General features: G+C 42.0%; 1 protein-coding gene across 1 annotated transcript; it reads right to left on the reverse strand.

The window, feature by feature from the left end:
• Positions 1-361: 361 nt before the first annotated feature.
• On the reverse strand, positions 362-32130 carry apmap (adipocyte plasma membrane associated protein). Its single transcript, XM_063056330.1, has 9 exons — positions 31973-32130; positions 20757-20873; positions 20192-20307; positions 12539-12631; positions 12163-12279; positions 9959-10133; positions 5462-5596; positions 3747-3939; positions 362-1983 (listed from the first exon to the last, which is right to left on the reverse strand). The coding sequence occupies exons 1-9, from the start codon at positions 32113-32115 to the stop codon at positions 1774-1776; spliced, it is 1299 nt and encodes a 432-aa protein (XP_062912400.1). The 5' UTR covers positions 32116-32130; the 3' UTR covers positions 362-1773.
• Between the last annotated feature and the right edge of the window lie 27877 nt (positions 32131-60007).

The following is a 60007-nucleotide window of genomic DNA, read 5'->3' on the forward strand; positions in this document are numbered from 1 at the left end:
ACCACCTGTGCTCAAAAATGCTTTTTCACACAGGATTAGATAATACTCCTGTGAAATTCCGCAGGGGAATGCTCTTCTACCTTGTAATGTTGATACCATGCCCTAGAGAGTGGTCTTGGTCAGTTGCAAGGAAAACACTTCACCCACTCAACATTCTGAATTTGAATGAAGCCAAATGACTGAAAGTGACCAGAAACACATCCTTCCCCAAATACTGCATCCTTGCAATTCCTGATCTTGGTACAGAATTCCAGTAAATGTGCAGTGCAGACCATATTTCTGCACAAATATTAACAATTCTCTAAATGTATTTCTACACCAATGAACACAGAAAGGTGAAAAATGAAACTTCTCCATTCAGTTCAGTCTACTGTTTTAATGAGCAATGTGGCGTGTACATGCCATAGTCTTACAAATTTACAAGCTTGGAACATTTGAATAGAAGTACAATTCTGCAACGTCCCATCATAGAAAGACATACTTGAGAATGCAATTCATATCATTTGGGAATACAATTAGTGAATACTTCTGGAGTTTTAACCTGCTATTTATACAATTACAAAATTTGAAATGAATGGAATTAAGCAAAATAAATTCAGATCTACAGTGCACGCGGCAACCTTTTCACAATAGTTTACACAGTTTAATTATATTAGCAATTCACTTTCCATTCATCCTTCTGTGCATATGACCTGCTGTACTTTAAGGGACACAAGTTTCAAAATATTTTCAGCATAATTTCTAAAATAGTTGTTGAATAGGCTGCTGGTCTGCCGTTGACCTAATGGTGCCTACATGAGCAATTGTTCTGAATCACTTGCAAAGCTAGAACATTCAACTGCCCAACTATCTGAGATCTGAGGGAGACAGATTTATCCATCTGAAATGCTGCTGAATGCTACAATTATGAAGGCAATGAGTGGGCAAAAGTTTGGAGAAAGGAAAAATGACCATTCAGCCCATTAAACGTGTGATATGATCTACCACTTGGCAAGAGGGTAGAAATTACTCCATAGCTATGCCATACCCTAATTAGATCACACAAGGACAATTCTGGAAATCACATCCTGGGAAGGAATTGTTGACCTTGGAATATCGAAATGATACCTGGATTCCAACCTTTACATAACACAAGGGTTGTATTCCTTTTTGAACTTTTTATTTCACTATGATAAGGATTTTTTTTCCTTCTCTCTTTCTTTACCAAGCAGCTTCTATCTTGGTAGTGGGTTTAGATTTTTTTGTCTATATAATAATAAAATTATCATATTTAATTTAATTTACATGAATATAGAGTAATGAGGTTGCAAGTGTGATTCAAATATGTATTGGTATTACTTTATCTTTTTTTTGACTTATATATTACTTGTACTCTATATTCTTTATGTAGTAATAAATAAAAATATCGAAAAAGAAAAGTTGGTCTTCAGAATATCCCGAAGTCCACAATGTTCATGAGGTAATTTCATCAATTAGTTCATTTGACTATACCTACTTTTTAAAAGATACAATTCCATTTTTAGTATTTTTTTTTAAAGCCCATCAGCTCGGAGAAATACAAGAACCTTTCCTCTTCACCTGCCTTTAACAATTAGCAAAGGAAGTCTAATCTTCAAAAGGACAAAATAAATCGTGAACACTTACACATTTTATGATTTTTAAAGCAGGACGACCCTCTCAAATATGTTAGTTTAAAATCAGCTGGCAGATGGTCTAAATTGGCAGCTGCATAATGACCAACAAAGATATATTTTGTTCTGTGTTAAGGGAATATTAAACCTCATTGATATTCAGCCGACAGAGGGAAGGGAAGTAGTAGGAACCCAGGTACAGGTACCCATTGTGCTCACTGGCCTCAGAAACTGAAGGCACAACCACTCCGTGGGGATCATGAAAGCTCCTCCTGACAGATCCATCCTCATTCAGTTCCAGTACGAGGCCATACTTGGGTACAAACTTCATAGTCATCTCTTGACTAACCAGCTGAAGACAAAAAAAAAATTCTGTAACCATTCAAGAAATTTGAGAATAAAAGACACTGGCATCTCCTACACAAAAGGGCTTTAAATCGTATACCGGTGTTAAGGATCTAAACAGTAAATAAATTAAACAACATTACATGGTCAATCACCCTGGGAGGTAAGTAAAAGGTGCAGAAAGTACAGTTCAGCATATTTGTATTTTATGAGACTTTCCTCTATCTAACTTGCCATACTTCCAAATTTCAAGACAAGAGACTGCAGATACGGGAATCTGGAGCACAAACTGGGTGGATTTCAGCCCAAAAGTTCCCCAGCAGATTGATTGTTACTACAATTATTTTAACTTTGTACAACTCTGATCACTTCTTTGGAAGCAGTCAGTGGTCATTCAATTATTTTTGGAGATGTACTGAGGTCATGAAAATCACTTACAAAATTTTATTGAAAATCAGATATTATACAGGGTTTCTACCAACTTGGATTAAACCAATTGGGCCATATACTCCAGGAGTAGGCAGGTCTGATCAATGTTCACAGATGTGCATCCTAGACAGAGCAGTCATATTAGACTACATCATTCACCTAACCCTAGCCAAAGATTGTGCACGGTACTGGGAGAAACAAGATAAATTGCCCAGAAATCATTTTCCAAGAATCTTGAATAGTGAATCAAGACACAGAGGTGTCAATTAGGTAAATTGATTAATAGATTAATCAGAAAGAGTGATAGATTAGGTTATCACCCTGGTCTAAATGTGCTGACTGGAGTGCACACAAATAACTTGGAAAACAAGCAGGATTTCAGGACAACATAGCATAATCTTTTATACTACACCAATTGTTTTTTTATATACTCCAGTCGCTAGAGTGAGAATCAAATCCGCAATATCCCTCAAAATACAAGAATGCTACCATAGAGATCAAGAATTTAGGAATTTACAGGTGCACAAAACTCTAGATTAACACAATTTAAGAATACTGCATTCAGGCCCCACCACCATATCTCAGAGGAAAATCACTCAATGGAAGATTCATGGAAAAAGATAAAAATGATTCAAAGTAAAAAGCTAAGATGATTTAAAGATACTTTAATTCAAAGAAAAGCAGCTGCCACTGAATCCCACACCATACATTACCCAAAAGCCCTCAACAGTTATAGACCAGGCTAGTTAACATTGACAGGTTTGCCCACCTGTTAACATTAAAGTTAAAGTTAAAGTCTGTCCCAAGCCTCGTGGCCCATCAGGCTGGTGCTTATGCCAGTTTCTGTGGTGTGAAGCAACTGAGAGTACGAGACTCCCCCCCAGATAGAATGCCAGTCTATCGCAAGGTTACCCCTTAACATAGAGGGGTGCAATGTTGTTAGAGGCTGCAGGCCGTCAGAACTAAAGTAATATGCCTCACTGAATTTATCCAAGCAATGCACTGAAAAGGCACTTACTTTTAAATAGAGTAAAAATCAAGATCAAGAAGAGTTCACATGAATCATCTGCCAGGTCTGGCAATTAAAATTAAGTGCAATATAAATGAATATGCAAATGCAAGGGAGTAAACAAAGTGGAATTTTTTTTAAAGGCAGTGGATGTCTTCTTACTGGCTTCCATATAGATAACAAAATACTTAAATAAGATGGACTACAAAATTCCATGGCACTACAAAAACATTACAAACTGAAGTAACATTGCTGCATTCTTATCCTATTATCGATATTTTGATCTATTATTGACTTGCCTTGCAAATCATTTTGGCCAATGAATTTCTTACCTTCAAAATTAAATTCTTAAGCCAAGGCCTAGGAGCGAGGAAATCCAGTACAGAAAATCCAGGATTAGGTCGCAGCGCAGCTATGCCTACCCAATAGCCTCCTGAACTACTTGGTCTGATATTATCAGGGAGACCAGGAAGATTGTCAAAGAATATGTCATGTCCCCCTTTTCTCAGTCCAGAGATATGATACCTGGAAAGGATATAGAATACAAGTATCAGTACACGAATCAGCTTGCAGCACAACGCAAGAAAACAAGAGCAGGAGTAGGCCACCAGGCACCTCAGGTCTGCTCTGCCGTAACTGATTATCTAGCCTCAACTCTTCTGTGCCAGTTCTCTGGAGCCTTCAGTTCCTTGATCTTTCAAACATAGTGCCAGTAGTTGACTATCACATCCCTCCCCATCATTATTAGTGTCTAATGAGGTGCCACCTCAAGAGAACAGTGCCCAGAGATCTCTACCATCTGAGCCATGCCATCTTCTTACAGCTACCATCAGGCAAGAAGTATAGAAGCCTGAGATTTCACACCATCAACTGCTTTTCTTAAATCATACGAGTTCTTGAATTTCAATCCTACTTCAGTATAGCAACCCTATGAATACTTTGAACCACAATGGACTTTGTTTTTATTTGTTCTAGTTGTTTCTTTTCTTGTAATTTATGTGTAATTGTGGCGGCACAGTAGCATGGGCAGTTGGCACATTCACATTATGATACCAGCGATCACCAATTGGGGTATGATTCCTGACACTGTAGGGAGTTTGGACATTCTTCCCATGACTGTGTGGTTTTCCTCTAGGTGGTCCAGTTTTCTCCCACATTCCAAGTATGTATAGCAAGGGTTGGTGAGTTATGGTGTTGGCAGAAGTATGGCGACAGTTGCGGCCTGCCACCAGTGTAATCCTCAGACTGCATCGGTCATTATATTTAAAGTTTAGCATAGATATAACTCTGCCTGCTCTCTAAGGTCTGGAGGATTTTCATCTGTTTTAAGCTTGGGTGAGATGGAATAGATCAAGTGTAAAGATATTTGCACTTAAGTGTGAAGATGTCTATACCATCCAGCTACAAGGATCAGAGTTTGCTTAATAAAGTATTATTGATGGAAATTTTTTTTTAAATATCCTGATTGCCTTGTGGGTTTCGATTGATTGGGAAGCGTCAGAGAAATTCCTCCAAGAGCATTTTGTCCAATATTTTTGAACCCAAGTTTTTCATCCAGATTTTGGCCTGTTTTAATAAGCAGATGGAGAAAGTGATATTTAGTCATCATTCTTCAGCCATTATGATGCATCCCAAACCTGGTGGATCTATTGGCCTTTGACTGCTTGTCTATTTCAAATGCAAACAAACACTGAAAAGGAAAAATAATCAGGCATCAAAGCTGATAACATGTCAAACTGATGAAATAAAAATATTATTATTTATACCTACAGCAGATTACACTCGATACACACTGAATCCATTAATGTCTTTCGAATTTTTATTAGGCCAACAAGCTAAAAGTAGGGTAGATGACAAATTCAAAGCAGTTTGGCTCCAGTTACTATCTCCACGAATCAGCTCTTCAAAAAAAGTAATCTGGACTAAAAATCTAACAATGATTGACAGAAAATGTTGTGAAGTGTATGATGTTCAATACCATGAACCTTTGACATCATTGCACCCCAATCCAGTGATCTTGTCCACAAACATTATCATTTTTTCCCACCTTCTAATTCTGGCCATGGTGGTCTCAGAAACCAGAACATAATCCTCAGCAGGGGAGAGTTGTACTCCATTTGCAAGCCTCAGGTCATCCATTAAAACCTCCACTTGCTGAGTTACTGTATCATATTCCATCAATCTGCAAACAGAACAGGTGTCACCAATAAGAACAGTTTAACAATTTGAAATACTGTAAAAGGCTAAATCTACTTTACTTTTCACTTAAGGCTATTTGTTCTGCTTGCATCACAGACAAAATTGGGAGTAAATTGTGCATTTGACCAATTTTGAGTTAGAAAGACATAGTTTTACAACTCACTACACCCATCACACTCACTTATTCAAAGCCCATTTATTAGCAATTTTCTGTGGCCTACAATGCCTTTTCAATTCAAGTGCTTGTCCAACCATTTCTTAAGTGCTGTGAGAACACACTTCTACATCTTCTCAGGCATATTCCAACACTCTCTTGAAAAATTCCTCCACAGGTTCCTTCTAAATCTCTTGCTCCTCACTTAATATTTCTAACCAATTACTATCTATACTTTGTAAATTTTGTATAAGTTTTAAAGATATCATTAAACTGGAAAGACTACAGAAAATATTTACAGGGATGCAATCAGGTGTTAAGGGCCTATTTTATAGGGAGGGGTTGCACTGGCTAGGACATGATGTGAATACATAGGGTGAACGCAGACTTCTCCCCTAGGGGAGAATATACAGATTCAAGGATAGAGTGAAAGAATTAAAAGGGACTAGAGGCACAACATCATTATGCAGATTGTGGTGAGTATATGGAATAAGCTGCCAGAGGAAGTGCACAAACAATAACTTATTTAAAAGACAGTTCTATAAGTATTTGGATATGAGGGGTTTAGGAGGAATATGAGGCAAACACAGGCAATGGGACTAGCTTGGTGGGCACCCACGGTCAGTATGGACGAGTTAGGCCAAAGAATCTGTTTCCATGCTGTGTTATTCCAATTCCACCCCTACCAGGGTGCTCCTTCAGAAACTTCTAGTCTATGGAAAACAAACAGCCTATACCGCCCATCTATATCAAGAAACATGCTGGTGAATCTCCTTTACATCTTCTCCAGTGCTATTGTGTCCTTAGTTTGGTGACTGAAGCTGTGTGCAATATTTCAGCAAAGGCTCATTCAATATTTTATGAAGTTGCAAATTCAATGTTTTATAAAGTTGCACCAAGATTCCCTGTTTTCACACTCTACACCTTGGCTAAGGAAGGCAACTCTCTATGCCTTCTTCACCACCCCATCTATCTCACTGCCACCTTCACAGATCTTTGGACTTGTATATTACAGTCACTTTGCTCCTCAATACTCCCTAGGGACCTACCCCCAAAATGTATCACCTCATAATTAACAGACTAAATTTCACATGACATTGCTCTACCCATTTCACCAGCTGACTATTATATCTCAAGACTATTCGCTTCACTATCAACAATTCATTTAATTGGAAACTTAATCATATCTCACATATTCACATCCAAGTTGTTACCTGGATTCTTTCTGCCTCCTGTTACCAAGCCAATTTAGGACCCAACACCATCATTCTTTGAATCCCATGGGTTCCAATATTTTGGACCTGCCTTCTACATGGGGCCTTGTCAAAAGGCTGTACTGAAGTCTATGTAAGCAACATAAACCCCACTTCCCTTCCAAAGTTACCACTTCAAACAAAAACTATTAGAAAAAATGTTGTGCCAAATATCCTGACCATTTGGCATCTTTCTGTGTAGGTTAATTCTAATAAATTTGCCTACTGATGTTAGACTAACTGGCCTATAATTTCCCATCTTACCTTTGCTACTCTTACTGAAATTCACTGAAGAAATAGCATGTCCTGTGGATAAATTTCCAAAAGGCATTTGACAAGGTGTCACATCAAAAGTCCTTAATTACTTGGTAAAACACAAACACTTAACAGACTAAAACTACAGTTTCAAAATTAAAGATTAAATTCTAGACATAGTACCAGAATAAAATCAAAGTCCATCTTCCATTGGTTTCTTGGTGTAATACCAAGAGCAAACAAAGAAAGACAGAATCAGAAAATATAGTTACAAGAACAGAAACCGAAATGAATGAGGCTGCAAAAGCAGAGGGTGTGAGACAGAGAAGTCAGTTGGTGGAGTACTCCAGCTGAATGCTGCTTTCCTAGTTTCTGGTCTACACAAAAAAGACTTTACAACATGCATGTTGACCAAATACACATACAATAACCAAAGGTAGAGGATGAAACTAAACATAGTAGAGCTCAAAGCTAAGGGTTTTGACAGTATTTGCAAGGGCACAGACCTGCAACATTTGCAGGCAAAGTTACTGCAAGAAAAGGAAGCACATTTAGATTGAAGGTGGTGGACTCAAAACTGCCTATGTCAGCTGATAAATACAATGTCTAATGTGGTAATGAACTATACTGAAAGGTTGCAAGTTTCAATCACTGGCCCATGGAATACAAATCTCTGTGCTGATGATGATTGGGAGGTGGGGGAAAAGGAGAAAAATTAGGTCCAAATTCTGGATATTCATCTTCCCACTGACAAAAGATCACCTGGGGATCAGATTATAGTTAATTCAATTTATTGGCAATTACTGCAACTATAAAAAGAGCTTTCGCCTAATACTTGCAACACACATCAAAGTTGCTGGTGAACGCAGCAGGCCAGGCAGCATCTGTAGGAAGAGGTGCAGTCGACGTTTCAGGCCGAGACCCTTCGTCAGGACTAACTGAAGGAAGAGTGAGTAAGGGATTTGAAAGTTGGAGGGGGAGGGGGAGATCCAAAATGATAGGAGAAGACAGGAGGGGGAGGGATAGAGCCAAGAGCTGGACAGGTGATAGGCAAAAGGGGATACAAGAGGATCATGGGACAGGAGGTCCGGGAAGAAAGACAAAGGGGGGGGGACCCAGAGGACTCCCTTGTCCATTCGTCTCCCCACTGATCTCCCTCCTGGCACTTATCCGTGTAAGCGGAACAAGTGCTACACATGCCCTTACACTTCCTCCCTTAGCACCATTCAGGGCCCCAAACAGTCCTTCCAGGTGAGGCAACACTTCACCTGTGAGTCGACTGGGGTGATATACTGCGTCCGGTGCTCCCGATGTGGCCTTTTATATATTGGCGAGACCCGACGCAGATTGGGAGACCGCTTTGCTGAACATCTACGCTCTGTCCGCCAGAGAAAGCAGGATCTCCCAGTGGCCACACATTTTAATTCCACATCCCATTCCCATTCTGACATGTCTATCCACGGCCTCCTCTACTATAAAGATGAAGCCACACTCAGGTTGGAGGAACAACACCTTATATTCCGTCTGGGTAGCCTCCAACCTGATGGCATGAACATCAACTTCTCTAACTTCCGCTAAGGCCCCACCTCCCCCTCGTACCCCATCTGTTAATCATTTTTATGCACACATTCTTTCTCTCACTCTCCTTTTTCTCCCTCTGTCCCTCTGAATATACCTCTTGCCCATCCTCTGGGTCCCCCCCCCTTGTCTTTCTTCCCAGACCTCCTGTCCCATGATCCTCTCGTATCCCCTTTTGCCTATCACCTGTCCAGCTCTTGGCTCTATCTCTCCCTCTCCTGTCTTCTCTTATCATTTTGGATCTCCCCCTCCCCCTCCAACTTTCAAATCAGTAGAGGAGGCCGTGGATAGACATGTCAGAATGGGAATGGGATGTGGAATTAAAATGTGTGGCCACTGGGAGATCCTGCTTTCTCTGGCGGACAGAGCGTAGATGTTCAGCAAAGCGGTCTCCCAGTCTGCGTCGCGTCTCGCCAATATATAAAAGGCCACATCGGGAGCACCGGACGCAGTATATCACCCCAGTCGACTCACAGGTGAAGTGTTGCCTCACCTGGAAGGACTGTTTGGGGCCCTGAATGGTGGTAAGGGAGGAAGTGTAAGGGCATGTCTAGCACTTGTTCCGCCTACACGGATAAGTGCCAGGAGGGAGATCAGTGGGGAGGGATGGGGGGGGGGGACGAATGGACAAGGGAGTCCTCTGGGTCCCCCCCCCCCTTGTCTTTCTTCCCGGACCTCCTGTCCCATGTTCCTCTCGTATCCCCTTTTGCCTATCACCTGTCCAGCTCTTGGTTCTATCCCTCCCCCTCCTGTCTTCTCCTATCATTTTGGATCTCCCCCTCCCCCTCCAACTTTCAAATCCCTTACTCACTCTTCCTTCAGTTAGTCCTGACGAAGGGTCTCGGCCTGAAACGTCGACTGCACCTCTTCCTACAGATGCTGCCTGGCCTGCTGCGTTCACCAGCAACTTTGATGTGTGTTGCTTGAATTTCCAGCATCTGCAGGATTCCTGTTGTTTTCGTCTAATACTTGCTGGTTTATGCACACCACTGGATGCTTCATCCAGGAGAGAGAACTAAAAAGAAAACAGGTGCTAAAGTCAACTAGCTATGAAAATAATTCCAAATTAGCCACAAAACTTTCATACGAACTTTAGAGTACTCACCGCCCGTCAGCTGTACCCTCCATCACAAGATATTTGTTGTCTCTCCTCTGCCATTTGCTGCTAGAATCTGTAAAGTAGATCTTTCTACCATCTTGAGTGATGCTGAGGTCATTCACAAATGCCATTCTTTTACCCTGTATAACTTTCTGGGCAGAGACCAACATCTTCACTTCACCTGCAAATTGTTTTATACAATACCCAAAATGAGAAGTATAGTGTACAATAAATACCTTTGGCCATGTGTTTTCCCTTGTGATGCACAGCTGGCAGAATGTACCTATCATTTGTCTTCAGAAAGTACATTGCCTTTCAGCTGACAAAGCACTGCAATCTTTTATTTTGATTCAGCACCATCTGGTGGCAGGTTCAAGACTCAATACTGGAATTGCACAGGCCCGCAGCAGAAAATCAAAGCCAAAGTAAATTTATTATCAAAGTGTGTGTGTGATAAATGTCACCATATACATTCTAACTTGAGATTAATTTTCTTGCAAGCATTTACAGGAAAATAAAGAAATGCAAAATAATTTATGAAAAGAAACAAATCAGCACACCAAGCAACTAAATTGTAGGTCCTTTAAAGTTCTTTCATGCCCAACCCCACAAGACTTTAATGTTTTGAACTGTATCATTCATTTTGCATCTCAGAGCTAAAATTAACCCAATTTCTGCTCTTTATAATGTTCTACCGATAGGAAACTTGGCCAGCAAGACCTGAATACTGCATCATTTACATTTATAAACATTTTCTAGAACTTTCAACTTCTTCTCATTTCTGCCCTGCACCTATACCAGATTGTGCACTGTTCAGATAGGAACACAAGGGGAACTAAAGAGAAATTCAAAAGGACCCTCCTGTGATACAACCACCCATTCAGAGGAAATGGTGATAATTTGTGCATTTTCCTTCATTCCATCCTTATTTGAGAGATTTCTACTGGAGGAGTGTATAAAAACAATTCATTAGTTATTGACTCCACATTGAAAGGTTAAAGCAAGCAACTCAAACTGTCATTTCATTTTCATTGTTGGCTTGAAAGCTTCCCTCATCCTATTTACAGAGGGGTACAATGGCTTATCTTCTTCACTCCTCCAAAAACAATGATGAACACCTCTCTTCTTTGCTCCCCAGATAAAAGAGAGAAACTGAGGAAGCCCAGGCTGGTGAGTCTACTCTGCAGACACACAAGAGAGCATGGAAACAGGCCCCTTCAGCCCAATTCATCCATGCTGACCAATATGCTCACCAAATTAGTCCCTCATGCTTGCATTTGGCCCATATAGTTCCAAATCCCTCCTAATCATGTACTTTTCCAAGTATCTTCTGAATGTTGTACTGTACCTACCTGAATCCCTCTCAGGTAGCTCAATCTAGATACGCCACCCTCTGCTTGAAGATGCCCTTCAATTTCCTTTTAAATCTTTCACCTCTCCTGTTAAAGCTATGTTCCCTACTTTTAGTTCTCACTCCCTGGGAAAGAATATAGATTGTCTATTCCTATGCCCCTCAAATGGATTGAGTAACAAAGTTTCAGCTGTAGCAGCTTCGCCTCCTAGACTAATACCTCCAGCACCAGGCAGCGCTATTGGGTATTTCCTTTCACATCATGACACTGGATTTCAGAAACATACAGGATTCCAACAAATAAACAATTCTCAGGCTTCCAGCTGGGTACAGGTATCGATTATAACTGACGTTTCGATCCCTGATGAAGATGGCAGAGTTTGTCATCAAAAAAATTCAAAGGTGGACTCAGAACCTCCTTGAAATATGCCACATCCCTACTTGACTCCTGTCAATCCTGATCCATAGCTGTTCAAAGTGAATAAGGAACATGTGAGATGGCATTGAGACAGCCTCCCAGCATAAATAGCAGAAACAATGTACCACCTCAAACAACCCACCATTTAACTGCCTCATTTGTGAGGGAATTTTAGAGTCCCACATTGCCTTTAGTCACCTGAGGACCCACAGAAATAGAAAGGAAACATGCCATCCTCAGTCTGAAGAGAACCACCCAAAGAAGGTGCCGGCACACGTCATGATTAAAAAAAAATACAGGCACCTCATCTCATTTGTTTTTCAAAGTACATAGGCTAATCTCTGGAGTAATGAAAGTAAACAAGGCGCATACCTGTATGTACATAAAATTATGTTGGACCTGCAATTTTATGTTCAGTTATATTGACAGTAAATAATCTACCTGTGACTGGATTAACTTCAAACAGCCCATAGTAAGCATCTGCCACAAACAGAGTGCCATTTGGGCCAAGTCGGATGCCCAAAGGTCTTCCACATGTTGGTTCATCTTCCCATGTTCCTAGGTGCAAGACATAGGTACCAGTAATGTCAAGAATGGTTGCATGCCAATTAGAAGCCAAAGTAGCAGCAAGGGTATTGAAGAAAGAGTTTTAAAAAAAACTAATGTACCATGGGAAAAGCAAATTGTAATTATATAATTCACCTGAACATTTAAGACTTGGAATTTGCATGTATGTTTAAAAAAAATCTTGCTAAAGATGATGTTACTGCAGAAATATCTAAAAATCTATCCATATGTCATATCAAGAAAATCTTACCACAAGGCAGTTTGCCAATTCTTGCCAGGGTGTGTATTTTTCCATCACTTATTTTCAGAATCTGGCCATCAGCTGTTCCAGTGAATATCACATCTGCAGAGATCCCACACAGAATTCAGTTCACTAAATAGTATCCTAGAAAAACAAGCTGGATCAAATTCTCAGCTTTAATTTTTCAGAAACAGAAAGCATGCATTGTATATTTTTCACGTCTTTGGAAGTCCTAGAGTTATTTAGAAGTAATTATGCACTTTTAAAGTGTAGAGAAAGCTTTGCTGCCCATTCATATTCCAAAAAGTTCTCACAAGAAGCAAAGTGATCACAACTAGATAATTTTCCCAGAGTGTTTTTGGTTAGAAAGTAAGTTATTGTCTTAGTCAACCAAGAATAAGTGAACTCTTCAAACTTTGCCAAAGGAATTTTTATATCAACCGGCGCGGTTAGGTAGGGCTTAACAATTTAAGAGCCCATCGTATTACAGGAAAGACACTACCCTGGATAAAAGCAGTGGCTGATTGGCAGGAGGCAAAGAATGGGAATAAAGAGAGCATTTTCTAATTGACTGCTGTTGACTAGTGGTGTTACACAGAGGTCTGTGTTGGGACTGCTTCTTTTCTACATTATAGGTCAATAACTTGGATGATAGAATTGATGGCTTTGTTGCAAAGTTTGCAGACAATACGAAGATAGGTGGAGGAGTTGGTAGTTTTGATGAAATAGAGAGGGGAAGGACTTAGACAAATTAAGAGAATGGACAAAGAAATGGCCGATGGAATATAGTGTCGGGAAGTGTACAGTCATGCACTTTGGTAGAAGAAATAAAGTGGTAGACTATTTTCTAAATGGAGAGAAAATTCAAAAATCTGAGGCACAAAGGAACTTGGGAGTCCTTCTGCAAGATTTCCTAAAGGTTAATTTGCAAGTTGAGTCAGCAGTGAGGAAGGCTAATGCAATATTAGCATTTATTTCAAGAGGACTAGAATATAAAAGCAAGGATGTAATGTTGAGGCTTTATAAAGCACTGGCGAGGCCTCACTTGGAGTATTATCAGTAGCTTTGGACCCCTCATCTTGGAAAGCATGTGATGACACTGGAGAGGGTTCAAAGGAGGTTCACATAAATTATTCCAGGATTGAATGGCTTGTCATATGAAGCACATTTGATGACTCTGGGCCTGTATTCAGTGAAATTCACAAGAATGAGGGATGACCTCATTGAAACCTATCAAATGTTGAAAGGCCTCAAAAGAGTGGATGTGGAGAGGACGTTTCCTATGGTGGGAGAGTCTAGGACAAAAGGATACAGTCTCAGAATAGAGGCTGTGGAGGCCAAGTCTTTACATGTATTTAAGGCAGAGGTTGATATATTCTTAATTGGTCAGAGCATGAAGGGATACTGGGAGAAGGTAGGAGATTGGGGCTGGGAAGGAAAATGGATTAGCCATTATGAAATAGCGAAGCAGACTCATTGGGGCAAATGGCCTAATTCTGCTCCTATATCTTATGGTCTTAACTCATGCATTAGACAGTACCCTTGGCACTGCAACTCCAGTGTCTGCATGAAGTGTGTACACAGTCTTTGAATAGGATTCAAACCAATAAGGATGTGAGAACATCAACTAATGAGTCAAAATTAAGATATGGGCTCTCTTATCCTCATCTTCATCTTTAAAAATATCCTACATTTAACAAGTACAAGTTTGTACAAGACATGATGTATATGGTGGAAATGAATCCCAAACCTAAGGAAATATTTTTAAGTGTGAAGGATTATAAGCAGAATTGGATAGAGAAGGGTAAAATAAAATAAACTGAGAAAAAAAATACAAAGAATGTTGCGAATTCAATAAAATGTGGGTTAATGCCTTCAAGGAAATTCACATCGTTATCTAGTTCTATATTATGTACATTTAATGAAACTTACATTTTATGTCCAGTTGCAAAGGAAAATAGGAGAGGTCTAAGCAGTATAATTCACATCTCAAATAAGCTTATAGAGTCAAAGTACAGAAACAGGGTATCAGCCCACCACAATCATGCTGACTATCAAGTATCTATTCTAACACCACCTACTCGTAATCTGTATACCTCTGCACCTAGGTGATTCAAGAGCTCATCTAGATACTCCATAAATGTCGTGAGAATACCTACCTCCACCATCCATACAGGCAGTTTCTTTCCAATTTGAACAGCCATAGTGAAATAAATTTTCTTCGTTTCCCTCTAAACCTCTTACCCTCAATCTATACCCTGTAGTTTATAGACAGTTCCTTTGTAATGAAGTTGGCTTCCCAAAAATTTTCCTTCCCTGTAACTTACTAACCTTAACTTTTGACAAATGGATTTAGAACTGGACATTAAATCCTGTCTATAATATGCTACTTCAGCCACCAAGTTGACCTTTGCAAAATTTATTCCAAATTTCTGTTAAGCAAGCTGCTAGAAAGAAAAATCAGAGTAACACAGGCTCCAAACCTTTTCCGTTATGAGCCAAGTAAAAATTAATCTGATAAAAATGATGCCCTGTAATGTGCAACACCTTATATTTAAGCAATCTATGTGGTGAATAGTTAATACAAGTGAAATCTAATCAACATTGTAAGAATTTGCAGGTTCATTGATCGCTTATTACCCCAGCTTTAAAAAGTCCATATTCAATTTAGACAAACACCAAAAGGAGAAATGTGAAAAGGAAAAGGCTATAAAGAGAGAAAAGGGGAGCTCTGAATTGACATTGAGGTGAATAGTGGCATATTGTACTTCAGGAGTCAAAGAAATATGATTCCCAAGGCTGAGATATGATTCTAATTTTAATTATGTATTTGATATAGAACACAGAACAGTATAGCACAGCCCATTGGACTATGATGTTGTGCTGACCCTCTAACCTACTCCAAGATCCCCATCCCTCCAACATACCCATCCATTTTCTTTTCATCCATCTGCCTTTCTAAAAGATTTTTTTTTAATTTCTCTAATCTAGTGGTCACCAACCAGTCGATCGCAATCAACTGGTCGATCTTTGAGACTTTCCCAGTAGATCCCGAAAAAAATGAAAAATAAATACACAAATACATTATGCCTGATAAACCTTTTGATGCAAAAAGCAAATTTTACCCCTAGAGCACATATGTGAGTTGTTTTTAGCCCACACTTAGTTGCTTTCCTTGGTTATTGTGTTGTTCTATTTTCCACTGCCCAGTGTCATACATCACATGTGCGCTGACATCAAGTGACTTATTGCCGGTGTCTGTCAAATTTCCATGGAGCATGGGAGAGCTTTGTTTATCTTAAACATAAACAAACAAATGGGCAAACTGTCCAATGGCGAAAGAAAACAACACGTGTGGGTAAAAATGACTCACTTATACATTCATGACTTAACTAAAATTTGATCAACTTTAATCGGTTTTGGCTCTATTATGCTGCTATTTATATTACGTCAGTTATGCAAAAGTTTGATCAGTTGTACTGCTCTTTCTTTCTCTCCAATTTTTTGCCTTTAATAGCGTGTATTCAGGTTCAGCATTTCGGATAGTGTGCTAGTAATTAGCATTAATTTTAGTTTTTACTGAAAAGTTAGCGCCTCTCGCTCTCTTTGATTTAGCTGTTGTATTTTTTTTCAGTATAGCTTGTGCTGCATCAAAGTGACCGATTAGATAAGAGTACAGACTGTCGCAAACATCAATATACGGCACTCGCTGGTGATATCCTGCAAGGTAGCTAGCTAGCATGGCGGAGACTCCACAAAAGAAGGCGAAAACGTACAAGTTCCATCCAGAATGGGATTTATCTTGGTGAAAGACAAGTGTGTATGTATGTTGTGCCACCAAACACAAGCACTGACTAAAAGAGGGAATCTGGAGTGGTACCACACCACCAACCACCAGAAATTTAAAGACACCTACTCCCTAATGAGTGCAATCCATGCCAGGAAAGCTGAGGAGCTGAAATCGGGGTTGAAGGCCCAGCAATCATTTTTTACAAAACATGCTGCTCAAAATAAGGCTGCTATTGAAGCATCATTTCGTGTAAGTCACCTTTTGGCTAAATACAAGAAGCCTTTTACAGATGACGATTTATTCAAGGAAGCAATGGCCATTACTGCAGAGACTGTTTTTAATGACTTTAAAAACAAAAACAACATCAAAACCGCAATACATAATATACCGCTTGGCACTGCAACAGTGACAAGGAGGGTGCAGTCACTGTCAGAGGACGTGGATCGACAAGTGTTAAAGGACTTGTCACTGTGAATATTTTTCACTACAGTTTGATGAATCCCTGAATGTAATGCAAACAGCTCAGCTTGTTGTATTTGTCAGAATGGCTTTCCAGGATTTTACAACAAAGGAGGACTTCCTCACTCTTTTGCAATTAAAAGAGAGAACGAGAGATGAGGATATTTACAATGAGTTTAAAAAAATACGTCTGTGAAAATGATATCCCCATTCATAAACTGGAGGCAATTACTACTGATGGGGCTCCAGCAATGCGCGGTGTGTGCGTTGGTTTTATAGCACTATGCCGTAATGACCCAGATTTTCCCCAACTTCCTGAATTATCACTGTGTGATTCATCAGCAGGCCTTGGCTGGGAAGGTCGTGGACTTTTCTCATGTAATGACACTGGTGGTCAAACTGATAAACTTGATTCGAGCAAAAGCGCTTCAGCACCGCTTATTCAAGGCGTTATTGGATGAGCTGGATGCCGCTTACGGAGACATACTTCTTCATGCTGATGTTCGGTGGTTGAGTCACGGCAAAGTGCTGCAACGATTTGTTGACTTGCTGCCTGAGATAAAGACTTTTCTGTCCAAAAGAAACGAGAAGCACAAGGAACTGTCAGATGATGTGTGGCTACTGGATTTAGGGTTTCTGACAGACCTAATGGCTAAATTAAACGCACTTAACAACGAGTTCATGGGAAAAGACCAACACCAGCCCCCCCATGATAAGCGCAGTAAATGCGTTTAAGGCCAAGCTCAGTATTTGGATTTCAAATTTAAAGAACGGGAGGCTGACACACTTTCCCAGCTTGGAGAAAATGTTACAGGCCATCAAGGAAAAAAAATGCTTTTCGCCCTGAGCAGTACTGTGCTTACCTAGACAAACTGGCAATAGTTTGATCGGCGTTTTGGGGTGTTAAACGTCATGAAAGATATTGCTGCATTTATTTCAAACCCATTTCTGCCGATCGATATAGAACAGATAGCAGCCAAATTCCAGCAAGTATTTGGTGTGCCAAGTGATATCGAAATGGAAATAATTGATCTGCAAAATGACATCAAGCTTAAAACAAGATCAAGGGACGGTGACTTTTCGGGGCTTGTCAGCAGGGAGAAGTTTCCTCATCTCACCACATGTGCACTAAAAGTCAGTGCCTACTTCGGGTCAACTTATCTGTGTGAAATTGCATTTTCACAGATGAAAGTTATTAAATCTAAGTACAGGAGCTGTCTTACTGACAGACATCTCACACACTGTCTCAGACTGGCTGTCTGTAGTTATGAGCCAAATTTCAGGGAACTAGCAATAAGTATTCAGCCCGTCATCACACTGAGTGCAACAGTCAATTTTTATTCATTTATTTTTTGTGTTGAAATAAAACTAAATAATGAAACTTAGAATTAAAGGTGTGAAGTATTGTAATATTCTTAAACAAAGACAGCTATGGCCTGTTTGATATGCTAGTTACAGTGTTTTCTTGGTTGAATTAATTTGAAAGTTTGACAAAAGCATTTTATGCAATTCAAATACAATTAGCCCAAATAAAAGGCTTCAAGTTGGAAGTACAATCTGAGCTGCTTTTTCTCTAAACGATTTAGCAGGTCGATCTTGCCTTTAAAACTAAGGCCGAGGTAGGGGATCTTGGGCTTAAGAAGGTTGGCAACCACTACTCTAATCTATCTGCCTCTACCACCAGCCCTGGAAGCATGTTTCATGTCCCTACCACTGTGTGAAAAACCTACCTCTGTCATTCCCCCATACTTTCCTCCAATCACCTTAAAATTATGCCCTCTCATATTAGCCATTGGCCCTGGGGGAAAAGGCACTGCTGTCCACTATCTATGCATCTTATCATTTTTTACACCTCTAACAAGTCACCTCTCATCCTTCTTTGCTCCAAAGGGGGAAAACCCTAGCTTGCTCAACCTATCTTCATATATGCCCTCTTGTCCTGGCAGCATCCTGATAAATCTACTCTGCACCCTCTCTTAAGCTTCCACATCATTCCCATAATAAGGCGACCACAACTGAATACAGTATCCAAGTGTGGTCTGACCAGTTTTATACAGCTGCAACATTACCTTGTGGTTCTTGACCTCAATCCCCCAACTAATAAAGGCTAACACACCATACGTCTTCTGCAGTAAATCATATTTTAACCAGCATTAGATTAAAAAAAAAACTCAAGTTCTGCTCATCTAAAGGCTCATGGAATATCAAACCAGAGCCAGAGAGGTGCAAGATGAAAACAAGACGTTCAACCCAAAAAAGCATACTGACCATCATCACTAATCCCACAACTTCCAGATTCTACCATCTACCTGCACACCAAGGAAAATTTACAGGGACCAACAAACCAGCCAACCCAAATGTCTTTGGAATGTTGGAAGAAATTAGAGCACCAAAAGTAAACCAACTTGGTCACAGGGAGAAAATATACTTGCTAGTTTAAGCAACACACACAAAATGCTGGAGGAAAACAGCTCAAGCAACATCTATGGAAAAGAGTGCAATCAACGTTTCAAGCCGAAACCCCCACAGATGGATAACTTGCAGAAATGGCCTTTTCTGACGCACATGGAAAGCTTGTTACCTAATTAAAGTATTTTGACACCGAGTCAGGAATTGCAATATGTCTCGGCAGATAAGGGTGTGGATGCTCAAACTTACATGGGCCTCATTATAACTGTGCAGGCACAGATGCAAGGGTCAGTATGCGAATGGGATAGTGAATTAAAATGGTAGGTAGCTGGAAACACGGGGTCACACCCACACATTAAATGCCACTCGTTCCACATTTAGTTTCTTCAACCTACAGGAGACCACATTGTAAACAAAGTATGCAGTACACTACACTGGAAGAAGTACTTTACCTGTAAAGACCATTTGATTTAATGCTTGGTAGGAAGGAAAAATGAAATGATAAGTGATGCAAATTAGCAATCACATGGGAAGAAAGTGCCACAGAATAGAATGGTCAGTGGAGATGAAAGCGTGGACCAGAGTTGCAAAGGGAATGATCTTTTCCAGATGCTGAAGGGGGAATTGCACAAGTGGCAAAACCCTTGAAGAACTGTCAGACATTATGAAGGATGATCTGTTGAACATGGAGGCTAGTGAAATGGAACTTACAAACTAGGGGAACTTTGTTCTTTCTCCACCCAGGAGAGAGGGTGAGAGATGAGGTCCAGAAAATAGATGAGATACAGTCAAGAATTCTGTTCCTGATGGTAGAGGGAAGCCACCGATCAGGTCTATCACAGTTACTGCCTGATTTACTTTGTTTTTCCAGAATTTTGTTTCAGATTTCCCACCTTTGCAGTTTCCTAATAGTAATTTAGAGATCATATTCTTTAACTTTAAAAGTCAAGTATTTTGTTCTTCAAGAATCTCCTCATATATGAATATTCAAGGCTGGTCCATACCTCCAAGAAGTGCAATTGATTCTGGTCCAATAAGCTGCCCCTCATACAAGCGTTCAGCTTCTCTCAATTTAAGATTTGCTTCCAAAGGACCAATCAGCAGAGGAGGCTCCTTATAACTGAAGGTGAGAGGGGATGAAAATAAAATTTAAAAGATCAACACTTTGAAGTCAGATTACTTCAGGAACAAAGAGACTAAAATGGATGGAATCCTCTATAAATCTGGAAATTATAATCAGGAAATTATTAAAATGTAAATTTATAAATAGCTAGGAACAGCCATTTACAAACATTTACAAACAGCAGACTCTTATAAATTGCAGTGGTAGAACTCCCAGTGTTGTATGTAATCTAAACCTGTGACATCAATTACTGGAAACTACTTTTAAGCTATTTTCTTGAAATTTATGCAATTACATAGTCAACAATATACTTATTTTATCTATTAGATCTTAGGAAGCATTGATTACAGAAATTGATCACTGCTAAGATTATAGTCTATTATTAATTGAATTTATTAAGAGTAATTTTAAGGAAAAGCAGAATTGCTGAGCAAGTTGATCCTTACCTGAAAGGCTGGGGATTTATTGGAGACTGCAGCAGCAATGCTGCCAACAATAACGGAACCACGAGCGTCACAACTAGAGTTGTCAAGGTTATTCTGAAAACTTTCCCACTATATGCACTGAAAAATAAACATTCTGTAATTTGTAATGCTCATTATAAATTGTAGGACAGGAGAATAATTTTCATTACTTTTGTGAGCAACCTGCCAGTGTCAAAGCATGCTTCCTTTACAACGCATAAGCCACCAACATTTGGAGCGTCAAATCTGCAGAATGAGGTCAATTGGTACAAAAGTACACGAGATGCTCTGCAGATGGCAACGATAGTCCAAACATTTTAAACGGAAAACAAAATGTATTGTGCTCACGATCTTCTATTAGCAAAGGGCTCAGAAAGTCAGATGTGGAACTTTCAGCCTTACCATCTTCAGGTTGACATAGGAAGGGGAAAGAGAGGCATATGAGCAAGCCTACATTGGGATGTACATACATTTCAACCTGGCCTTATAAAACATGAATTCAACTGACTTAATCAATCAAATGACTAAAGTTTTGAACAAGGTAACCCCACTAGGGACTGAGGCAACAGAGGACAAAATCCACAATTACAAAGAAAGAAATCTTAGTAGTAATTGTATTTATGCTGGACTTGGAAAGGAACAATGTACAGTAAGTGCTGGAAACCCTCTGCCATAACTTTCATGCGACTTTTCCCAACCTCACCATCTCCAAAAATTTTAATCTAGATGAAACTAAAATGTATATGTTTCCCTTAATGCTGCCATATTTGATAAGGATTCGCTATACAAATCTAAACAGATCTACTAATATATTTTTGTTTAAAAAAACAAAGATAAATATTAATTACTATTATACCATTCCCTTCCCCCTCTTACAGTCTTACGGGATCAAAGATAACTTGTTTCCACGATGTTGCTAAGGGTAATGAAGTGACTGAGATTAATGTAGGAAGCGCAGATTATCACACAGATGAAGCAAAAGATGCCCAGTATGTTCAGGCATGTGGATAATTATGAGGTGGTACACACCTTCCACTGAATAGTGTTTCTGCATGCTTCCAATACGTGAACTCATGGCTCTCAATAGCATTTTGAATTTTTCTGATTAGTCATGAGCCAGGGATTCCTGACAATTAGTGAGGCAGCTGCACATTTTTCCTTAGCAAGCTTTGAATACATCATTGATTTCTTCTCTCTGACTACTTGGTAATTTCATCTTGTGACACAGCTTTAAAAAAAAATCACTTCCAGCACACCAGCTCCGAGTCTACTTTGCAGCTTTTCTGGTGATGAATCTGTACATTTTGCAAATGACTAACCAATGAACAAATGGAACACTGGCCACATGCAGGGCAAACATGTACTAAAAAAGCAGCAAATATTATTTCTAAACATTGCTGCTATATTTAACTTTTGTAGGTGTGGAGATTGAAAATTAATCTTAAATTATTAAATAAGTATCATTTTAATAATACATCATGATAGTGACAAAAACGGAAACTACAATTTATGTGTATTAGGCTGTATTCACTGCTCAGGCAAGATCAAAAGCTGATTCACTGAATCTCCAGTTACTTACTGTTTTATTTCTATCTGATTCCAATTTGCCCATCCCTGATGTTTCTCACTGTTGCAATAAAGTTTGATTATGAAAGCTCAAGAACATCTCTAATTCCAATTACGCCTATTGTAGGCTCTGAGACACAATATGGAAAGCCAATGTCCAAATTCCCTTCTCCATCTCCACACACCCCCCCCTGCCAATAATAGAATTATTACCAGTGCCTGCTATTTCAAACCTGGCCAACTACCTTACATTTTGCATTGACACGTTATCTCATTTCTCATGTGATATTTCCTGCTTTCTCTCCTAACAGACCTTACTTTTGTTACTCTTGCCCCAGTTTCCTTGAGCATGATGTAAGCTCAAAACTTCCACCTACAACATTTTTCGGTTTTGACAAAAGGTCACAAACTGAATCATGAACCTTTTCTCACATCCTCTGTATAGATTTTGAGTTTCTATAATAAAATGGCAAATAACAGCCAGAAGTCAAAAGAATATAATGGAGACTGCTGGCAATTTCTTCTTCTTGGTAGACTAGTGGAGTGGATATTGTTTCGCCCTCAATGGTGCTTGGAGAGGATGGACAAGCAAGTTGTTTAGTGTGTACCTTGCTCATTCTGCTCTTTGCCTCAGCCCACGCATACTCCCACTGTGGAGACTCGACATGGCCAGTGTCCTCATAGAGGCAATTTGAGCAGTCAACGAGAATGTTCCTTCTCCACCCCACCCCCATGAAGAGTTTAGAAATGTCCTTCAAGCACCTTTTGTGATTCCTGGAAAACTTCTTGCCATTAGAGCTTGGAGTGTTTGTTTTGAGTGCCGTATCATACATCCAGACCAAGCCCACCCATTGGGATGACTAAATGTGATCAGAGTTTGCTGCCAATGGTTTGTTTATGCTGCTCGAGACTGAGGATTTTATCAAGATAGTGTCAATGACATTTCAATGCTTCAAGTTCAAAGTAAAATTTATTATTAGCATAATGTCACCACATAAAACCCTGAGATTCTTTTCCTGCGGGCATACTTAGCAAATCTATAGAGTAATTGTAAACAGGATCAATGAATAACAAACTGTGCAAATGCAAATATAAATTAACAGCAATAAATAACAAGCATGAAATAACAAGATAAAGAGTCCTTAAAGTGAGACCATCGGTTGTGGGAACACCAGAAATAGAGTAAGTGTAGTTATTCTCCATGTTCAAGAGCCTGATGTTTGAGGGGTAGTAACTGTTCTTGAACCTGGTGTTGCAAGTCCTGAGGTACCTGTACCTTCTACCAGGTGGCAGCAGCAAGAAAAGAGCATGGCCTGGGTGGTGAGGATCTTTGATAATGGATGCTGTTTTTCCACGGTAACGTTTCATGTAGATGAGCTCAATAGTTGGTAAGGTTTTACCCATGATATACTAGGCTGAATCCACTACCTTTTGTAGGATTTTCCACTCACAAGGCATTGGTGTTCCCATCCCAGGCAGTAATGCAGCCACTTTCCACCACACATCTTTAGAAGTTTGCCACGGTTTTTGATGACTCGCCGAATCTCCAGACTCCTGAGGAAGTCAAAGTGCTGTTATGCTTTCTTTGCATTTATACAAGGGGTCCAGGATATCTGAGACAGTGACACCCAGGAATTTAAACTTACTGACCCTGCCCTCCTCTGATCCTCCAATGATTACTGACTCATGAACCTCTGGTTTCTCTCTCCTGAAGAACACAATCAGTTCCTTTGTCTTACTGACATTGAGTGAGAGGTTATTATTACACCACTCAATCTCCCTCCTGTATGCTAATTCATCACCACCTTTGATACAGCCCACAACAGTGGTATCATCAGCAAAGAAATATTTTAGTGCGATTGAACCATCTATCACTGCTTAAAACCTATGGAAGCAATGCCGATTGTGGCTGTACTTTCTCGTCAGACTCCTTGAAGGAAACGTGGCTGCCGGTCCAAACTACAAGTGTGTACAGTCTCTAGTAAATAAAATTGACAATATCAGAGCTAGGGTGTTGTATCAGAGGGTTGTTAGGGGCGTGTGCGACATCTGTTTCATGGAATCCTGGTTAACCTCTTCCATACTGGATGCAATTCAGATTGACAGGTTCACTGTATACCATCAAGATAGGACTGTTGAGTCTCTCAAAAGCAGAAGTGGTGGTGTATGGCTCATGATCAATTTCTCCTGGTGCACAAATGTGTCAGTGATGTCCGAATTCTGCACACCAGACCTGGAGTATCTCACAATGAAGTGTCAGCAATTTTACCTGCCGTAGGAAATTTCAGCGTCATTTTGAGAGTGTACATTCCACCTCTGGCCAGTGTCAAACAGGCTCTAGATGATCTGAGCAATGTGATCAACATGCGTGAAACAGCACACCCTGATGCGTTCATGACAGCACCGCCATGACACGCTTTTTGCACTGATCTTTTTGGTATGCTCATCATACGGCGCGTCTTGGGCATCTGAAACCTGGCGGAGCCCATCCCTCTCCAGGTTTTTTTTTTAATAAATGAGATCGAGTTGTTAGCTCAACACTCAACCCAGGCACGGTTGGAGAGCGTGCAAGGGAGCCGGCCGGATTCGAACTCGGGACCTCTCGCCACTATGCCACCAGCCAGCATACTAAGTAATTACCATTAACAAATCACCTGAGTACCATCAACACACTGGACCACTGTTACACAACCATCAAGAGTGCTTACCATGCTATTCCACCTGGTCTGATCACTTAGCTGTACTTCTACTCTGAGTATAGGCACACACTGAAGACTGCAGTGCCAGTAGTGAGGACCAAGGAGCTCACAAGACTGCTTTGAATCCGTGGTCTGGACTTTATTCAGGGATTCATCTTCGAATCTGGATGAGTATGCCACAGTTGTTAACTAACTTCATTAAAACCTGTGTGGATGAGTGTGTGCCAACAAAAACTTGCTATACATTCCCAAACCAAAAGCCATGGATGAACCAGGAGTTACATCACCTGGTGAGAGCTAGATCTATGACATTTAAGTCTGGTGACCCAGATCTGTACAAGAAAACCAAGTACGACTTGCAGAAGTCCATTTCAAGAGCAAAGAAACAATTCCGAGTGAGATTGGAGGTGATATTGGATGCACGTCATCTCTAGCAGGGTTTGCAGTACATTACTTCCTACAAAACAAAATCCAATAGCATGAATGGCAGCAATGCTTCACTACCAGACAAGCTCATCATCCTCTATGCCTGCTTTGAAAGGGAGAATAAAACTACAGCTGCACCCGGTGACCCTCTGATCTGTCTTGGAGGCCGATGTCAGGCTGTCTTTCAGGAGGGTGAACCCATGCAAGGCGGCAGGCCCTGATTGAGTACTTGGTAAGGCTCTGAAAACTTATGTCAACCAGCTGGCAGAAGTATTCAAGGGCATTTTCAACTTCTCACAACTACAGTGGAAAGTTCACCATAGAACCATAGAAACTACAGCACAGAAACAGGCCCTTTGGCCCTTCTTGGCTGTGCTGAACCATTTTCTGCCTAGTCCCACTGACCTGCACACGGACCATATCCCTCCATACACCTCCCATCCATGTATCTGTCCAATTTATTCTTAAATATTAAAAAAGAACCCGCATTTACCACCTCGTCTGGCAGCTCATTCCATACTCCCACCACTCTCTGTGTGAAGAAGCCCCCCCCCTTATGTTCCCTTTAAACTTTTCCCCCCTCACCCTTAACCCATGTCCTCTGGTTTTTTTCTCCCCTTGCCTCAGTGGAAAAAACCTGCATGCATTCACTCTATCTATACCCATCATAATTTTATATATCTCTATCAAATCTCCCCTCATTCTTCTACGCTCCAGGGAATAAAGTCCTAACCTATTCAACCTTTCTCTGTAACTGAGTTTCTCAAGTCCCGGCAACATCCTTGTAAACCTTCTCTGCACTCTTTCAACCTTATTTATATCCTTCCTGTAATTTGGTGACCAAAACTGAACACAATACTCCAGATTCGGCCTCACCAATGCCTTATACAACCTCATCATAACATTCCAGCTCTTATGCTCAATACTTCGATTAATAAAGGCCAATGTACCAAAAGCTCTCTTTACGACCCTAGCTACCTGTGACGACACTTTTAGGGAATTTTGTATCTGTATTCCCAGATCCCTCTGTTCCACTGCACTCCTCAGTGCCTTACCATTAACCCTGTATGTTCTACGTTGGTTTGTCCTTCCAACGTGCAATACCTCACACTTGTCAGTATTAAACTCCATCTGCCATTTTTCAGCCCATTTTTCCAGATGGTCCAAGTCCCTCTGCAGGCTCTGAAAACCTTCCTCACTGTCTACTACACCTCCAATCTTTGTATCATCAGCAAACTTGCTGATCCAATTTACCACATTATCATCCAGATCATTGATATAGATGACAAATAACAATGGACCCAGCACTGATCCCTGTGGCACACCACTAGTCACAGGCCTCCACTCAGAGAAGCAATTTTCTACCACCACTCTCTGGCTTCTTCCATCGAGCCAATGTCTAATCCAATTTACCACCTCTCCATGTATACCTAGCGACTGAATTTTCCTAACTAACCTCCCATGCGGGACCTTGTCAAAGGCCTTACTGAAGTCCATGTAGACAATATCCACTGCCTTCCCTTCATCCACTTTCCTGGTAACCTCCTCAAAAAACTCCAACAGATTGGTCAAACATGACCTACCACGCACAAAGCCATGTTGACTCTCCCTAATAAGCCCCTGTCTATCCAAATGCTTGTAGATTCTGTCTCTTAGTACTCCCTCCAATAACTTACCTACTACTGACGTTAAACTCACCAGCCTATAATTTCCTGGATTACTTTTCGATCCTTTTTTAAACAACGGAACAACATGAGCCACTCTCCAATCCTCCGGCACTTCACCCGTAGACAGCGACATTTTAAATATTTCTGCTAGGGCCCCCGCAATTTCAACACTCGTCTCCTTCAAGGTCTGAGGGAACACCCTGTCAGGTCCCGGGGATTTATCCACTTTAATTTTCCTCAAGACAGCAAGCACCTCCTCCTTTTCAATCTGTACAGTTTCCATGGTCTCACTACTTGATTCCCTCAATTCCATAGATTTCATGCCAGCTTCCTTAGTAAATACAGAGGCAAAAAACCTATTTAAGATCTCCCCCATTTCCTTTGGTTCCGCACAAAGCCGACCACTCTGATCTTCAAGAGGACCAATTTTACCCCTTACAATCCTTTTGCTCTTAATATACTTGTAAAAGCTCTTTGGATTATCCTTCACTTTGACTGCCAAGGCAACCTCATATCTTCTTTTTGCCCTCCTGATTTCTTTCTTAAGTATTTTCTTGCACTTCTTATACTCCTCAAGCACCTGATTTACCCCCTGTTTCCTATACATTTCATACAACTCCCTCTTCTTCTTTATCAGAGTTGCAATATCCCTTGAGAACCAAGGTTCCTTATTCCTATTCAATTTGCCTTTAATCCTGACAGGAACATACAAACTCTGCACTCTCAAAATTTCCACTTTGAAGGCTTCCCACCTACCAATCACATCTTTGCCAGAGAACAACCTGTCCCAATCCACGCTTTTTAGATCCTTTCTCATTTCTTCAAATTTGGCCTTCTTCCAGTTCAGAACCTCAACCCTAGGACCAGATCTATCCTTGTCCATGATCAAATTGAAACTAATGGTGTTATGATCACTGGAACCAAAGTGCTCCCCTACACAGACTTCTGTCACTTGCCCTAATTCGTTTCCTAACAGGAGATCCAATATTGCATCCCCTCTAGTTGGTCCCTCTATATACTGATTTAGAAAACTTTCCTGAACACATTTTACAAACTCTAAACCATCTAGACCCCTAACAGTATGGGAGTCCCAATCAATGTATGGAAAATTAAAATCCCCTACCACCACAACTTTATGTTTCCTGCAGTTGCCTGCTATCTCTCTGCAGATTTGCTCTTCCAAGTCTCGTTGACTATTGGGTGGTCTGTAATACAATCCCACTAATGTGGCCATACCTTTCCTGTTTCTCAGCTCCACCCATAAGGACTCAGTAGACAAGCCCTGCTTCAAAAGGCCAACCATTAAGCCAGTGCCTAAGAAGAGCAGTGTGAGCTGCCATAATGACTATTGTCCAGTAGCACTCACATCTACAGTGATGAAATGCTTTGGGAGGTTGGTCATGGTTAGAATCTACTCCTGCCTCAACGAGGACCTGGATCCACTGTAATTTGCCTATTAACACGATCATTCCCACAGCCCTAATCGATAAGCTACAGAACCTGGGCCTCTGTACCTCCTTCTGTAATTGGACCCTCGACTTCCTAACCAGAAGACCATAATCCGTGTGGTTTGGTAATAATATCTCCTCCTTGCAGACGATCAACACTCAGGGATGTGTGCTTAGCCCACTGCTCTACCCTCTAATCCATAACTGTGTGGCTAGGTATAGCTCAAATCTATAAAATTTGCTGACGATACAACCATTGTTGGTAGAATCTCAGATGGAGATGAGAGGACGTATAGGATCAAGTTACACCAGCTAGTTGAGTGGTGTTGAGGAACTGAGGATATAAAAAAAATCATTTTGAACCTATTGAACCTCTGGCTAAAAGAATAATTGGAACTGAATAGGAATTTTTGAACTGAAGTAAAGACTGTCTTCAGCAGTTAGCTAAAACCGGCTTATACTAGTTCTCCCCAGCTTGCAGAGAGACACTGAGAGTTTGATTACATTGTACATTGTACCCTCATTTGAGTAGGGGAGGAGGACTCACCGGTAAGGACAGGAATGAACATTCATCTGTAATTAAGTCAGGGCCTAGCAAAGGGAATAACTGATAAGGACTGGACAGCACATCCATCTGTAATTAAGCCTTGATTTTGCAGACACTCTTATCTGTAACTAAGTTTTGCACAAACAGACTTGGTGGGCGTACCAATTCAAATAACATATTGCAACAGTAATGTATGGGGCTTACTATGTATAAATATACTACTATAACCTGACCAAGAGGGTTCACCTGTCCGATGGTGGGAGTACTTACGTGCTTTCTCTTTGACAATTGGGTCTCAAACTCCTGCAGGAGGGTGCACAATAAAACTGTGGTAACTATAAGAAGCTGGTCTCCCGAGTTTGTGGGAAGAGTTCAGTGATGAGGCGAGTGAAGTTATCCCCTCTGGTTCATAAGCCTGATGGTTGAGGAATAACAACAGTTTCTGAATTTGGTGATGTGTCTCCTGAAGCTCCTGTATCTTCTTCCTGATGGCAGCAGTGAAGAAGAGAGCATGGCCTGGATTGTGGGGGTCCTTGATGATGGGTGATGCTTTCCTGCGACAGCACTCCATGTAGATGAGCTCAGTGGTGGAGAGGGATTTACCAGTGATGGACTGGGCTGTATCCACTACTTTTTGTGGGCTTTTCCATTCAAGGGCATGGTGTTTCCATACCAGGCTATGATGCAACCAGTCAATATAATCTCCACCACACATCTATAGAAGTTCACCAGTTTTAGGTGTCATGCTGAATCTTTGCAAATTTCCAAGGAAATAGAGGTGTTGCCGTGCTTTCTTCATTATGGCATTTACATGCTGAACCCAGTACAGATCCTCTGAAATTATAACACCAAGAAATTTAAAGTCCTCTCCACCTCTGATCTCCCAATGAGACTGGCTCATGGACCTCTGGTTTCCTCCTCCTGAAGTCAATAATCGGCTGTTTGGTCTTGCTGACATTGAATAAGAGGTTGTTGTAGTAACACTACTCAACCAGATTTTCAATCTCCCTCTTATATCCTGTTTCGTCACCACCTTTGATTTGGCCATCGACAGTGGTGTCCTCAACAAACTTAAATATGGCATTGGAGCTGTGCTTAGCCTCACAGTCACGAGTATAAAGTGAACAGAGCAGGCGCTAAGCACACAGCCTTGTGGTGCACCTGCACTGATGAAGATTGTGAAGGAGATGTTGTTGCCAATCCAAACAGACTAGGGTCTGCAAGTGAGGAAATCGAGGATCCAATTGTACAAGAAGGTATTAAGGCCAAGGTCTTGAAGCTTATTGATTAGTTTAGAGGGGGTGATAGTATTGAATTCCAAGCTGTAGTCAATAAACAGCATCTTGATGTTTGGAACTAGATGGGTGAATAGTTTAGCTCATGGGGGAGCGGGGGAGCTGCGGAGCAGACTCGATGGGCCGAATGGCCTACTTCTGCTCCTTTGTCTTGTGATATCTTTGCTGTCCAGGATGTTCCAGGGTTGAGTGAAGAGCCAATAAAATGGCATCTGCTGTGGACCTGTTGTCCAAGTAGACCAGTTGGAGTGACTCCAAGTCACTTCTCAGGCAGGAATTGATATGTTTCATCATCAATCTCTTCATCACTATGGATGTAAGTGCTAAGGCACAATAGTCATTGAGGCAGATTACCATATTCTTCTCAGGTACTGGTATAATTGAAGCTTGCTTGGTGGGTACTTCAGACTGCCAAAGTGAGAGTTGGAAGATATTGGTGAACACTCCAGCTGGTTGATCAGCACAGGTCTTTAGTACTAGGACAGGTACTCTGTCTGAGCCCGATGCTTTCAGCGAGTTTACCCTCCTGAAGCACACTCACGTCGGCCTCAGAGACTGAAATCACAGGATCATTGGGGGTTGTGAGAGTTTGTGAAGGTGCCCCCGTGTTTTGATGAGTATAAAAAGCACTGAGCTCATCTGGCAGCAAAGCCACCCAACAGTCCAGTTTGCCAGCACATCCTGCCTGTCAATCCTCCGCAAAACATACCACATATTTTACATTAGCTCCCTCTCCAGCATCATGAGCTTAACACTCTCTGCACACTATCTTTACCTGATTAAACTGAACTGTCCCCCATCTGACAAACTCCATTGCACCATTAACCAATAAGTTATATTTTTACTGTATTAATTAGCTCTTCTGCAACAAGATACCTGGTAAATACACAATGAACTAGCTCATCTCTCTGGCCAACAGTTGCACCACTCCATTAACCATTTCCACATTAGCTCCTCAATTTAATTGACAAAGAAAAAAACAAAATCACACTGCCTTACAAGCAAATGCATAGAAAATTCATTAGAAATGTTTAATGGATTATGTTCGCAGTTCTTAATCAGATATAGATAGCATCTTACCTCTGCAAAAAGATCCACTTGCAGAACCCTATAAAGCCAATCATTTAGAGACTAGAGTCTAAATGATACATGCAACACACATAAAATGCTGGAGGAACTCAGCAGGCTGGGCAGCATCTATGGAAAAGAGTACTGTCGACATTTCGGGTCTTGCCGAAGGGTTTCAGCCCGAAACGTCAACAACACTCTTTTCCATAGATGCTGCCTGGCCTGCTGAGTTCCTTCAGCATTTTGTGTGGGTTGCTGGATTTCCAGCATCTGCAGATTTTCTCCTGTTTCTAAACATAATTCTCAGGGAAGTGATCCTACACGCTGAAGGTTATAAGATGTGTTTCCTGAGTCGCGCAGCACTGTTTATCCGTCAGCCCAACCCTCTCCAGCATACACCCCTACGTTCACCCAATGGATCCAGACCAAGGTCCAAATGACCGCACGAACACTTGCAGCCGCAGTCACCGCTCAGCCCCTACCTGACACGCTTGGTCTCTGCATCCCGCGACTCGTCGGAGACGACCTGCGGCTGCTGGAGACGGCGGTGCCGCAGTCCCTCACCCTCCTTCATCGTCCAGCCGCACGCATACGCCCGCAGCGCGAGACCGCCCCGCCCCCCCATCTCGTGGCAAGTGACAGCTCGCGGTCGCGATTGGAACCGCCCTCGAGGTCACGTGTCAGAGGCACGGGCGGGGTAATGACGTCAGTTCGCCGTTCGCCGACCAGTCGACGGGATTTCAGCTGTGAGTTGACTTGTCAGCAGTTGTGTCACTGATTTACCCATCAGCATTAGTTTACCGGTTAAAACAGTTTAGCACAGGAACAGACCTAATTAAACTGGTATTTAAACGCATAAGCATACAGGAGGGAGAATGAACATCTGGTTGAACGGTGCCACAACAACCACCTGTCACTCAACGTCAGCAAAACCAACTGTAGGGGGTAGTAGGTCCATGAGCCAATCTTTATTAGGGGATCGGAGGAGGAGACGGTCAGTAACTTTAAATTCCTGGACATTATCAATTCAACACCTAAGTGCCATTACAAGGACGGCATGGCAGCGCTTCTATTTTCTTAGACGTTTGCGTAAATTCGGCATGTCATCTAAAACTTGGACAAACTTGTATAACTACACAATCTAGAGTTTCCTGACTGGTATGAAATCACCCAAAAAAAGTGGATACAGCCCAGTCCATCACAGGGAAAGCCATCCCCACCATCGAGCACATCTTCAACGAGCGCTGGTCCAGGAAAGCAGCATCCATTATCAAGGACCCCACCATCCAGGCCATGCTCCCTTCTTCACTGCAGCCATAGGGATGGAGGTACAGGAGCCATAGATTCCACACCACTATTATCTCAGCCATCAGGCTCCTGAATCAGCGTGGACAACTTCATTCACATCAACACTGAACTATTCCACAAACTATGCACTCAATTTCAACTCATGTTCATTACTTATTTATCCAGCTATCTATTTATTTATGTATTGCTGTTTTTGTAATTGCACATATCTCAGGTAGTATATGTACTTTGATAATAAATTTATTTTGACCTTAACTAAACGAATCCCTTCAGCCTACACATTATCCATATTCCCCCATTCTCTGAATATTCATGAGTGCCTTAAAGGCTTCTTTTATATCAGACACCAGCCCCAGCTGTGCCATTGCCTTTCAGTCACAGATAAGCCTCTGTGTAAATGACTCGCCCGCATACCTCTTTCAACGTTCCCTTTTTCCCTGGGAATAAGCTACCAGTTGCCTCTCATAATCTTCAAAAATATATCAAGTATCCCCTCACCCTATGACACCCAAGAAGCTGGTTCCATTGTTTTATTGCACATGCCTCTAATCTAGGTAGCATCCTGCTGAACCTCTTCTTCACCCTCTTCGTAGCCTCCACATCCTTCCAATAATGGACAACTAGAATTGAATGTAATAATCCTGATACAACCTAACCAAAGGTTAATAAAGCTGCAATTTAACTTCCTGACTCTTGAACTCAGTGCCTTGACTGACAAAGACAAGCATACCACACGACTGCTTTACCACACTGTGAACCTATGCAGCCACTTTCAAGGAGCTAAGGCTATGGACCTTCAGATCCCTCTATACATTAACACTGTTAAGGTTCTTCCATTAACTATTCCTTTACACTTGATCTCCCAAAGTGCAACACCTCAAAATCAGAATTAGAGTTATAATCACAAGTCAAAGTACATTTATTATCAAAGTAAGTATACTTTATACAACCTTGAGATTCATCTTCTTACAGGCAGCTATGAAACAAAGAAACCCAATATAACTCGTTAAAACAAAAGAAGACCATCAAACACTCAATGTGCAGAGAAAAAAAGAAAGAAGCAAAATGTGCAAACAATGAAAGTAAGCAAATAGCATTCAGAACTGAAGTTCATGAAAGTGAGTTCACACTATGATAGCTGCAGGCCACTGCCACAGTCGGTTGCAGAAATGAGTAAACCTTATATGGAGTAACAAGTTGAAGTTCAGCTTGGAGACAAGTAAACCTCACGGAGCAGTGATTTGAACTGACCCATGAGTTCCTGCAGCCCCGGCACTCTGTCCTTTTCAACCTGGTTTAAATCGTTCAGACCCTGCCGCTTCGATACATTCTTGGGATATGCTTCACAATATATGTTGTGAAATTTGTTTTTGTGACAGCAGTAGTGCAAGACAGAAAAAAATTGCCGCGTTACAGTAACTGATAAAATTTTTAAAATAGTGCAAAGAAGAATAGTAAGGTGGTGTTCATGGATTCGTGGACCATTCAAAAATTTGATGGCGGAGGGGAAGAGGCTGTTCCTAATCCATAGCAAAGAAAGCCCAGCAGCGTCTCTACTTTCTGCGAAGGCTGAGGAAAGTCCATCTCCCACCCCCATCCTCACCACATTCTACAGAGGTTGTATTGAGAGCATCCTGAGCAGCTGCATCACTGCCTGGTTCGGGAATTGCACCATCTCGGATCGCAAGACCCTGCAGCAGATAGTGAGGTCAGCTGAGATCATTGGGGTCTCTCTTCCTGCCATTACAGACATTTACACCACACGCTGCATCCGTAAAGCAAACAGCATTATGAAGGACCCCACGCACCCGTCATACAAACTCTTCTCCCTTCTGCCACCTGGCAAAAAGGCACCGAAGTATTCAGGCTCTCACGACCAGACTATGTAACAGTTTCTTCCCCCAAGCCTTCAGACTCCTCAATACCCAGAGCCTGGACTGACACCAACCTACTGCCCTCTACTGTGCTATTGTCTTGTTTATTATTTATTGTAATGCCTGCACTGTGTTGTGCACTTTATGCAGTCCTGGGTAGGTCTGTAGTCTAGTGTAGTTTTTGTGTTGTTTTACGTAGTTCAGTGTAGTTTTTGTATTGTTTCATGTAGCACCATGGTCCTGAAAAACGTTGTCTCGTTTTTTTTGCTGTGTACTGTACCAGCAGTTATGGTTGAAATGACAATAAAAAGTGACTTGACTTGACTTGATCTTCAGGCTCCTGTACCTCATCCTTGGTAATAGTGATGAGAAGAGGGCAGGTCCTGCATGGTGAGCATCCTTATTTCTGGATGTCGACTTCTTGAGGCACTGCCTTTTGAAGATGTTCTCAATGGTCAGGAGGGTTGTGTATAAGATAGAGCTGGCTGGATCTACAGGCCTCTGCAGCCTCTTTCAATCCTGCACAATGGAGTCTCCATACTAGGAAATGATGTAACCACTCAGAATGCTCTCCACAGTACTTCTATAGAAATTTGCAAGACTCTTTGGTGACATAACAAATCTCATCAAACCCTTAATGAAATATAGCCAGTGCCATGCCTTCTTTGTAATTGTATCAATATGTAGGCTCAGGATAGATCCTTTGAGGACCAAGAACTTGAAGCTCCTCACCTACCTTACTGTCCCCTCAGTGAGGACTGGTGTGTTCTCCCATCTTCCACTTCCTAAAGTCCACAATCAACTCCTTGGTCCTGCTGACGTTGAATGCAAGGTTGTTGTTGTGACACCACTCAACCAGCCAATCTATCGTACTCCTGTACACCTCCTCATCACCATCTCTGATTCTGCAACAACAGCAGTGGCATTAGCAAATTTATAGATGGTGTTTGAGTGCAGAGAGAGTAGAGCAGTAGGCTAAGCTCACCTGCTTGAGGTGCACCTGTGTTAATTGTCAGCAAAGAGGAGATGTTATTAATGACCTTCACCAACTGTGGTCTCCCAGCGATGAAGTCAAGGATCCAAAAGCTGGGTACAGAGGCCTGGTACTGGGGGGAGGGGGGTGCTGGGGAAGATGGTGTTGAACACCGAGCTGTAATCAATGAACAGCAGCCTGACATAGGTATTGCTGTTCACACCTCACACTTGGCTGGGTTAAACTCAATCCATTATTTCTCCCCAAACGCCAATCCCACATAACTACAACTGATCTATATCCTGCTGTATCCTTTGGTGGTCCTCTACACTATCTACGATGTCATCAATCTATATTGTCTACAAACTTGCTAATCCATCCATCCATGTTTTCATCAAACCCCAGTACAGATCCCAGATCCCTGCAGAACACTACTGCTTTCCAGCTGAAATAAGCCCCATCACTAACTACCCCTATCTTCTAAGGGCAAGCCAAGGTCAACTTCTGAATTCATATAGCTAAGTCACCATGGATCCCATGTATCTTAGTCTTAATGAACCTACCATGATGGACCTTACTAAAATCAATGTAGACAACATCCACAGGTCTACCTTCATCAATCACCTTTGTCATTTCCTTGAAAAACTCAATCAAATTAAGAAATTACATGTCTTGATTTCTGTCTGTCCCTAATTAGGCCAATGTTTTCCAAATAGTCATAATCCTATCCCTAAGGATCCACTCCAGTAGCTTCCCTACCAATGATGGGACACTAACTGACTTGTATTGTGGGCATGCATTATTGGTGCCAGAAGCAAGGCAATTCATGCAGGCTGCCCCCAGCACACTTCTCGCTGACTTGATTTGATGCAAAATAATGCATTTCACTCAATGTTTCGATGTAGATGTGAAAAATAAAGCTATAGTTTCCAGGACTATCCTTATTTCCCTTCATGGGACAACATTAGCTACTTACCAGTCCTCCAGAACATCACCTAAGGTTACAGAAGACACAAAGGTCCCAGCAATCCTATCTCTTGCCTCTCTTAGTTACCTGGGATATAACCCATCAGCTCTGGGAACCTAACCACTTTAATCTTCTTCAGGAGATCCTACACCACCTCCTTCTTAAACTCAAAATGTCCAAGCATTTAAGCATGCTGCAAAATGATCTCACTGTTGAACTATCAATGGGAGTTGACTAATCCATTTGCAATGATCTATTATTGATCTGTTGATGGGAGTTGACCTGTGAGTTACCAGATACTGAACTATTGATGGGTGTTGGCCTGCTTGTTTTCAATTGTCAGATAAGGGGAGTTAATTTGTGAATTTATGTAACTGGCCTATTGATGGCAATTCTCCAATACTGAGTTTAACTTTTCCAGGTTACTGAGGTCAGTGAGATTATCTATTCCTGACTATTGACGGAAATTTATCTTGGAGTTTCCAACTACTAAATGTATCTGTGAAGTTATATTACTGATCTATTAAAAGGAAATTAACTGACAGATTCCTGATGACGGGTCTCAGCCTGACTGTTTCTGCTTTTCCATGGACGCTGCCTGGCCTGCTGGGTTCCTCCAGCATTTTGTATATGCTAACTGACAGATTACCTGATTCTGCTTTGCATGTCAAATTTCACCTGTAAATTGCCTAATTGCTGAACTACTGATGGAGGTAATCAGACAGTTTTTAGTTACTGATCTCTTTGGGTGAATACTTATTAGTAGGTGTCTACATGCCAGTTTTCAGTTATGATCTCATTGTGAGTTTATCAGTTACTGGACATAACTTGGGGAATTGAACAGTCATTTTAATAATCGCTGACTTAATGAAAATAGTTTACGTATCTGCTTTCTTGGCTGTTATTGGGATTTTTTGGGAATTGACTTGGGTCTTTATTTGATACAGACATAATAGTGATAAAGAAATAAAAGCAAAAAAATGCGGTAAATCTTCAGCAGGTCAGGCAGCATCTGTAGAAAAAGAAACTGAATTAACTTTCAAGCCATTATTATTCAACAGCTCTCAGGTTATGAGCAGTTCTCCTGAACAGAGCCCTGTTGTAACCTAGTGATTGCCTGAAAACACTGGTTTTTAAGATGCAGTAATAGGGGAAATGGGAGAAAGGGGAGATCTTGATGGTGGGTTTTTAAGCTGCCATACATATTCATATAAACAATTCACGATAGTTTGTGCAACATCATGCTGAACTGAATTGAATTGAACTGACTTTATTACTTACATCCTTCATATACCTGAGGAGTAAAAATCTTTGTTGCATCTCCATCTAAATGTGCAATGTGCAATTTATGGTAATTTGTAATAAATAGTATGTACAACAGGACAGTCAATATAACATAGAAATACAATTGTATCAGCATGAATTAATCAATCTGATGGCCTGGTGGAAGAAGCTGTCCCAGAGCCTGTTGGTCCCGGCTTTTATGCTGTGGTACAGGATGATAGCAGCTGGAACAGTTTGTGGTTGGAGTGACTCAGGTCCCCAATGATCCTTCGGGCCCTTTTTACACACCTGTCTTTGTAAATGTCCTGAATAGTAGGAAGTTCACATCTACAGATGCGCTGGGCTGTCTGCACCACTCTCTGCAGAGTCCTGCGATTCAGGGAAGTACAATTTCCATACCAGGCAGTGATGCAGCCAGTCAGGATGCTCTCAATTGTGCTCCTGTAGAAAGTTCTTAGGATTTAGGGGTACAAACCAAATTTCTTCAACTGCCTGAGGTGAAAGAGGCACTGTTGTGCTTTTTTCACCACACAGCCGATATGTACAGACCACGTGAGATCCTCGGTGATGTGTATGCCGAGGAACTTAAAGCTGTTCACCCTCTCAACCCCAGATCCATTGATGTCAATAGGGGTTAGCCTGTCTCCATTCCTCCTGTAGTCCACAACCAGCTCCTTTGTTTTTACGACATTGAGGGAGAGGCTGTTTTCGTGACACCACTGTGTCAGAGTGATGACTTCTTCTCGGTAGGCTGCCTCATTATTATTTCAGATTAAACCAATCAGTGTAGTATCATCAGCAAATTTAATTAGCAGATTGGAACTGTGGGTGGCGACACAGTCATGGGTATACAGAGAGTAAAGGAGGGGGCTTAGGACACAACCCTGAAGGGCATCTGTGTTGAGAGTCAGAGGGGCAGAGGTGAGGGACACCACTCTTATCACCTGCCGGCTATCTGACAGGAAGTCCAGGATCCAGCTACACAAGGTATTAAATTCAGTAACAGGTAATGAGACAAATTTAGTAAACAACCCATCTGTATGTAAATAAATATCTAATGATGATCATAGTTTGATCAAGCTCAATCCGGTGCTTTCAACAGAACAACGACTAAGATTTTGAAAGACTGACTTCCATAAGATGAGAGGTTACATAGTAAAGAGACAAATCTGTTACTAGGCAAAATCAAAGTGAAGAGCTGAGAGATTTTGAGAGAAACTGTGATACAGAACTATCTAGTACCTCCAGGGGGAAAGAGATTTTAAAAAAAAACATTAGCCACCTGTAACTGAAGAAGTAAACAAGAAAAAAACTAAAGGAATAAATTTCGATAGATCAGTAAAACTATTGCAGATTCTGTTAATTAGAGATTTTGAAAGACATTTAAAAGATCTTAAAATACAAGTGGATTCTGGTTGATTGGGCCTTCAGTTAAGCAAAGCAGCCACTTATTTGGGACAACTCTTAAAGAACATAAATGAATCATGAAAATAGCCAGGATTCCCATTGCCAAACAGTTTCCAACTTGAGTCAGACTCGTGCACTTTTATGGCCGTTAGACGCTACACCGTGCTTTAGAGATGGTGCAGAGGAAATTTACCAGGATGTTACCTGGATTAGAGAGCATGTCTTATAAAGATAGGTTGAGCCCAGCTGTGCAACCTATCAATGTTCTGTTGTAACCTACAACAACCTTCTACACTTTCTACACCACCAGCTACCTTTGTGTCATCTGCAAACTTACTAACACATGCTTCCACTTCCTCATCTAAGTCATTTATAAAAATCACAAAAAGCAGAGATCTCAGAACACCAAATCCGTGAAGAATGTCACTGGCACACCACAGATAACTGCAGGTCACCACTCGTAAGATGCTGTCAGTTCAAGTGCCTGACCATTACCTCCTGCTGCTCCACCTATTTTCTAACCCGATCAATGAATTACTTCAATATTAACAGTTTGATCATATCAGTGCAGTGTTACCTGTCAGTTTTCTTGTTCTGCTGATGAGTTTACCTATCAGTTCTCGAATCATTGTCTTATTGATGAAAAGTTTTCTGGCTACTGATCTAGTACAGTTATTAATGCACTTGGGTTCAGGCTTAATACATGCATTAATTGTATTTTGAAGATGTTATTAATAATGGTAAATGTCTAATAATTTGTTTCAACCCAGTGAAAATAATCAACTTGAAATGTTAACTTCATGCTTCTCTTCAGAGCTGGTGCCTTAGTTGCTGTTTCTCAAATGTTGCGTTGCTATTGCAAAATTTCTAGTGTTTTGCTCCCTGCGCTACATGTTAGTGAATGTAGAAATAAGAGGATAGGACACACAAATGCTAAAGATTCAGCACAGAAGGGATGGCCTTGAGGTACTTGGATTATCGGGATCGCTTCTGAGGTGGATGGGACTTATACCAGATGGATTTGCTGTGAAGATCGCTGCTGCACCCAGTGACCCTGTGATCTCTGTCTCAGAGGCCAATGTTAGGCTGTCATTAAAGAGAGTGACCCCTCGCAAGGTGGAAGGTCCCGATGGAGTACCTGGTAAGGCTCTGAAAACTTCTGCCAACCAACTGGCGGGGGTATTCAAGGACATTTTCAACCTCTCACTGCTACAGGTGGAAGTTCCCACTTGCTTCAAAAAGGCAACAATTATACCTTTTTTATGCCTAAGAAGAATAATGTGTGCTGCCTTAATGACTATCGCCTGGTAGCACTCACATCTACCAGGAGGCGGGAGGAGAAGATGGCAGCACGACGCAGTGCACACAGCTCTCCGGTGAAATTATGTTGTATTTGTAAGTAGGATGCCGTGCACAATTCTGATTTGATGGAGACAGACTGTGAAGCACAGAGGAACATCTGGAAAAATTCTGAAATGCCCGGTTCACTGCCGCTGCTACTGTGCGACCGAGAATCTCCAGAGGGAAGGCCCCAAAAGCCCTGGCTTTGCCTGCTGCTGGTGACCGAGGCTGGGGTCGAAGCATTCGGCAGAGATGGTGCTCGGTACTCGGTGTTGGAGGACTGGTCGGAGGCTCAAAGTTTTCGGACGACTCAGAGTCGGACTGTGGTCGGGCATGGCAGTGAGAGTTTTCTTCCTTCTCCTGTCTGCGTGAGATGAGGGACTTTTGAGAGACTTTGAACTTTTTTACTGTGCCCATTGCCTGTTCTTCATCAAGTTATTGTTGCACTGTTGTAACTATATGTTATAATTATGTGGTTTTTGTTAGTTTTTTTCAGTCTTGGTCTGTCCTGTGTCTTTGTGATATCACACCAGAGGAATATTGTATCATTTCTTAATGCATGCATTACTAAATGACAATAAAAGAGGACTGCATGTCCTCATAATATAATCTAATCTAATCTACAGTGATGAAATGTTTTGAGAGGTTGGTCATGACTAGACTGTTCTCCTGCCTCAGCAAGGACCTAGACGCATTGCAATTTGCCTATCGCCACAATAGATCAACAGCAGATTCATTCTCAATGGCTCTCCACACAGCTTTAGACCACCTGGACAATACAAACACCTATGACAGGATGCTGTTCATCAACTATAGCCCAGCATTCAACACCATCATTCCTACAATCCTGATGGATAAATTACAGAACCTAGGCTTCTGTACCTCCTTCTGCAATTGGATCCTCGACTTCCTAACCGGAAGACCACAATTTGCATGGATTGGTGATAACATATCCTCCTGTTACGTACCCCGTAACTGGGTTGCCAAACCAGCAGAAATGGATCACTCAGTTGGAGTCTGGATTACTAGAACTAAGAAAGTTTTATTAAAGAAACAAGCAACACAGTAATCAAAAGGATAATAAATGCAACAGTTCAGCAATGATAAACACACGTGCACAGAATTAAGGTAACAGCATCAATCAAGCTATATCGTTGTCTAGGGATAAAAGACCAATTTCAAAGTGACACAAAGTTCAGTCCAATTTAGTAGTTCAGTTCGCAGTAATCGTTGCCATGGCGATGGACAACGTGAGGGGGGAGAGAGAGAGAGAGAGAGAGAGAGAGAACGGGAACGACTGATCATTCAGAAACGGCTTCCACTCACAGACCGGCGATAATTGCTCACAAGCAGCTTTTGGGCAGGTCCTTGGTGATGTCACCTGAGGTCACCGACTGTGACCCCTCCTCCAGATGCGGTCGATCCTCTGCAGTGAACCCGGCACCCAAGCAAGGGCGGACACACACCGGGTTCCCGCTGATCGTACCTTTCCACCCTGTGCGTTGTCCGATACTTCCCACCGACTCGTGAGAGGCACACCGCTTCCAGGGTCTCGTTACCTTGGGTGTCGTGTGTGTCTGCCTTAGCGAACCGGTCCCTTTTTATCCCCGTGCTGGGGTATCGCCTGTCCATCACTTCAAACAGTTCAGGGTTCAAAGGGGGAGCCGCTCCAGACTGCTCTCTCTCTCCCGTCCCTTCATTACACATCTCCAGATGCTGTTTCATTGTTCCTTATCTCTCTCTTGAAGACAGGTGGCAGACCAACTGCTGATCACACAGGACAGCTAACATCTTATCTATGTGTATTCTCGTCACACTTCCCCCCTTTAAGGACTTTTACCGGGAGGTAAAAATTACAAACATGAATACATTATTTGATACACGCACAAATATACATCTTTATCAGCTATTTGGCTAACACAGCGAGTTTGAAGTTGTCAACACCTTGACAGACAGTCATCACATTTTCTGTTCCTTTTATATGTGTTATTAATAATCCCTTAGACCAGGCTCCAACTCAGCAAACTTCATAGTGGCCAAAAACACTGATGAATTTCGATCAATGTAACCTCTCATTTGGTTTTGTCCTGGACCACAATAACAAGGGTCGTCCCATTCCGACTTAGTTTTCTCTCGCAAGGGCTTAGTAGGAGGGGGAGGGGTAGTGACCGCAGAGTTATTGCAAAACTTCCTACAGTACCCCACCATCTCCAAGAGCCTTCTCAGGGCCCTCTTGTCTGTCGAGGTTGGGAGGTCAGCGATAGCCTGCACTGTAGCTTGCATCGCTGCCAGCTGCCCCTGTGTCACCACAATTCCCAGGTAAGTGACCCTCGTGTGGCCGAATTCATTTTTTTCAAGGTTCACTATCAAGCTGGCTTCAGACAGTCGTATTAAATTGCCAATCCACACCTCTGTGTTCATCAGCTCTTTAGTCACTGAATTACTCATTATATATGTGTATTGTTTGCTAGGCTCACCTATTGTAACAGACATCACCCAACGTCCCAGTTCTTTGCATTGCCTCGGGACAATCAAGCACACGGATGCGAGTCATTTAATTACTTCTGCTAAAGATTCGCTTTGTTCGGGGATTAAGGGAGAGACCTTATCAGTAGACCTGGCCAAAACAATAGCCTTCTCCCATCTGATCGATCCCATACTAATCTTTTCAAAATGTTTTTTTCCTCTTATCAGGGGGCCCCTAGCTTCATTGATTTCCACGCTAACACCGACTAGGTTTGTTAGCATATCAAAAACCGGTGACCGTCTCAGTTCGCGTCGGTCATGATCAATAACATTCTTCCCCCTGGGCAGCCGGTAAATCTCTTTCACGATTCCACCAACTGTTTCCTCCAGCACCACAAAATGTCCACCAGGGGGTACCTCGTGGGCCATGTTAAAAACCTCACCCCCATAACTCTTTTGCACCACCCCCCACTCCTCATCTGCGGGTACTGTACTTGATTTCCCTTTTTTCCTTAGCACTTCGTCCCCCACACAATAGCCTACTAGTTCCCTTATTAAAGCTGTGTCAGAGAGAGCTGTCTCTGCCAAAACCATCAGCCCCTCGTCTCGCTCCTACGTTGGCACAAATTCTTTCCTGGCTACTGCTACGTTTGTCCCAGCTCCCTCACTGCCTCTTGTCTCACTACACTCTTTCTTTCCATTTTCTACCCTCTTCTCGTACAAGGTTGGCAGAAACGTGTCAGCTAAATTTACTACCGCGGTCCCGTGATGAACTTGTGAGTCCATGGGCGGGGCCTCACTGCTGGCAGGCTGACCTGTCAATTTCACAACTGGGAACACGATTCCCCCGGCAATGTCATTACCGAGCAAGACTTCCACGCCTTTCATCGGTAATTCGGACCTCACCCCGATCGTGACTAGTCCAGAGACCAGGTTGCTTTGTAAGTGTATCTGGTGCAAAGGGACTGACTCTGTCCCTTCCCCAACACCTTTGACCTCTACCTCCCCAGTCTGGGTCTCTGTGCTAAACTCTAATACACTCTTCAGTATTAGTGACTGACACGCTCCCGTGTCCCTCCAGATCCGCACTGGAACTGGTTTTAACCCCTCCTTCACTGACACCAATCCGGCCGAGATAAACCTCTCGCGCCCTTCCTGGACTTTTTCAGACCTGTCCTTCCCTAGCGGTTCGCTTAACAGCTCGATACAGCCATTCAAAATCGCTGTTTTTCCTTTTCCCGTCTCCTTCTTTGGGGCAAAGCACCTGGACGCAAAGTGTCCGGCTTTCCCACAATTATAACAGACGACCCCAGGAGACTTCCTACCAGACTGCTCCCGGTCTACCTTATCCTTTTCACTAGTCCCCGGCTTACTTTCTGACTTTTCCGGCGGACTCTCCCCGCCGTCCTGACTACCCTTCTGGTAGCCTTTACTCGGGGCAAACTTCATTTTATGCGTCAACGCATACTCATCCGCTAACTTAGCAGTTGCGGCTAACGTGGCTGCCTCTTACTCATCGAGGTAGGGTCTCATACCCTCAGGGACACAACCTTTAAACTGCTCAATCAGAATCAGTTGTAGTAGTCTGTCATAATCCCCCTCTACCCCTTTCGAGGCGCACCAACACTCACAATATGTCTGCATCTCACGGGCAAACTCCAAATACGTGCGGTCCCACTGCTTCCTCGCATTCCGGAACCTCTGCCGGTATGCCTCCGGGACCAACTCATAAATCCTGAGGATGGCCTCTTTCACCACCTCATACCTCTAGGCATCTTCCGCGGACAAAGCGGAGTAAGCTTCTTGGGCTTTCCCTTTCGGTACACACTGAAGTAACACAGCCCACTTATCCCTCAGCCATTCCTGACTTATAGCCACTTTTTCGAAGTGGAGAAAGTACCGATCCACGTCGGTATCGTCAAATGGGGGAACCAGCCTAACCTCCTGGGTCACCCGGAGCCCTCCACTTTGGTTCGGCACGAGCCCCTGCTCGGCCCTTATCTTTAACTTCTCCAGCTCAAATTCCCTTTCCTTCTGTTTCCCTCTCTCTTCTCACTCCCATTGCCTCTCTTTCTCCTCTCTCTCCAACTGTCTCTCTCTCTCTTTCTCTTGCCTTTCTACCTGCTTCTCTTCGTGTTCTAACTGCCGTACCCGGAACTCGTGCTCGAGTCTCAGTTTTTCAAGCTGTACCTGTACCGCGTCTCCAGCAGGTTTTTCAATAGACACCACCCCCAGCTCGCCTTGGGGAAACACACCCTTAGATACATAGTGCTCTACTATAGCTCTGTGTATCTCCTCTCTCCTCATTGTCGACTTCACCTTAGCAAGATTCAACCGTTTGGCCACAGCTACCAATTCCGATTTCCTGGCATCCTCTAATGCCTCCAAGGTCGGTGTCTTTATAAATTCCTCAGCCTCCATTTCTGCTGTTTGTCTTTTCTTTTTTTCGGGAATTTTAACCCAATCAATTTACTCCATCCCAAATTTAGCGTTCAAAATCCCGGATGAGCCCCCACTTACGTTACGTACCCCGTAACTGGGTTGCCAAACCAGCAGAAATGGATCACTCAGTTGGAGTCTGGATTACTAGAACTAAGAAAGTTTTATTAAAGAAACAAGCAACACAGTAATCGAAAGGATAATAAATGCAACAGTTCAGCAATGATAAACACACATGTGCACAGAATTAAGATAACAGCATCAATCAAGCTCTATCGTTGTCTAGGGATAAAAGACCAATTTCAAAGTGACACAAAGTTCAGTCCAATTTAGTAGTTCAGTTCGCAGTAATTGTTGCCATGGCGATGGACAACGTGGGGGGAGAGAGAGAGAGAGAGAGAACGGGAACGACTGATCGTTCAGAAACGGCTTCCACTCACAGACCGGCGATAATTGCTCACAAGCAGCTTTTGGGCAGGTCCTTGGTGATGTCACCTGAGGTCACCGACTGTGACCCCTCCTCCAGATGCGGTCGATCCTCTGCAGTGAACCCGGCACCCAAGCAAGGGCGGACACACACCGGGTTCCCGCTGATCGTACCTTTCCACCCTGTGCGTTGTCCGATACTTCTCACCGACTCGTGAGAGACGCACCGCTTCCAGGGTCTCGTTACCTCGGGTGTCGTGTGTGTCTGCCTTAGCGAACCGGTCCCTTTTTATCCCCGTGCTGGGGTATCGCCTGTCCATCACTTCAAACAGTTCAGGGTTCAAAGGGGGAGCCGCTCCAGACTGCTCTCTCTCTCCCGTCCCTTCATTACACATCTCCAGATGCTGTTTCATTGTGTTCCTTATCTCTCTCTTGAGGACAGGTGGCAGACCAACTGCTGATCACACAGGACAGCTAACATCTTATCTATGTGTATTCTCGTCACACTCCTCACTGACGATCAACACTGGTTTACCTCAGGGGTGTGTGCTTAGCCAACTGCTCTACTCTGTCTATACCCATGACTGTTTGCCTAGGCATAGCTCAAATACCATCTATAAATTTGCTGATGATACAACCGTTGTTGATAAAACCTCAGATGGAGATGAGCAGTGGTGCAGTACTAGCCAAAGCACACCGGAGCGTGTTCGGCACATCTTTAAGAAAAAAGCCGAAATAAACAAACTAATTAATTAGGTGCTGCCCAGGGTGATTTGAGTATCTCAGAAACTGCTGATCTCCTGGGATTTTTACGCACAACAGACTCTAGAGTTTAGAAAGAATGGTGACAAAAACAAAAAAACATCCAGCGAGTGGATTTAGCAAGATGTTTTCGCTCACAGAACAGCCACTAAAAAATGTTAAAGATGTGCTGGACACACTGCGGTGCGCTCCAGCTAGCACTGCACCACTGGAGATGAGAGGACGTACAGGAGTGAGATATGCCAACTAGTAGAGTGATGTTGCAGCAACAACCTGGCACTCAACATCAGTAAGACGAAAGAGTTGATTATGGATTTCAGGAAGAGTAAGACAAAGGAACACATACCAATCCTCATAAAGGGATCAGAAATGGAGAGAGTGAGCAGTTTCAAGTTCCTGCGTGTCTAGATCTCTGGGGATCTAACCTGGTCCCAACATACCAAAGCAGTTATAAAGAAGGCGAGACAGCGACTATACTTCATTGGAAGTTTGAAGAGATTTGGTATGTCATCAAATGCACTCAAAAACTTCTATAGATGTACCGTGGACAGGCTGCATCACTGTCTGTATGGGGGGGACTACTGCACAGGACCAAAAGAAGCTGCAGAGGGTTGTAAATTTAGTCAGCTCCATCTTGGGTACTAGCCTACAAAGAACCCAGGACATCTTCAAGGAGTAGTGTCTTGGAAAGACAGTGTCCATTATTAGTGTCCAGCACCCAGTTCATGTCCTTTTCTCACTGTTACCATCAGGTAGGAAGTACAGAAGCCTGAAGGCACACACTCAGTGATTCAGGAACAGCTTCTTCCCCTCTGCCATCCAATTCCTAAATGGACATTGAACTCGTGATCACTACTTCAATTTTTAAATATATATTATTTTTGTTTTTTGCATGACTTTTAATCTATTCAATATATGTACAGTGTAATTGATTAACTTATTTATTTATTATTATTATTATTATTTTATTTTTCCTCCTCTTCTATATTATGTATTGCTGTTGCTAATTTAACAAATTTCACGACACATGCCAGTGATAATAAACCTGATTCTGATTCTGATTCTAAACTGAATGAGGAAATTAATGAGATTTACTCATGCTATTTGGGAGGACTTAACCTAATTTGGCAATTACCTAATTAGGAAGCATTGAAATGGTACAACAGAGTGTGAGAAAAATTTAAAGGACATATCAAGCAAGTCCAGTGGGCAACACAGCTGGAGACAAGTTAGGAAGGATGTCAGACCTAACTGATTTTACTTTAATGCAAGGAATCTCACAGCTAAATCAGATAGATGATCTTAGAGCATGGATCAGCACCTGAAATGATGCATACACATGGTTGAGGCAAGAGCTGGACTGGCAGTTTCATGTTTCAGGGTATAGAAGCTTCGGAAATGACAGAGTGGAACGCAATAGGGTATAGTAACAGGAGGATTTTAACCTTCCCTGTTTTGACTGGATTGTATTAGTGCAACTGACTTAGAAAAGACAGAATTTGTTGACTGCATCCAATAATGTTTTTAAGACAACAGAGTTCTACTAAAAATAGGGCAGTACTTGCAGCTGAAGTTCCCCAACCATATCGCAGCCACCACCCTGCAACCAGACATTGTCCTAGCGTCTGAGTCTACTAAGCAAGTGGTGCTGCTGGAGCTGACAGTCCCATGGGAAGATAGCTTGGAAGAGGCCTTTGAAAGGAAGCTCGCCAAGTACACAGGACTGGTCAGCAACTGTCTGCAGGCTGGATGGAGAGTGAGGTGTCTCCCAGTGGAGGTTGGTTGTAGGGGATTCGTAGCCCGTTCCTTAGTTAGAGCCTTCAGCATTTTAGACATCGAGGGAGAGAGGAAGAGGAGAGCCATCCACAGTACCACCGATGCAGCAGAGAGGGCCTCAAGGTGGCTGTGGCTCAAAAGAGGGGAGCCATGGAGTCATAAGTAGCTAGCCATCTGGACACAAGCTGGGGTCTGATCAGCCCCGGCTGGGTCACCTGGCGGAGGTTGTATGATGTTGAAAGACCCGAAACACCTGATGATTCCACAAACATCACTGAAGATGTGTCCAGAAGCATCAGTAGATGTATGTACACAGCAGACCTTGCTTACAATGTTACTACTCTGTGTTTTAATCAAGTGTTGGTTGAGGAACAAATGTAGCCCATGAAGATGCCAGCATTGTATCTCAAATTTAAGAGGCAGGTTGTGGGCAGGGCTTATTGTAAGTGGACTCCTGCTTGTAGATATGTATCTCCATAAGTGTTCATATTCATATGTCATCATCACCATCATTGTCACAAACAACATGAGCTCATTCCAAAGGACAACTTGGATAAATTGGCTGGACTTAAGGTTAAAAAAAAACTTGTTGTGCTGCAGGTAGATCCAAAAAGGGTCTTTTATGCCTAATACGGAGGGGTATCAGTGTAAATGTTGTGTTTCTGCCTTCTACCTTGGCTGATTGTGCATTCCCAAATGATAATGAGAAAGATCGTTTTTGTCTAAAGTGCACTAAGAAGTGAAGGCACACAAATATAAATTTAAAATTATGCCTGCAGCAATGCCCTTTCTTCAATTATCTTAGCTGAATTTGATGTACGTGTGCTAAACAACAGCCCCACATAGCCCTTATCAAATCAAGTAAGCTCAGGGTTCTGATCAACACTCAAATGTTCTTTTAAAAAAGCTTCCTTCCTATAACGTTGGTTAAAACTGATAACCAGCATTTCATTTAGTGTGTCAACAAGATATAGAAACCACCTAAAAGGGATGGGAAACTGCAGAGTCAGCATTGTTGGATCGGCTTAGTAATCTGCATGTTCTTTCTGTTAAGATGTATATCTCTTCATTACTTTAGTGGCTGCCTGAATCTACTGAACCTAATCTTTTCAACTGACTTGGAGCACTGTTCAAGGTTACGTAAAATTTCAAATAACTTTCAATATTGAAAAAGACCAGTAATTCAACATTCCTAATGCAGGCTTCAAGAAGAAATGTCAGCCATCTCCTGGCCTCCACAGATGCTGTTCAACCTGCTGAGTATTCCCAGCAGTTTATTTATTTTTTGCTCCGGATTCCAGAATCTGCAACATCTTGTGTCTCTAATAACCTGTTCACTACACAGGCCTCTACCACTTTATTTCACTTCCTTCCTTCAGAATATTCCTCTCTCACTCACCAGTAATATTTTCAGGTTTGCACATTATAAGAACTTTTCTTTACAATCTCTTCAATTTTTGATATGTTACACATGGGGATTGCCTATTTGGAATTTTTCTGAAGCTGACCATAACACATTGTAAAATGGTTGACTCCTAGACTCAGAATTGAACTCTTAACTCCGACATCCCAAGCTGTAATAACGTTGTGCTAACCATTACACTACCACAGCACCCGTGCTGTAATATCTGACCAGGACTGTGGTCAGAAATCTAAATGATATGAAATCAGTTTCTTTCTAACTAGACTACAGGTTCCACATGACGTAGACATGTAATACATTAGAACTAACTAATTTTATTTGTGAATTCTCTAGTCTGAGATTGCTGTATTCTCTTCTGAAAGTGCATCAAGCCCAGTATTATCTCTCCAGTCCCTCTCCATCCCAGTACATTCTACTACAACCATGCTAATAAGGAAATGATCTTTTCCAAATTTCCAAACCTTCCTGCTAAAATATGATTCTTGGCAATAGATGGGCAAAATGTCACTCCGGGTATTCATTAAAAATAATGCACATAGAAACATAGAAACATAGAAAATAGGTGCAGGAGTAGGCCATTCAGCCCTTCAAGCCTGCACCGCCATTCAGTATGATCATGGCTGATCATCCAACTCAGAACCCTGTACCTGCCTTCTCTCCATAGCCCCCGATCCCTTTAGCCACAAGGGCCATATCTCACTTCCTCTTAAATATAGCCAATGAACTGGCCTCAACTGTTTCCTGTGGCAGAGAATTCCACAGATTCATCACTCTCTGTGTGAAGAAGTTTTTCCCAATCTCGGTCCTAAAAGGCTTCCCCTTTATCCTCAAACTGTGACTCCTCGTTCTGGACTTCCCCAACATCGGGAACAATCTTCCTGCATCTAGCCTGTCCAATCCCTTTAGAATTTTATACGTTTCAATAAGATCCCACCTCAATCTTCTAATTCCAGAGAGTATAAGCCTAGTCGATCCAGTCTTTCATCATATGAAAGTCCTGCCATCCCAGGAATCAATCTGGTGAACCTTCTTTGTACTCCCTCTATGGCAAGAATGTCTTTCCTCAGATTACGGGACCAAAACTGCACACAATACTCCAGGTGTGGTCTCACCAAGGCCTTGTACAACTGCAATAATACCTCCCTGCTCCTGTACTCGAATCCTCTTTCTATGAATGCCAGCATACCATTCGCCTTTTTCATCGCCTGCTGAACCTGCATGCCCACTTTCAATGACTGGTGTACAATGACACCCAGGTCTCGTTGCACCTCCCCTTTTCCTAACCGGCCCCCATTCAGATAATAATCTGTTTTCCTGTTCTTGCCACCAAAGTGGATAACCTCACATTTATCCACATTAAATTGCATCTGCCATGAATTTGCCCACAAACCTAACCTATCCAAGTCACCCTGCATCCTCTCAGCATCCTCCTCACAGCTAACACTGCCGCCCAGCTTCATGTCATCCGCAAACTTGGAGATGCTGCATTTAATTCCCTCGTCTAAGTCATTAATATATAGTGTAAACAACTGGGGTTCCAGCACTGAGCCTTGCGGTACCCCACTAGTCACTGCCTGCCATTCTGAAAAGGTCCGGTTTATTCCCACTCTTTGCTTCCTGTGTGCCAACCAATTCTCTATCCACATCAATACCATACCCCCAATACCGTGTGCTTCAAGTTTGCACACTAATCTCCTGCATGGGATCTTGTCAAAAGCCTTTTGAAAGTCCAAATATACCACATACACTGGTTCTCCCCATCCACTCTACTAGTTACATCCTCGAAAAATTCTATGAGATTCGTCAGACATGATTTTCCTTTCACAAATCCATGCTGACTTTGTCCGATGATTTCACCACTTTCCAAATGTGCTATTATCACATCTTTGATAACTGACTCTAGCATTTTCCCCACCACCGATGTCAGGCTTACCGGTCTATAATTCCCCGGTTTCTCTCTCCCTCCTTTTTTAAAAAGTGAGGTTACATTAGCCACCCTCCAATCCTCAGGAACTAATCCAGAATCTAAGAAATTTTGAAAAATTATCACTAATGCATCCACTATTTCTTAGGCTACTTCCTTAAGCACTCTGGGATGCAGACCATCTGACCCTGGGGATTTATCTGCCTTTAATCCCTTCAAATTACCTAACACCACTTCCCTACTAACATGTATTTCCCTCAGTTCCTCCATCTCACTAGACCCTCGGTCCTCTACTATTTCCGGAAGATTATTTATGTCCTCCTTAATGAAGACAGAACCAAAGTAGTTATTCAATTGGTCTGCCATGTCCTTGTTCCCCATGATCAATTCACCTGTTTCACACTGTAAGAGACCTACATTTGTCTTAACCAATCTTTTTCTTTTCACATATCTATAAAAGCTTTTACAGTCAGTTTTTATGTTCCCTGCCAGCTTTCTCCATCTTAATGAACAATTCCACCCTATTATGGTCACTCTTACCCAAGGGGCCTCGCACGACGAGATTGCTAACTAACCCTTCCTCATTGCTCAATACCCAGTCTAGAATGGCCTGCTCTCTAGTTGGTTCCTTGACATGCTGGTTCAGAAAACCATCCCTCATACATTCCAAGAAATCCTCTTCCTCAGCACCCTTACCAATTTGGTTCACCCAATATATATATAGATTGAAGTCACCCATTATAACTGCTGTTCCTTTATTGCACACATTTCTAATTTACTGTTTAATGCCATTCCCAACCTCACTACTACTGTTAGGTGGCCTGTACACAACTCCCACCAGCGTTTTCTGCATCTAACATCTAACATATCTGTTCAATTTCTGGCTTCCCGATTTATGCTCCAGTTTAATCTGAGTACTAATGTAAACATCTTAAGGCAACAAACTGACAGACCTGTGTAAGGTCTTCTCAACACATTTCTTAGATAATATCAAAATTGAGTACTAGGATTTGCCTTTTGAGATAAAAGCTTGCATAGTCATATTACCTTTAATTAACTGTGTGCCACAGTAACACCACAGTAAGCGTGACACTATTACAGCTTGGGACATCAAAGTTCAATTTCCCATCTCATCTGTACGGAGTCTGTGCATCCTCGCGTGGAATGCGTGGGTTTTCCCCGGGTCCTCTGATTTCCTCCCACAGTCCAAAGAAGTACCAGTTAGCAGGATAATTGGTCATTGTAAGTTGTCTCGTGATTAGGCTAGGGTTAAAATTGGGGGAAGCTGGGATCTGGGGCTTTAAGACAGAAGGACCTATTCCATGCTGTATCTCAATAAACAATAAATAACTAACCAAAATAATTTGTATTCATTATAAATCTCAAAATAAAACCTTTCAGTCTTACCTTACAAAATGCTGGAACAAATCAGCAAATCAGGCAGCATCTATGAAGAAGAATAAATCTTTATTCCCCTCAATAGATGCTGCCTGACTTGTTAAGTTTCTCCAGCATTTTGTGTAATATTGCTCTGAATTTCCAGCATCTGTAGAACCCCTTGTGTTCAGATTTACCTTATCTCTGACAAGACCATAAAGATGATATATTCAAAATTGCAAGTAAAAACAAACACATGTAGACAATTTAGATTTGTATTGTAACAGACAAATAGAATTATTTATAAAGAAGAATAACATTTACTAGTTAGCCTCCCAACCTCCTCTGATGTATCTATTACCTCAGTCACCACACTGTACTGTAAACACTTTTAAGGCTGTTTATGTTGTAAATACATGATAGGATTTATGTATTTATGCAAATTTTATTCCATATCCATGTTTAAATTTCTAATATGACTTTTTCTATAATTCTTTATTCTTTATAATTTTTGAACTTTGTTTTTTTTTTGTTGCATGTCGTGCCTTGGCCAACACACCACAGTAAATAAGTTCAAGTTCAAAGTAAATTTATTATCAAAGCACATATACTGTATGTCACATATACAACCCTGAGATTCATTTTCTTGCTAGCATACTCAATAAATCCAATAACCATAATAGAATCAGTGAAAGACTGCACCATCAGGGTGGGCAACCAGAGTGCAAAAGGCAACAAACTGCACAAATATGAAAAGAAAGAAATAAAATAAATAAACAATAAATATCAATAACATGAGATGAAGAGTCCCTGAAAGTGAGTTGATAGATTGTGGGAACAGTTCAATGATGGGGCAAGTGAAGTTGAGTGAAGTTATCCCCTCTGGCTCAGAGCCTGACAGTTGAGGAGAAATAACTGTCCCTGAACCTGGCGGTGTGAATCCTGGAGCTGCTGTACCTTTTTCCTGATGGTAACAGCGAGAGAAAATCATGACCTGGGTGGTGGGGTCCCTGATGATAAATGCCTCTTTCCTGCAACATCGCTGTATGTAGAAGTGCTCAATGGTTGAGAGGGCTTTACCTATGATGGACTGGGCCATATCCACTACTTCTTGCAGGATTTTCCTTTCAAGGCCATTGGTGTTTCCATACCAGGCCATGATGCAGCCAATCAATATACTTGCCACGACATATCTATAGAAGTTAGTCATGCCAAATCAAAAGATGTCATGCCAGATCTTCACAAACTCCTAAGGAATTGGAGGCACTGCTGAGCTTCTTTCATAATTGCACTTATGTGCGGGGCCCAGGACAGGTCCTCTGAAATAATAACACTGAGGAAATTAAAGTTGCTGACACTCCCCAACTCTGATCCCTCAATGAAGACTGGCTCAGGAACCTCCATTTTCCTCCTCCTGAAGTGAATAATCAGCTCCCTGCTCTGGCTGACATTGAGTAAGAGGATGTTATTTCCAATCTCCCTCCTATATGCTGATTCATCATTACCTTTGATCCTAATACATGTAAATATATATGGTGAATAAAGCTGAATCTTGAAACTCAGTTCTTGGTTTTGCTGTCATATGTGCTACTTTGAAGCTTTGCCACCATGTTGCAGAGAAAGCAGTGAAGCTGAAATTCAAGCTGCTTCCTTGCTTCCCGAGCCAAACATGCAGAATGTCAATTATTAATTTCAGGGCCATTCTTTTGTGAATATTGTCCTTCAGAGACATCATCTGAACCAAAAACCTTTCCCTCAGAGCCATTTGACACTCAAGATTAATGCCATCCCTCAAAAGCGGAGACCAGCAACTTTGGTATATTTCAATCCAGAATCCTTGTTTTCCCTTTCTTCAGTCCTGCCAGAGATCACAGCTTGCCAGTAACATCAGCCTGAGAGGGGTAGATACCAATGGCATGAATGCAAATCCAAACCGAGTACCTGCCTGATAATCCTCGGCTCCATAACCCCTTAGAAAGCTGACAAATCTGTGCAGCGCATTTCCCAATCCCAAATGAGAAATTTTATTCACTGCTTGAAGTTCAAATATGATGGGCTTCAAATATATTGGTAGAGAAATCTGGGTTTGCATGTTTCATTTGGTTGTTGTTTGGAAAAGCTGTACTGTATATGAGTAGCTTAGCTTCAACTTTGTGGGCATGTGACCAAGTGGTTAAGGCATTGGACTAGCTACCTGTAGGTAGTGAGTTCGAGCCCCAGTCAAGGGAATGTGTTGTGTCCTCAAGCAAGGCACTTAATCACACATTGCTCTGCGACGACACTGATGCCAAGCTGTATGGGTCTTAATGGTGTTGTGGAGAGGGGAGACTTGCAGCATGGGCAACTGCTGGTCTTCCATACAACCTGCGCCCTGGAGAGTGAAGGCTTTCCAGGCGCAGATCCATGGTCTCACAAAACGAATGGATGCCTTTTTTGAGCTTCAATTTCAGTACATCAAACTATTGCAAGATCAACTTGATACAATCTATGCAGCCAGATGGTTTGCATAAGAAAGGAAAATCATTCTAAGAGGCATTCAAATGTGATATAACTCACTGTATTCAGCCTGGTCTTTGAACAGTTTTCATACCAGTTCTATGTTCCCCTTATCATGGATACAACTTACTGGGAGGATTTTGTGCAAACAACAGGAATTCTGCAGATGCTGGAAATTCAAGCAACACACATCAAAGTTGCTGGTGAACGCAACAGGCCAGGCAGCATCTGTAGGAAGAGGTGCAGTCGACGTTTCAGGCCGAGACCCTTCGTCAGGACTACTTTTTTCTGACGGTGGGATCTGAGGAAGACGGGGCTGCGGAGTGGTGGTGGGGGAAGGGGAGACAGGAGTCACAACAGCAGCACATAAAGACCCGGCCTGGAGCTCAAGGCTGGAATCTTGAGAGCTGGGATCAGAGGGGGGAGGGGGGAGGGGGGAGGCTGGGGGTGTCAGTGGAGAGGGGAGGGTTGCGGTGAGAGGAAGATGGAGCCTCTGAGTACCCAGGAGCTGACGATGGGATCTGAAGGAGACGGGATTGCAGAGTATTGGTGGGGGAAGGGGAGACGGGAGTCACAATAGCAGCACATAAAGACCCGGCCTGGAGTTCAAGGCTGGAGTCGCAGTTGGTGGTTGCGCAATCGCTGTGAAGGTGTCCATGGTCGTTGCTGGAGTCCGGGTTTTGAATATGCCCTGAGGTGTTGGAGCCGGCGAGATCAATGGCAGGAGCCGCAATCTGAAGTTCATGCCTGCTAGTTTCAGGGCCAGCAGGCTCTGGAGTCCGTAGATGTAGGATCTTGCGATCTTTGCCTAACATGACAAAGTCAAAAAAACGGCGATTGCAGGCGTGAATCCGACGGAGGATGAAATAACGGGCAGGACCATTACAGACGGTGAAGAAAGTGTCCCGAAGGTGTGGAAGGGTCTGGGATAGGGACACCAAGTACCTCCTCATGGCGGAGAGCGTCGCCTTCAGAGCTTGGCGGGAGAAGCGGCGAGAGGCAGAGTCAATAAAATGTGAGTACCTGGGATCCTCAGAAGGTCCAAATTGAGAGGCTTGGAAACGAATCCTAAAGCCAACTGGAGTAAGTTGGCGACGGAGGCACGTTCCAAGAAAGGATATATGGCTGTGATAGCGAGTCTGAGTCAAAGTGTGGTCGAAAAGTTGAAGAGCCGAAGAAATTACAGATGGGGAGCAGTGAGAGATGGTTTCACTGAACTCCCGTCGAAGAGAGGATCTAAACTTCTTCGGTGTAGGCATCACCGGAAGAGGCTTCGCAGTAGTTAAATTAAACGCAAACAGCAGGAATTCTGCAGATGCTGGAAATTCAAGCAACACACATCAAAGTTGCTGGTGAATGCAGCAGGCCAGGCAGCATCTGTAGGAAGAAGTGCAGTCGACGTTTCAGGCTGAGACCCTTCGTCAGGATTAGTCCTGACGAAGGGTCTCGGCCTGAAACGTCGACTGCACCTCTTCCTACAGATGCTGCCTGGCCTGCTGCGTTCACCAGGAGGATTTTGTGTGTGTTTTTGAGGAACAAAGATAAGGGAATGGTAAACACATCATATCATTGTATAGTAAACTGCATTTCTTTCGAAACTGTGTACATTTCTATACATTATATTACTGCCATCAGTAAGAATTCCAACAACTTTAAAGCCATTACTTTCCATGAAATCTACACTCAGTGCCACTTTATTAGGTACAGGAGGTCGATAATAAAGTGATCACTGAGTTTATGTTCATGGTCTTCCGTTGCTGTAGCCCATCCAGTTCAAGGTTTAACATGTTGTGCATTCAGAGATGCTCTTCTGCACACCACTGTTATAACATGTGGTTATTAGGGTCGCCATCCTGTTAGCTTGAACCAGTCTGGCCATTCTTCTTTGACCTCTCCCATTAACAAAACATTTTTGCCAATAGAACTGCTGCTCACTGGACGTATTTTATTTTTTTGCACCATTCTCTGTAAAGTCTAGAGATGGTTGTGCATGAAAACCTCAGGAGACCTGCAGTTTCTGAGATACTCAAACCACTATGTCTGACACCTACAATCATTCCACCGTCAAAGTCACTTAGATCACATTTCTTCCCCATTCTGACGTTTGGTCTGAACATCACTAAAACTTTTGACCATGCCTGCATGCTTTAATGCATTAAATTGCAGCCAAGTGCTTGGCTGATTATATATTTGCAGATGTACAGATCTACCTGATAAAATTGTCACAACCATAGACTCTGCCACGGGGTCTGTGCACCCTTGAAGGTGGGCTGCTGAACGGGGTCGGTGCTCATACATGTGAGTATACATGTTCTCGACAATTAGTGTTTCACTCTCATGTTATTTAACTCCCTTCCTCTTATTTCAGTCTTGTCAAGTCCCGCACAGAAAAATAAATCCTTCCTGCTTACCTTTGTCCTTGTTCCAGGAAAGAAGACCACCATTTAGGGTGACACTGCAAAGGAGCAGTATTTTGGTATTAACTCACTGCTTCCTAGCCACAGTGTCAGCATTAGCTTTTAGTTTGAGAGTTTTAGTTAATGGCCCTGTTGGCTTAAAATTTATTGTTTTTCCTTTAATTCTGCACAGTTCTTATTACATCAGTGAACTGTTCATTGGCTTCATTGTCTCTTTGTCTGCAGTTGGACCATAGCCATACATTTCAGTCAAAAGTGGCCACTGGGTGTGTGATAGGCTATGGTAATTCTATCATTCTGAGTAATGTACTGACAATTTCTGGTCATCACTGTTGAAGTATTTATTATAAATACTAAGAATTGATTTGTTTTATTTTGCAAGTTGTTCATTAAGATGTAACAGCTGCATTTGTTGGTCAATGATCATTGCAAGCTTAGTTCAGGATGTTGCAAAAGGCTTTACCAGAACTGCAATGAAGTGAAAGCCATGAGAGTGATATTGCAGAATCCTTCTTTATTTCTGAAGATAAGGTCATTATAAAATAAATCATAACATTTAAAAGATAAAATTTCCATTATAAATGTAGAACATCATTGTTAAATTTCTTGAAATATGCCAGGACCAAAATCATTGCAGTTATTACTGATTATATAGTTACACTTTATAGTTCATTATTTGAAGACGGATAATTGACGATATGCAGTAATGCTCCCTAAATAAGACTGACATAAGCAACTGCAATTTGCAAGTCAATGAACACCATTAGAAACTAATAAAAGCAGTTTTTTTTTTGTAGAGGATCACCTATCGTTGAATGGTGAGATTTTTCCCCATCTTCTAGAGAAAAGATTTTTTTTAAATGCTCAAGAATTGTCTCTGGATCAAAGGCCATCTACCTTTAAGGAGACTTATTAAGAACAGCCCCCAAATCCTGTCTCTCTTTTTAGGGCAATGTCTGTGTTATGCAGCCATGATTTGAGGTTGTGTTCCACCCAGGGTAGGAGCCATGTAGAAGCCAGATTTGTTGGAAGCAGCAGTTTCCATCTCCAAAAATATAGTCATCAGTGAAACAGTCAAGTTTAATAAAACCAGCTCTTTTTACTTGATTCTCAAACTACCTTAACAGGATCTGAACCCACATTCTCTGGATCTCCATTATTCAATTAACTAGCCTAGCAAAAAAACAATGTTTATGAAGAAGGAGAAGACACCAAACAAAAAGAGTATGCCTATAAGAATTTGCATCTCTGTCATGCCACAATGAACTTGCATTTATATAGTGCCTTTTATTTCCTCAGACTTCATTGCTAATGAATTAATTTTGTCACATGGCAATCATCCTACAAGGTGAGTGACACAGAGAGGTGTATATGTGGCTGTACTGCTGATACTATCAGGTTGAGGGCCTTTCACGTGACCACCACATATACTAATCACCACTGAGTAATGTTCGGGGGGGGGGGTTCAATGGGGTCACTCATGAATCACCAAGCTGCACGTGTAGGTACAAATAAGCAGTGAATGGTGGATAAATATTGGGTCAGACAATCTGGAGCACTATTTTCTTAAATTATTTATTTTTTGTGAGCACAGTCTTTATGAATATATATGGCAATAAATAATATCACCTTAATCACTTGCTCCTGAATTTATTGCTCTCTTGCAATTTCTCTCCCTGTGAAACCAGCAATGATTTCCTAAGCATCAAGGAGGGACTGCTCATTCACTGTATATGGCAGGAAAAACTGATGAACCCCTGCAGAAGTTGCTGCCATTGAGCTCATCCCCAACGTGTCTTTTCATCCAGAACACTGGCTATATCTACTTGGCTTTGGAAATTGCTCTAACCTTTTCAT

This window comes from Mobula hypostoma, chromosome 8 (assembly GCF_963921235.1).
Source record: "Mobula hypostoma chromosome 8, sMobHyp1.1, whole genome shotgun sequence".
In the NCBI taxonomy this organism is placed as follows: domain Eukaryota; kingdom Metazoa; phylum Chordata; class Chondrichthyes; order Myliobatiformes; family Myliobatidae; genus Mobula; species Mobula hypostoma.

Coding starts and splice junctions, on each gene's coding strand:
- apmap (XM_063056330.1), bottom strand. CDS start 32,115: ATGGGGGGGCGGGGCGGTCTCGCGCTGCGGGCGTATGCGTGCGGCTGG. Junction 12,632..20,191: donor ATCAATTGCACTTCTTGGAG/GTATGGACCAGC, acceptor GGATCTCTGCAG/ATGTGATATTCACTGGAACA. Junction 10,134..12,162: donor TGAAGTTAATCCAGTCACAG/GTAGATTATTTA, acceptor AACAATTTGCAG/GTGAAGTGAAGATGTTGGTC.